This window comes from Strigops habroptila, chromosome 4, assembly GCF_004027225.2.
Source record: "Strigops habroptila isolate Jane chromosome 4, bStrHab1.2.pri, whole genome shotgun sequence".
Classification (NCBI taxonomy): domain Eukaryota; kingdom Metazoa; phylum Chordata; class Aves; order Psittaciformes; family Psittacidae; genus Strigops; species Strigops habroptila.
The window spans coordinates 28,747,521-28,808,468 of NC_046358.1; the positions used below are offsets into that span (position 1 = coordinate 28,747,521).

The following is a 60,948-nucleotide window of genomic DNA, read 5'->3' on the forward strand; positions in this document are numbered from 1 at the left end:
CAAAAAGAGGGATCAATTAATTGGTCTTCTGATCATTACTGTAGGAGCATTACAAAGGGAGAAAACCAGTTTTGAAATAAGTGGCTCCAAGATAAACAAATTCAAACGAGTCCCTTTATACCCTTGCACTAGGCTAGTAAGGCAGGAGGAACAAACTTTGCAACACAGATATATCTGTCAGTGCAAATATTCTATTTACTACATATTTTTAATGGTTTAAATATCTTTGTTTTGGGAGTGCTAATTTATTTGCACAATGTAACTACTTATAGGGTAAATCCACAATAGCTGTGATAATCCCAGAAGCATTGTATATTTGTGGTACAATAACATGTTATAAAACTGAAGAGTGGCAGCATATGTGGGAAATCAATTCATTACATTTCTCTAATTCTGATGGCTGCTGAATTGCAGCTACAGAACGATATAGAAGATGAAAATGGTTTTTCTCTCATAAAGGAACTCTCAATAAGAAAACTAAGCAGCTATCAGGTGGTGCCTAAGAATTGGTATAGAAAGGGAAGGACTTCCTACCTTGTGCACTCATTTTTGCAAAAGAACCAGGAGCATATGTATACTTACGGGCATGTTTATCTGAAGAAGTTGTCAACAGCTGCCTATGAATTTCTATAGCAAGAATGCATTGTGCACAAATAAATCAACAGACAAAATCAGACACTAGATTGAATAAGTGCATAAAATGAGTCTATTTTTAATATATGCTAAAATATTCCTTTTGCTATTTAGGTTGAATAAATTAAACTGCTACTTTCCGTGTAACCCCATGACCTCCCAGGGGTTTTATTTTCAGTACAGTGTTTTGAAAAAAAAAAAAAAAGAAATTTCCCTCAGGATCCTTAACTTCTTCTGCTGTGAAAGATCTGAACTGAGATAGCTAGAGGCAAGAAACAGCACAGTTCCCAATTATGATACCATTCACTGTGCTACTATTGGAAAAGTACCATTTGATTGTCATTCCATAAATGTCTTCTGTTTAAATGGCTGAAGATTTCTTTTGCTATCAAGTTCTTGTTTCATTTGGTGAAATGCGTGGTCTTGAGTTTGAACTATTACAAAACTACAAAATATGTCCTGTGTTTAAAATGCAGCTGATTAACGAAACTTGTAACTCAAATTTATATTTCTGATTTTGTTCCATAAATAAGACATACTTTGTTCATCTCTTTGATTTAAACTTAAGGCAAGCGTGTAAAAATAACGTATATGCTAAGGACCTCTAGGGTTCAGTCACAGTGGACTGGAAGCATCTGATGTCTTTTGAACATGGTTTCTGAGCAGTGTCAGGTGGAGGTGAGAAATCACCTGAAAATCCTGAGTCGAAAGGACCCAATCAAGAAATTATGGCCATATATTAAATCACATAATTCATAGGAGTAGTAAGCACCTGTTGGCTCAGTTGTCACTGCTGAGGTGATGGCTAAGAATGAAAAAAAACCAAACAAGTTCTTTTTCTCTGAGGGACTTCCTGGGAACTGAACTATTTCATGCAGATGAATGACTTGCTTTGTTTTGTATGCTTTGGAGCTTAATACCATACCATTACTTCTGTTGTATTATCCTGACATTAAGAATAAGTTTTTATCATCCTTTCTGCACAATAAATGTATACTTAATCTACGTCCATTTGTCTTATGGTACATTTATATGCAGGTAAACTACAGATGTGTATCTGAAGAGAGAACTGGTATTCCACTTGATGAAAACATTTATAATACAGATCCCAGCAAATTAAGATCAACAAATTATCGTAAGGATTCAAAAGTAAGTCTTCTGTAATAGTTTCATGGTTACTGAACATACCTTAAAATGAATTATTTTACTGTTGTTTATTTCATACACAGTGTTCTTCCATAACATACTTTAATAATCAGCATCTTGAAAAGCAGACTGTACAGACAGTACAGTTCAGTGGTGTGCTTGCCAGAGCTTATTTTCTTTCAGTTAAGACCTTTTGATTACATGTTATTGGAGGACACATATTTTTTCATCATACTCTGAAGGATAAATATTACATTAAGAGAGAGGATAGACAGTGGGACAAAACAGGAATTAAAATATAAAATCAGGTAACTTCAATGTAAATGCTTAAATCATAGTCATCAATGAGGAAAGCACCTGTGCCAGTTTCCACTTCAGATCTATTCTTATCACCACTGGCAGAGGTACTGATAAGATGTCATGAGTTAAATTAGAAAGATGGGAGAGGACATCTGTAAACCTAGCTCTTTCCCTGCCAAGACACTGTTGTTAAAACAACTGGCATAGTGTGCCAGTCTTGATAATTCTGAAATTGTAAGACATATGGGGGAAAAAAATAGCTTTTGCATCAAAATTTTCCAAATGAGACTTTTAAACAGATAGAATCATAGAATAGTTAGAGTTGGAAAGGACCATCTAGTTCCAACCCCCCTGCCATGGGCAGGGGCACCTCGCACTAGACGATGTCACCCAAGACTCCGTCCATCCTGGCCTTGAACACTGCCAGGGATGGAGCATTTTGTGTGTTAATAAACCTAAAAAGTTAACAGAGTTGATGCCATACCAAGAAGTAGTAGAATTTTTGTGGTTTCTCTATGAAAATGCGACGAAGAATGTGCTCGCAGGTATTTTTTTAAACTCATACCTGCCTCTCCATGTTCTTGGCTTTTGCCTACACTACAAAAGGTTTCTAACTGTAAAGATCTCCTCTTTATAGACTTTATAACAGCTACAGCATAGGTTCACTTTCTGCTTGTCCCAGGAAAGGCCCTTTGTATGGCTTGTCACCATATTATCAGTCTAAAGAAGTAGAATTTTGGCAATGAGATAAGATGGGGCTGACTAAAGGCAATCTCAGATGAGCAGCTGGGTCCTTGAGGCAGGGCTGGCTTTAGGCATAAGGATAGAAAGCAGTTGCTTAGCCCAGACATTCATGGGGGCAGCAGATGAGCTTCCCCAAGACTGTCCTCCCCGAAGAGCTCCTTTAGTACCAGTAGCCTCTGGACTCACTGCTTATGCCCCCATATGTGTATGCCTTTATTCCTGCTTCCATGCTACTGAAGGGAAAGGCCCACGCAAGTAGCAGTATTTTCTCCAGCAATGGAAAGTAGGAAGATGGCATATAGGCTCATCTTTCCCTTTGCATTCCCTTCTCCTCCTTGTTTTCAGCAGGGGGAGTTGGATCCATCCAGTGCTGGTCGTATGGTTTCCAGAGAGTCTTTTATGAATTTCAAAGACAACTCATTTTTCTCCTCTAATTGAACAATCTTCTACAGGAAAATCCTGCTTCAGTAAAACAAAGAATACTGTCAACAGTTTGACAGAAAATTACTGAAATTTTAAAAGGTCAGAATTTTTGGATGTAGTAATATTAGTGGAAACAATAAAGTACAGATTAATTTTTTAAATATTAACAAAAGCATTTTGTAAGTCTGGAAAAACTTTTTTTTTAGTATCAGATTCTTTGAAAAATCCTAAGATGTAAAGATTTTTCCTGATTAGAAGTGAAATAAAATTTTTGGCCTGATATCTGCTGGTATCTGACTTGTAGCAGATATCATTATTTTGAAGTCACCTACACCATATAGCAATAGTGGCATTGATTTACTCATAGCTTCTCCTGTCAAGTCTCGTATTCAGGATTTAGTCAAGAAACTGAGGTAGAATTAGTTTTCATGCCCTTTCCACAGATTCCTGAATTGTATAAAGTGTGCTAGCAAGCACAGTTGAATGCAGTTGCATTCTTCTTGAGCTGAAGAAAATGTCTTCACTTTCAGCTTTCTCAGACTGTACAGAGAAAGTAATAAAGCAGAATTACCAAAATTATTGTCTCTAAGCTAAATTCTGGTATTTAGGTAGACACACAACCAGTATTAGTGTAAGAACTGCTCAAGGAAAATTCTGCTCGAATTGAAAGCAGACATTCCAAACCACCACCAAGGCTTGAAAAGCTTAATGAATGCCTGAAATAACCACAGCATTTTTTTTCCTTTAAATGTAGACATATAACAATATTCAACTTAAATTTCAGGTTCTAAGAATGAAGTATCCAATTACGATGCTTCCAATCCCTTTCCAACGCAAGCATTTCAGGTCCATTAGAAATCTTTTATTTCCTTATTTTGTCATGGTTACTGAAGTCAACCAGAACACAGGCTGGGAAGTCAAAGGTGAGGATAATTTGAAATTAGAAATTATAAAACAATTTTGATCCCAATGGGTCTCTGGCAAAACCCAGTAATTTCAGTGAAACCAGGAATAACGATCTTTAAAGGTCATTGCATAATAACAGAAGCCAGAAATCTTTCTGAGTATTACTCTATGGAAAGCATTCCTTTCCCCCAAACTGACTTTTCTCATGCCTGTACCTTCACTATAGTTTGTGGTTACAGTGGATTCTCTATACAGTTATTTTGCAACACTAATTGGGAATCTTCTTCCCCTTGCCACCCCCCTACAAAGAGGCTAGACTGAACTAAATTACAAGGCTGTGTGCAGAAATCCCCCAAAAGTCACTTCCTGGGAAAACTGAGAACAGCATTTACAATGTGAAGAAGAACGGGTACTCTAACGGGATAAACTAGAGGCTGATTGATAGTGGAAGGCTTTCAAGGAAGTGTAAGACAGGAAGGAGGGAAGGAAAAAACACTGAGAATGTATTTGGGTTGAGGGAACCAAGTCGTGTAGGACCTTGCAAGTATACAGATTAGTCCTATAGCAGCAAACTAGTGTTGGGTATGTGCAGAATGGCAGGTGAGAACATAACCTAAGCACAAATCATTTGGGTGTGCTGAAAGGAATCAGGAGAAATGCAGTAAAGATAGATAGAAAGAGGGCAACTGCATGAGTGAAGGATGGAGATGAGCTTGACTGGATCTGTGGTTACCTAGGTGAGAAGGTCAGGGAAGGGATTTAGTGCTGTTCTATGTGATATATAAAAGGTAACAGGAAAGCATAAATCATAATCCCAGTGATTTGGGATTATGAGAAGTGAGAAGCACAGAGGAAAGCAGGAAGGGATCAGAGCTGCAGCTTTGCTCACTGGAATTAGTCTTGTTTTCCTTTATCTCTAGCTGCCCTAGAATTCTCTCATGCCTGCAAAGCACTGTAAGATCTTTAGGTGATCAGGGCTCTAGCGTGGGAATGTCTCCAGTTTCAGGGTACCTCAAAAAATGCCTACTGGCAGCTGGCAATTCTGTTGTCCCCATACATACGCATTAAATTGAATGGCTATGGTACTAAATATCTGAAATACTAGAAAATGTCTTGGAATCAGTGAGCCTCAAACACCTAGAAAAACTCAAAAGTCTAACAGGCAACAAATAGAAGTGAGCAAAAAACCAAGACCACAGTTTTTCTATGCACTGCTGCAAGAATGTGAAGAATGCATGTGACACCTCCTGCTGCTGTTCATGTACTATGTTTGCCAAATGAGTGGGAGTTAGGTTGTTTATCCAGCTTACCCTCCAGTACTGGTCTTCACACAGGTTTCATAGCATCCTGAGCCAGCTGCTGACCCAAAGATAAAAGTCCATGGCTACTGAAATGTCTCAGTAGTATGAATAACATCTACAGCTGCCTGCAAGAAATTCGGGCTTCCTTTGTAATGGCTCTAAAGACTGTCCAGCCAGTGATGATTCTTGATCAGATTGAGCTGGAGCCTATGAATGATGACTCAAGAGTAGACCATGGACCCTGCGTGACATGCTAGATTTTTGTTCTCTTTCTTGCGAAGCCTCACTTTATATATTTGGACAATCTCTCACAGTCAGCCGCTTACTCTACTGATCCTTGAGCATTGTATTAGAGACAGGATTCCAAACAATCCTGAATGCCTCTGTCAGTGGTGAATGTAATCTGTCACCTAATGGGAGACAGTGCTCAGTGCCTCACGGGAATCAGATAGGGGAAAAGTTAGAGCAAAAAAATAAATTAACTAATTATTTTTTCCTATCTCTCTGTGAAACCAAAACCTACATCCAGTGCATCTAATACATCTGGGGAAAACAAAAAATTGAAAATATTTTTTAACTGGTTTGTTGGGTCTTTTAATTTTACAGATATTGATGAAGCGCCAAGAATATTAAAAAAAAGAGAACTGTTCAGGAAAAATACTCCAGACTACCATATATAATCCAGAGTCTATGTTCTTAAACGTAGCTAAGTTTTATAATTTAAAATTAAAATAAGTATTATGACCAGAAATGGATATAAACCACAGTTCCAGAACTAAACACCATTTACCTTTAAGGCAGTTTCAATATAAATTGAAATATCTTTTCAACTACACATTTATATTTTGGGCACATACCTAGACAGGATAAATTGGGAGTTATATTTTATGCGTCATGTAATCTTTTAAGATGGTAGTCCCAGAGACAATGCAGGAAACTTTTGATGAGTCTTTTGTATACGAACCTTTGGAATAAGTTGTTTTAGACATTTTGTTAAAAATCTTGCCTTTTTTTTTACTAGCCAGTTTATTCTATACACTGTCATCTAGGTTTTTTGTCTTTGAGATATGACTTACTAATCTGTTGAATTTCTTGCAGGCAGCTGTAGATGTTATTCATACTACTGAGACATTTCAGTAGCCATGGACTTTTATCTTTGGGTCAGCAGCTGGCTCAGGATGCTATGAAACCTGTGTGAAGACCAGTACTGGAGGGTAAGCTGGATAAACAACCTAACTCCCACTCATTTGGCAAACATAGTACATGAACAGCAGCAGGAGGTGTCACATGCATTCTTCACATTCTTGCAGCAGTATGATTATATTGACATATAGATTTTAGAAGAGTAAAATCTTACTTGAATTAGTTGAATTACACCCGTGGATTTTGAACCCCCTAAATGCCTCTACAGAAGCTGTCTTCTAATGCACTGCTTTATGGGAATTACAGTCTGAGCCCACACCACCTGTTCAGAGCTCGGCGGTGATGATGTGACTACATCTCCTGCAGTGGAATGTGGCCCTGCTGCCCAAACCGGGAAACTGCACCTTTACTTCCACTTGACTTGTAAGGAAACCTTTCTTATCGATCAAGAAACAAAATACGCAAAGAAAACAGCAACCCAGCTTTTTGTGAGTGCCAGAATGCAAAAAATACCCACCACTAGACAGAATTGATAGTCAAATACCATGTTGCTATAACACCATTCATACCTACTATGTACAACCATCTTTTTTGATATTCCATCACTGATTTTGCTTTCTTGTGGTGACCATCTACCTTCCACTTTACAACCTAGCAATTTTGTTCTGAAATACTGAAGCAGAACAAAATTTCTTTTGCTGAGCTCCCAGATTGTTCCCGTCTGAGAGAAAAAGGCCATAGTCTTCCATCTCTGTGCTGAGAACAATTTAGGTTTTGAAGTAATACATTCAATGCATTAAAACTCTGATATAGAATTTTAGTAATAATTGAAAAACATGTTTTAAATGCTTTCTGTTTCAGATTTATGTTGATGATGCTGTGACCTTTTCTGAAAAAAAAAAAAATTATTTGGATCTTAGAAAATTGTATTATTAGTGGGCATTATCTTTGCAGAATCTCTGAAAGAAAATTATGATGGAATCATAAAGAACAAAGAAATGTAAATTGAGGGGGAACAACAAAGGCTCACCATTACAAACTTCAAATACTGCTATGGATACTTCTGCCTGGATGTAGGAGCAGTATTTCCAAATTACATACACTATACCCGAAGAGTAAGTTATTTCTTTTCCTGTGTGTTTCTTGAACCTCTTACAGATGCTTTATGTTAAAATTAGCTCCTGATTTGATAATATATTTCTTATCTTCTGAGAAATTAATTTTTACATATGTAAATTTTCCATTAAAATTTGAGTTATCATTCCCAAATTGTTTTTGAAATCTCCAAAAAGTACGTGTTTACAAAATATTTTATACAGACAATTTCAGAAAATGTAAATAATTCTCTTCTCACCATTCTGTTTTAATCAGTGTTAAACACAAATAAACAGGCAGGACCAAGATAGATTCTTAGAGATTCAAGACTCTCTCATAATTATTTTCTTAACTTCTGTCACCAATGAGAACCATAAACCTCATAAACAAATCCTGCATGTTAATTAGGTTAGACAATTGTTCAGTGAATATTTAATAACTATTAAGGAATTTCTATATAGTGACAAGCTGCAGTGATAATTCATGAGATGGTGTACACTTACACCTTTGGTAGCAATGTCCAAGTGTGTGCTCTTAGCCGTGTTTATTTAGGATTATTTATTAGCCGTGTTTATTTACCCCTATTGGCATGCATCAGGCAGCCGCACTGCAGAGGCTTTAGGGCCCTGTGGCATGTGTAACTGCATTCACACTACACTTCAACGCACTGGGGCATTAAAGCTGCCATACCGCCTTTGCACCTCACTGCTACAGACCTTACTAGCACTCACACCACTCCCAACCTTCTTCCTCCTGCACATCCGCTGATAATCCCTACATGCCACTAATGCCTTTGCCCATTAGTCACAGAAAGTCTCTGACTTCAGAGCTCAGCTTTGAGGCTATGCATGCATGCTATGCATACCCTCTGCGAGACAGCCTGGTAGTAGATTAGTATATTGGACTAGTATGTTGGACTTCAGCATTCATGACACCTTGCAGCAGAACATTCCGTCACCTTCTTCAGTGAGGTATGAGAAAAGATCTCTTTTTCTTGCTTTAACCATCCCATCCACTCACTGGACCTCTCGCTCCTCAGTTCTTACGTTGGAGAAGATACTAAACAACTGGCTCTTGCTGACTTTCTTCATGACTTTAAAGATGTTACAGACATCTGCCACATTCTGTCTCTGGCATGAGGTAGAAAGGAGCCAAGATGTATGGAAAACCAGGGGACTAGGCTGGGAATGTAGAATGAGGAGAATTTCAATGTGATTGTTGAGGCATACCCATTCTAAAACAGTGTAGGTTGTTTTTTCTAGGTGACAATAAGAGCAAAGACTCCAATTTTGCGTTTGGTCTACTTAGCTTCACTTTTGGCTAAAGAAATGCAATATGAGGACAGTGAGCATATCCCTTCCTACATGCCTAACTTCTGTTACTGCAGAGCTCATCCACAGACTACACAGACTAGGTGTCAGGTTCTCACCTCTGCTTTATTAGCTTCATATGCAAAAATGAAGATCCTAGAGCCAACAGATAATTAGTAATCTCTCTAGTAACTGGATGTGCTCCCCATCTGCCTGCTATTCATATTACCTAGTTGCAACTTGTACCACAATCGTTCCTGCTCTGTGCAAGTCTCAAATTATTTGCATTTTTAAGGCCATCATTGTCACGAACACTAAAGTGACTCATAACTTTTAAAACTGAAAAAGTCAGCCTATATTTGAGGTGCTGTCAGTACAATGGCTGATTCTAAAACGCTTCCTTCCAAAAGCTCATATTCCTCCTTTTTTTCCAGAAGGTCTTTTCAGGTTTCTGACTTTCTTTTTTTTTTTTTTCTTTTTTTTTGATTTATTACTTTTTTTTTTTTAATATAGAAAGGTATTGTAAGTTTCACCAGCTTTTGTACAGGAACCTGGTACTAAATTTACACAGGTCCAGTCATCCCAGATGACTGCTCTAATTAAAAGTACCAGCCTATGGAGGCTCTGTGTTTGTATGTAGAGATGAGTGTCTGTCTGTCTCCATGTGCTGCTGTCTTGCTCTAGCTCTGACAATGTCCCTTCTCCTCCCCTTTTGGTCTTTCTCCCTTTTCACTCCAAATCCACCTATTTACACAAATGGAAACAGTTTTAACAGTTTCCACACTCACCTTAGGAGGCACTAAGGTAATGAGGAATTTATTTTAATAAGAGCATTGCATTGCTTAGCAATTTTTTTATGTGATTAGGTAGAAACATCATAGGAAAATAGGGCTATTTTTTTCTCTTCTGGATTTTTAGCAGGCTTTCAAAGCTTCTTGGAAACGAAGTTACGACGTGGATCTCATACTTCTTGCTGCTTTATCCATCATTTTCTCAAAGACCACTAGCCACATGGGTCTAGGAGAAGCCTGTTGCAGTCTGTGTTACAAATAAAGTACTGGAAATCTTGTGAGGAAAAAAAACCAAAAAAGAAAAACATACAGGGAACAAACGTTAGCAATAGAACTCTGCCACAGAAAAAGGAAAATAGTACTTGATAACATCTTACTAAAAAGGTTTACAAATACAGTCAACAGGTACAATAATAAATGTAAAAATAGAAATACACATTGCATAGTGACAGCTAGCATAATTCAGATGTCTTAGAGTTCCCCTCTCAGAAAAAGGGGAATTTTCACTATCAGATGAATAAAAAACCCAGACATGTTCTCTGCAGCCAGTAGCTTCAGCAGTGCTTTGAAATTCTTCAGTCTTTGATGATGAGGCGTACACGTTTAAAGTGTAACATTTCCAGAGGCATATAGGAATTCAAAGCAAACACAACCTGTGCACAGCTATGCAGTTGCACAGAATTCTCAAAGGAAGCTCTGCTTGGAAGACTAGGGTCTTTTCAGCACTGTGAAAATTAAGATGACATTATGGGTTGAAAGAAAAGAGATGACATTTCTGTTGAGAGGATTTGTATGCACATTATGTAGGAGGAAGAGTCACAGAATTTTAACTGCTGACCTACACAGGTTCAGGTTTGTGGTTCAGGTACAAGAAAAGGGCTACTGCTTCTCAGAGATCTGCAGCAGGATGTGAAAACTAAGCAGCGACATCTGAAACATGATTCATAGGGTATGCTGCAAAACAGTCTCTGCTGCAGGAATCAGATGTTGAAGCGCAACAAATGGATCTGCAAAAAGTAAATATCTTCACAGCGGTCCTTTCTGACCCCTTTCAGTTTCTCCAAATCTGTTAACAGTGAGGACACCAGAATTCTAGAACATGGCATTAAAGCTACTTTTAGTCCTGACGTTACATTCTTCTGCAGCTTGTTAGCTTACAATAGAATCATAGAATCATCATAGAATCATAGAATGGTTTGGGCTGGAAGGGATCTTAAAGATTACCTAGTTCCAACCCCCCTGCCATGGGCAGGGATGCCTCCCACTAGACCAGGTTGCTCAAAGCCCCGTCAAACCTGGCCTTGGACACTGCCAGGAATGGGGCAGCCGCAACCTCTGTGGGCAACCTGTGCCAGGGCCTCACCACTCTCATAGTAAAGATTTTCTTTTTATATCTAATCTAAATCTTAACTCCCCTCTCTCAGTGTAAAACAATTCCCCCTTATCTTGTCACTGCATGCCCTTGTAAAAAAGTCCCTTTCCACCTCCCCCTTTAGGTACTATGATTCTATGATACCCAAAAGGTATTAGATATTATAGAGACAGTGTGTTGGGTTGCTTGTTTACTATGCAGCTGAGCTTCTTTCAGATCTGCCTTACTATTTATATCCATAGGTGTGACCTTGTATTTGGCTGTATCTGCCTGGTCCCATTTTGGAGGTGTAAGTCAGAGCACAACCAGGCCATCCCTAGCTGACCATGGCATCCCCCACCCTGGCTGCCTAAGCTGCTCATCCATCATCTCTTGAATCAACACTGTTTACAGCTCAAAATTTTAAGTGTCATTGTTTGCCTTAAAAATGCAGTGGTATCTGAGAGGTGCTTATGAACTCACAGACACCTGTAAAACTTGGAATAAACCAGAAGCAGCTGCCAGTAACCTTCCCAGCTGCCCCAGGCTAAGCCATTCCTGCTCCTCCATCAGAGCCTTCAGTAGCTGAACCTGTCTGTTTCTGACCACTCTGTCCTCAGTCATGCATATAATTCTTCCAGGCTCTTTGAGTCATACACAGTTTTTATTCACAGAGTTTTTTCAGTGATTTTTCCAAAAAGCCACATCAGCTGCTACGGCTGTATTCCCAGCTCGTAATTCCTTACTGCATCCTGTATCAGCATTTGTTGTCTGTGATTGATGTCAGATAAATCAGTCTATTATTACGTATTCTCACTTGTCCGATTTGAATACTTACAGTCAGTCTTCATGTCTTGCAGAATTTCTGCAATAATTTAGGCTTTATTAAAAATTAGTATGTTTCATGCTCTCTGAGATCACAGTCCTTTAGGATTCCTTTAGATTCAAGTTCTTGAGGACCTGTCCACTTTCTATGTTTCTCTCTAAGAAAAGTTGTTCAAGATCTATCTTAATAATGACCAGGAAGGCATTTAGTCATCATTCATATGATACAAATACATCACATTCTTTCAATTATAGAACAAATGTATTTCCTAAACAAATCTACTTTTTTGAATCAATATCAACATTTTTAAAAAATCTAGATAGACTAGGCCTGTAACAGTGTTAAGTTTTAGAAAACTTGAGCTGTTCCTAAGACTACCAACCATTCATATCCCTTGAGGCCCCCATCCATTTTTCTGTGCTTTAAAATTTGCAATGATTGCTAGGTTTGCCTTTTTTCTACTTCTTTATGTATTTCAAAGTGCTGTGTTCGCTTCCTCACTCAACTAGAAGTTTATTTTTCAAAATCTCCCTTCTTTCTTGATCACAATATCCTGACTTCTTTATAGACATCTTTATAGACTCCCCCTATTTTGATACAGTTTTTCTGTGTAATTTTTTGTTTCACTCAGTCGTTCATTTTCCACAGCCTTTTTGGGAAAAAGTCAAAACATGTGTCTTGGGAACAAGAAGACAGTGTCCGTGTGTGTATATATGGTATGGATTGTAACCTTGTTTGCACATACTGGTTCTAACCATATCTAAATATTCAGGCAAGTACTGACTATCATTCTAGCAGTTAGCTTTACATAATGAAGTCTGAAATTGTAGTTTCCCCAATATGTGGTTTTGGGTTTTTTTTGTCAGGAAGTAATTAGCTAGGAGTTTTAGGAACTCTAACAATGCTTTAATGCATAGCTCCAAGTTATATGTCTGATCTCATAACAAAAATGTTATTTTCTTTCCCCAAATTAGAAGCAGATAATAAAAGAAGTTATCTTGTTCCTGGACTGCTGTGCAAGAGGCCCTAGTTGGTAAACCCAGTTTAGGCTTATTCCTATTACATTCATCCATATGCAGTTACTTTCCTATGAATATGAGAAGTTTAAAACTGTATTCGATAACTCCATTTCCTCACTTATTACTCTGTTCATGGTGAGCCAAAACCTCTGCCAGGGCATAGTCCTTTATTATTTACAGGAACCAAGGAGCTTAGGCTTTTAACTCAGCTAAGAATGGCCTCTCACAATCCCTGAAGATATTTCCTTCTGGACACAGTCCATCAAACCCTGGAAGTGGAGCAAAGGTACTGAGGTATGATCTGACACCTTTTTGCCTTCTAACTCACGACTCTAAGAAAAATAAACTGAGTGGGTTTTTTTCTTTCATGTCTGCTTTCCAGGCTGGGAAGTTGCCCTCAGTGCCCAACCTTTCTTTTGGAAGCACTGGGGTGTAAATGTTTGAAAAAAATGAAACACCTTGCTAAATATAATGAGAATTGGGATAAAACCCTGACAAGTGGGCACCGTTGTTGGGCTGAGCATTTTTCAGACTGATATCAAAACAATACAAGGCCAATTAAAAGAAGCTGAACCCAGAATTTTCATATAGCAAACTATGTAAACTGAAATCTGATTGAACTTCTTGTTTTCAATTCACAAGAAGCCCTGAAGGAATCAAAACTGCAGTTAATGCTGTGGTCTATGCTTAATCTGATGGCCACAAGAGGGTACAATTTGTAAATTGTAAATGAGTGTAATGGTCCCACGGAGGTTTCGCTAAGTGTCATCATTCCTTTCTGAAGTCACAAAATTCCACCTCCAGAACTGCCTGAGAGAAATTCCGGCACAGCACTTCCCGGGGCAAGTCCCCTAAAGGGCTGCACAGGTTGTCAAAGGCCACAAGTGCCTTTCTGTGCATGTGCTGCATGAGGTTTCCCTTCGTCAGGGCCCACAACCTGCAGTTCTCAGACAACCAAATTTTTTCAAAGTTTTCATTGCATTACCGAGCACAACACGCCTTCAGCTACTTTAAGTGCACCCAAACAATACTCTCGAAGGCATCTGTGTTCTGAAACAGTCCTTAGGCAACAGAGCCAGGCCTGAAAGCAAAGGCCAAATGGCTTCATCTGAGCCATCAGGAAACTGGGTACCAATTCTGCAGCTGGGCACTGACTTTATCACATGGCAAGCAAACTGGAAAGTGGAGAAAGGACAACAGCGCTTGACTGGAGGCCTCCTCATGAGCACAACGAATTCTGGAGTGAAAGCTCATCATATGTGGGTTTGGCTCAAACTAGGCCTGGTATAACTCACTTTGATAAACAAATACCAATACTCGTTTGAAACTGTAAAATAAAAATAATTGATCTAATAGAGTATATAAATTGCACTGAGCTCCCATGTGTGTAGTGTATCTAGAATATACTTTGAGGTGGACTCTCATGCAGTGCTGTGTCTGTGGGGTCCCAAATGACTAGTGTTTTTGCATAGTTTAGGGAAATCTGTCAAACATATGTTCAGATGTTGGCAGCAGTGGAAAAAGCAGAGACTCGACAGCTTCTGTTTGTTACTGCGATTGTTAGAGCCTATCTCTGCCTATGGAGATCCAACAGCCGCTCAGACAGAAGCTGTTTAATTTTAGGATCACTCAGCAATGTGCGACAGAAGAAAAAAGAAAGGAAGGAAAAAGCCCTTCTGCGAGAGGACCGTCTTGGTTGTGCTCGCAGAGCAGAGACCTCAAACGCGAACCTGGGTGAAAGCAGCGAGGTGAGGGGCGGCCGAAGCTCCCCGACGTCTCCTCTGCGGTGGGACCCGGGCCGCGCGTTTGACATTCCCGCCCGGCGCACACGCGCGGCTGCCAGTGGGCCCCGTCTCGGTTACCTCTGGCCCGGCAGCGCCCGGCGCAGAGCGCGGGAAGAGCCGCCGCCGCCGGAGGCGCTGCCACCCCGCGCCGCCCCTCCCTGGGCCCGCGGTAACGGCCCACGGGTGTCCCGCCCGCGCAGCTCCGGCAGCGATCTCGGCAGTGCCGTGCAATACAGTGCCGTGCAGTGTAGTGCAGTGCAGTGCAGTGCGGGTCGCGGTGGTGCCGGTGCGGGGCTGCCAGTGCTCCGTGAGGCCACCAGGAGCGCGTGGTGCCCAGCGGCGCAGAACCCGCCCGCTCCCGCTCAGGGCTGCTGTCCCTTTAAGCACTGGCGGGCGGCCCGTTCCGCCGCTGGCTGGGAGACCCCGCGCCTCCAGTGAGAGGTGAAACCAAGATGGCGGCCGCGCAGTGACTGAGGCGGAGCCGGAGCCGGAGCCGGTGGGAGCCGGGCTGGATGGGCCGCGCCGCACCGCGCCGTCGCCGGTCGCCCCTTCCGCAGGACAGAGCGCTTCTCTGCTGGCCGGGCTCCTGAGTGTCTGGAGCGCAGTCACGTCGCAGGGCGCGCAGAAGAGTCGGGACTGAGGCACCGCAGCACCGGGAGGAGGAGGAGGAGGACGAGGAAGAAGAACATGGCGGCGGAGTCGGACTGGGAGTGAAGCCGCCGCCTGCGACGGGAGCCCATGGGGGAGACGGGGTGCTGAGCCTGCCCGCCCGCTTCATCCTGCTCCGGGACAGGCAGCGCCCGCAGGCCCCGGCCAGCCCCCGCGGGAAGGAGGGCGGCTCCTCGGACCCCCGCGCTGACGGACTGCGAGCGAGGGGCTTCGGGCCTGGGCAGCTGCTGCACAATAGAGCCGAGCTCCAGGCCCGGGCTAGCGGCCCCTCTCCCGCCTGCCTCCCCTCGCCTGCTTCATCCCGGCCTCGCCAGCTTCCCGCCTGCTTCCCTCGCCAGGGCCCTGGCCTCCGGGGTCGCCTGCTCTTGTCACCCCGGGCTGGCTGTCCGTTGCCGCCCGTGCCATCTGCTGTCCACCGCTGCTTCCACTCCCGTGGATCCGCTTCTTCTCCAGGATCCCTTCTTTACCGCCTCTCCTGCCTGCCCTTCACCCTGCAAAGAGCCTGTCTCCTCTCTGCGGCTCTTCCCTGCGCAGGCTTATTCGTCTTTTGTGCAGCGCCTGACGGTGCCTGGAGCCCTTTCCCATCTTCACCTTTTTTCTCATTCCCCTGCTTTCTTTGCGCCCCCTCTAACCGTATTACCCTCGATAATGAGGAGTCCCTTGGAGCAGTGAAGAGGAGTAAGAAAAGCTTGCTTGGTGTGCTACCTTCTCTCTCGCTCCCCTCCTTTGAGGGGGGCCTAGCCGCCGACTAGCCTCCTGCTTCTCCAGCAATTGCAAGCCATAGTGGTGGCTGTGTTGTGGCAGGCGGCAGGATGACTGACACCCGGCGGAGGGTGAAGGTTTACACGCTAAATGAGGACCGCCAGTGGGACGATCGAGGCACAGGGCATGTGTCCTCTTGCTACGTGGAGAGGCTCAAGGGCATGTCCCTGCTAGTCAGGGCAGAGAGTGATGGTAAGTATGTGTGTCTGAAGGTAGAGTCTTTCCTCATCCTACCCAGAAAAGGAACTGGGCTTAGTTTTGTGTCTGTTGCCTTAAGGTTTTGCTGCGTAATTCAAATGTGATTTCTAAAAGCAAGTAGGCACTAACCATAGTTCATTCGTGATAAGCCAAGTGAAAGACATGGAAGATTGCCATGAAGTGCAAGCATAGTAGGCACTTGGTTCTTAGTGAATAGTGTGTTGCATACAAAACACCTTCAGCTCATGTTGTAAAACTTGTATGGGTTTGGGCATTTAGTGATCTATCACTACATACCAAATGTACTCCAGTTTCAAAACTGATCACTATGATGTATCCTTCCTTAAATGTGTCTGGAAATGATCTCCTTGTGAATGGAGTTGTTCAAAACTTAGATCGTGGTTTTTAGCATAAATTTTTAGAAGGTGATTGGATGGCTAACACCTTCCCCCCCCTTCTCCTTCCCCCTCCCCCTTTTCTTTGGTAGCAAGAATTATGCAAGACATTCTAAAAGCTGTCAACAGTTTTCAAAGTACACTTGTTACAGTAGTAAAGACAATAGAGTGGACAGAACAGCTTTTTCAGAGATATTTTTTTATGGAATGGTAGTTCTCAGTCCTTCAGTAGTTCTAGATCTTCCTGTAAATACATTTAAAACAATGCATTATCAACTTCCTTTACATTTTCTGAACAGCATGTGATAGTAGTGTAGGTTGAGTAGTAGTATCTACCCCTGTAGCTACATATTTGGGCTAGCCTTGATTATTGGTTAAGTGACTTCATGACTGCTATGATCAGAGTAGATTGTAAAATGTATACTTCACGATACCTAGCATGTACCATTTTGATAGTAAAGTCTGTCAGTGCATGACTTACTACTTCATTAGACATATAGCTGGCTGTATCTAGTGAGTTGTAGATCTAGTTGTAGCTTGTGACTGTCAACAGACCTTGTAATTATTTGGCTTTTTCATTATAGGAACTAGGTTGAAAAGCATCTTGAGAATCATTCTTACTGTTTGAGAAAGTACTGATGAACTGTACAGTAGTCTGTACAGCAGAGATCATAAACTGATACAGAAGAATGAAATTTTCATCTGAGCAGGATTTTGATAATAGAGCTGCTGATAAGCATGAATCTCAGGATTTTGTAGCTTCTTGATTCTACTTTAAAAAGTTGAACTGATGTTAAACTGGTACTTGATTTTATTTATTTTACACTGAAGAAGTTGCATTTATAGTTTGGCCATCTTCGTAGTATAAGAGAAATTATTCAAAATGGTAACAGACTTAGTTTCATTTCAGTGTGAGAAGGGAAGTAAAAAGAAGGTTATTGCTATGTTTTTAAGCTAATCTTTACAGTATATTTAGATGCTGTTGCTGTCTAGATGGTTGATGTGCTCGTGTTTAAAAGCTGTTATGTCTTCTACACACTAAACAATTTCCTGTTTGGTTTTGTTTGTGTTTTGTGTTTTTTTTAATTCCTTTTAGAAAAGAAAGCAAAAGAACTGCAAGTCATAACCTGCTTGTGAAGAAATAGCCCATTCAAACTAAAATCCGTTTATTGACTTTCACTGGGATATGTATGCTTAAGACTGATTAGAACCTGAATTGGGCTGTTGTTGCCAGCTTCTTTGTTGTAAATGAACATCTGTAAGAAGGAAAATACAGATTGGTGTAAATGATCCCAAAACAAAGATGATGTCATTACTTTGTGTTGCATAGCTAAGATACTCTGTCAAAGCAGAACTGGCTCAAACTTACTAATTGCACCTAATACACGGAAGTATATTTAATAGGATACTCGCGTTAGACTTCTCTCAAACAGCATCCACGTATTTCAAGAGTATTGAATAATACACACAGCTTAAGTTCTTAATTTAGTAGGTGGTATCAGTCCTGGGTAAATGTGCACTCTATTAATAGGCTAGTTTTTCTGACTTGCTTTTGTAAGCACCTCATAAAATCGATTTATGTTGTGTACTCCCAGTGGCAATTGTTTGCAGGCTGATTTTGAAGGCAAATACAGTCATTTTTACATGTGAGCAAATGGTTTGGGAAAAGGTAACACCAGACTAGTGTTTCAGGTGCTACACAATTTGTGTGTTCTCTTGCATGCTTTTTTAACTAAATGAAGTAGTTCACTGTGATTTCTCTCTCTTCCCTCCAGTTACCAGAAACATACAAGTACTGGGAACCTGACCTATACATCATTTGTCTCCCTGTTTCCATTGCATTCTTGTATTGTCTTTCTTTGTCAGCTCCTCCTTGTTCCACAATGAAACTTCTTCCTTCCTCCTTTTCTAAACCAGCTTTTCCTAGTGTTTGAGCTGAGATTCATCCTGTGCATGCTGGTATGTTCTTACTGACTTACTGCAGGAAGCTGACTGAAAACCTCGGGATCTGCCTGAGTTAAAGGCTCTGTTTCCTGAGTGGGGGAGGCCATGGGGGATGTTAGCAAGAGTTCCCTGCTGCGGATGGGAAATTCCCACTCTTGTGAAAGGGCCAGTTCAGCTGTGCACAGAGTGACAGCAGAATTACCAGAGGTTCATTTGGCTGGCCATCAGGGCTAGCACATAGTTCAGTCTTTTGATTGTGCACCTGTGGCTTGGTGTAGCTCCATAGCTGCTTTCTAAGTGGCTGAGATTTTATGGCAGGGTCAGGAGGTTCAGATAAGGGAGCTACAATCAGTATGCCAAGTCCAAGGTAAGCTGTCATCTGGAATTGGAGGAATAAGAGCTGAGTAAGAGTGCAATTTTATTTCTTTCCTTTTTTTTTTTTTTTTTTTTCATCCATAGGAGTAGTTGGTTTTTATTTTGTTTTGGGTTTTTTCCTTGGGTTGGTGTTGTTTTGGGGTTTTTTCTTGGTTTTTTTGGTAACACCGTCTTAAGAGTTGAGAGCAGTTGAGTGATTTGCGTTGTTATCTCAGATGCCTAATGCTCCCAGGCACTAAACTTTTAAGAATCATTGCAGGCAATTTGGAGTAATCTCATACTGTACAGAAATAGCATAAACTGCTTTCAGATCAGATATATTATGCTTTTAAACAGGGAATTGGTTTTGGTTTTTTACACTTAAACAGCTGTTAACTTTTTTACTTAAAACCCTGAAAAGTTTCTCTGTGTTATTCCTAGTTGCGCTGTGCTCTACTTGAGTTGCAGTAGGGCAATAGTGAACTCTTTTCTTACAAATCATCACCTTTCTTGTGAGTTTCTGTGTGTATTTGGAAGCTTTGAATTTCTTACCTGTTTCTCACATGGTATTTGAGGCTGCTGTGACCTACCTCATTCTTGAAATGTCTGTGCGCTTCTAGATTTTAACTGCATGGTTTCAGATCACTTTTTTTGTTCTGAGCCCTGATGCTTGAAGTGACCTCTGAAATGAACTTTTCTGTTCAACTAAGTCATGTTAATTTGAGGGCTTAAACTTTTAATTGAAGCTTACTAGTCCTGTAACTAAACTTTTTGACAAGCCAAAGTGAACTCCGCCATTGGAGGCCGTATTTAATGAATTTAGTCACCAGGCAGGCATCCGCATCCTCGCTGCTTCTTTACACTAGTTATCAGTAACCCTGTAATACTGGCAGAAGGCTTAGCCAGAATTTGTCTTAAGTTTATTTTACCTTGCTCTAAACTCAAGGGATTAATTTTATTTATTTATAGGAAAGCAACACCAAAAATTTTGTGGTTATGTACTTACCTTACATTAAAATACCTAAAGGGGTCCTACCAGAAATCTGGAGAGGGACTTTTTACAAGAGCATATAGTTGCAGGACAAAGGGGAATGGGTTCAAACTTAAACAGGGGAGATTTAGGTTGGATATTAGGAAGAAATTCTTAACTGTGATGATGGCAAGGCCCTGGCACAGGTTGCCCACAGAAGTTGTGGCTGCCCCATCCCTGGCAGTGTTCAAGGCCAGGCTGGACGGGGCTTTGAGCAACCTGGTCTAGTGGAAGGTGTCGCTGCCTCTGGCAGGGGGTTGGAACTAGGTGATCTTTAAGATGCCTTCCAACCCAAAGTATTCTGTGGTTCCATGAACATGCCACCCCCTACCCTCAAAAAACCCACACCAAAACAAAAAATACCCAAATAAAACCATGGGAATTGGGAGGGACTGAATTTTCGTTTCTCCTGGTTCTCCCCTCTCCTTATGTTTGGGTTCGATCCTTCAGAAATGTGTTAGACTGATGAACAGTCTCTTGTGAATGCAGAGCACATTCTCAGACCTCAGTTTGAGCTGTTTCCTAAGTTTCAGTGGATCGGTTTCTGTGAATCAGTAGCAGCAGAACTGATCGCAGAGCTTAACCCTCTTTGTGCATCTTGCAGAAAACAGCTCTTGAGTTGAAGTTTTCATTTAAACAAACATGTTCGCACTGTGCGGGGAAGTGAGTGACACTGTACCTTTTCTGCTTTTGAGGAAGGATCCATGTAACGGTTTGATGGGAGAGGAGCAGTGTTCCATATCAGCAGGTCTCTTCCATATGTATATATGTAAACAAGTCTGCAGATTTGTTGATGGAGACTACTGGCTAAGGATACTTGATATTCTCTAAATATCTTATATCTGTTTGTAATCTCTCTTGAGCAAGTTGTTCCCTATACACACATTCCTTTCTCAGCATAGAATGGTGTAGTTACGCTAACAAAAAAACCCAGCTGTGCCTTTTTGCATTACAGTGGCAAATAACAGAATTCTGCAAATCAATGTTTTCTTCTTTATAGATGGTTTCAAATGTTACTTTCTGGCACCAGTTTTTTGCAGTTACCTTTATAAATCCATTCAAGGATATAATTAAATCAGCATAATTTGGAGGGGGGAGGTTTATTAAAACCATAGCTTGTATTAAGGTGAGTTTTCAGGTGTTACCTAACTATAAATAGTCATTGGGTCAGTGAAGATGAAATTTCGTTGGTGTGTTTTTATAAAGTAGACTGGATAGTCTTAATGTATTCTAGGGTAGTACCAAGAGAAAAATAGCAACAGAGAAAGTAATTGCTTATGACAAATGCAAGATTAAGCATCTTGAACTGTGTTTAGGAATCAATACTGATATTGACTTTGAATGGAGGAGAACTTTATTTGTGGTATGTTGAATTTCTGAAACCTTTTTCCAAGGAATGTATTTGTGTTACAGATATCTGTTACTGTTGCCTGGTTCACAGAAGCAGGTAACGGAGACCTAAGACTGTCTCATACCTAAGACTGTCTCATACTGTCTCATACCAGCAAGCGGCCTGAGTCTGTAAAACTTAGTGTATGAAAATAGACTCACTGAACTAATTAATAGAATAGTCACCGATTTTTGAGTAGTTGAACATTTTGGGAGAACAAATTGCAGAAGTGGAATATCAGATCGTCCAGAAGGATGGATTGGGGGCAGTTATTAGGTGTAGAGCACACTTTTTACACTTCACTATGTTTCTATTTCCAAATTCATATTTGTCTAGTTATGGATCCCGAATGGTGAGGAATAAGTTGAATCATGTAGTAATGAGGAGCAAGTAAAGCCTTATAATGCTTGATTTGTCTTTCCTGCAAACATCAGGTTTAGTAGAAGAGGAGAAGAAATATTCTTTTGTGGTAAGCGTAGTAAATAGGTCATTCTTTAGTGTCTGCTTCTAGCCTGGAAGATGAAATATCTTCATTCATTGTCTTCAAGAGTTTATTTTTTTTACTTTTTTTTTTTTTGGTAAGTATTTTGTCAAACATAATGTTCAAGTTACGTATGATACTCTGCTAATTTCAGGATTCCCATGTCTGTAGATGTGTGTTCAGCAGTTAAAATATAATGTTGAATTTATCAATTGCTTTAATTCTTATGATTCTAATTCATATTTGCTGCTATTAAATGTTTCTAGATAGTAAAGACTTTGTAGAAGTTAGCTGGGTGAATAGCAGAAAATAATATTCTAGAACTTCATGTAGTTGAAGCTGAGGCTTTGAAACTGAGAGTAAGATTGAAGTGAAATAGTGCCTGTAACAGGTGATCGTAACGGAAAAGGGAATGCTGGTTTTAGATGTTCACTAGGCAAACCCGAAATGCAGAGTTCAGGACTGTGGCCTAAGTCCTAATATATTGAAGTCATCAGTAAAGCTCATCTTGGATGTTTTCCTTCTCTGTCCTGCTGTCACAAGGGTTGCTACTTTAAGCATTACTTTCTGGATATGCTTTCCGGCAAAGTAATGTTTTAGCTAAACTTTAAGAACAAATACCACATGATTAGCAAATTTAATCCAAAACAAGTGGGGATGATCTATGAAATACAGTTACGATGCTTTTTGTGTGCTGATTTTTTGCACACTTTAAAATCTCTAAGAATGTTCCATGAAAAGTCATTACTCTGAATAAGAAAGAGGTTCAAAATCCAGTCCTCAAAACAGTCTCGAACATTCTGTACTATGTGAACAATATATTTGAGGGAAAAATTAAATACAAAGCTGTAGAATATGAGTTTCACAGGCTCATTGTTGGGAGGAAAGGTGTTACTACCTACTTGTAGAAAGAGTGATCAGAAAATTAATGTTGAGATTGAAATTTGGTACACATGTAAATAAGCGGAACTTTTTTTTCTAGGTTCTCTTCTTCTGGAGTCGAAAATTAACCCAAACACTGCGTACCAGAAGCAACAGGTAAATATACTACTTTTTCTTCATGTTTGAAGGCAGGTTTTTTAACTTCAGCAATACAGTATCTTTTTTTTTGCCTCTATTTCAAATTATATTTTATGGTTTTGTACCAAAAATAGGAGACAAGGTAGTTCTCAACATTTTTGTGCATTTCATGATACATGTGTGTTATTTCTCTGAATTGTTTGTGAAGTTATCTATATAACTTGCACTCTGTTTTACATCAAAAAATGCTTTGGGAGAGACAGGCGTAGGTGTGAAAATCACAAAGTAGCTGAGGTTCCTGAGGATTATAGTATCTGAAATTTAATATCATCTGTTTTTTTAATTTATATTTCAGATACTACAACTTGTGATGTGTTTTAGTTAAGACTAGAAGGCTTTAAAGCTATTTACGTATTTACCTTTGTTTGGTTTTTACTTCAAAGATGGATATGGGTTACTAAAGCTTCAGAGCATTCTCTACGTAAAAGCACCTTCTCACCTCTAGTTTGCGCCTTGCTTCAATTATTGAAGCCATACGTTTTAAGCCCCTAAAGAATGCTGCTGAGATGAGTGAGAAGTGAATTGGAGGTCTTGCATTTTGTTTTCTGTTCATATCTCACGGATGCTGAGAATTACCCCTAGAGGTTTAGAAAGTTGAACCAGATTGTATTTTGTTGCCTGTCTAGTCAGCTCAGACTTGCTAAAATCTGGTCAGGTGCAGTTAACATTAAAATACCTTTCAGTCTTCAGCTTTAATAGTTTATTATAAGCATAGATGTACTGTAGTTTTGCTCACAGCAGTCCCAGTGGTTGTGCAGCTGCAGCTGTTTATAGGATTTTATGTTGAACCGAATGAGGAGAACCAGTCTTAATCAGGGTTAAAAATATCCTTCCTTGAAAAATTTAACCTGCATCAGCCCCTTGATATAATTTGTAATGCATCATATCAACAGTCTGTACTGAACACCTGATAAGGCCAATGGAGGGTGGAAAATCAATTGCAGGGAGTAAGAAAAGACAAGACCAGCAAAAATGCTGAGCAAACTAGCTCTTGGTTGTAATCCCGACTGGCCTGAGGTCACGGTTGTGTGATACAGTAACTCAAGGTTTAGAACTCCTAAAACAACGTTGAATATTTCACAGCTTTATGGCATAAAGTGCTGTTCTAGTGTAAGCTTGCTTTGCTGATTCAAATCCATTGAAAGAGCACTGAGGGGCGAGCCTTTTATCAATAGGCTTTATGCCAGCTCAGATGTGAAGCTGACTTTAAGTAGGCATAAAATTGTCAGATCGGTGCAAACCACCACATGTGCTTGTCAGTGCAACAGCATTTCTCGCCTGTGCTCATGGCTATTCTGGGTCAGGGTCAGACATGTGGTGTGATCTGGCACTGCACGAGTCAATACTGGTAATGGTAAAAGTGTGGTTACTGAAATAAAAATATTAAACTTGAACCTTTCGTTTAGGAACAGCACTGTATGTGTTCTGTGCTGGAGAAGGAAAATTGTTGTTCTTAAAGCTTTCAAATGCTGCATAGACAGAATTTGTGTTTGTAGGTGGATTTTTCATAATATTTAAGCAAAGCAGCATCTAATATAGATTGAATGTAGGGCTCCACTCTGAGCCTTAGAAATACCAAATCTTTCTTGGTGTGTGTATTAACCCTACTTTGTAGCATATTGTCTTTCAGGTGAGGCCTTCTTACCTTTTCCTTTAGTAAAAGGCAAGTGCAGAGTTTAAACCTGATTCCGTATGAGCTAATATTGGGAATTTAGCAGCTGAAGGGAAGAGCTGCTTCTTTCCAGCTGCTCTCATAGAACTCTGAACTGCCTAAACTCACGAAACCACAAGATCAACTTGGTACTCCAGATCCCTCTTCAAAAACTGGTAACTGCCTGTGTGAGCAGAAGTTTCAAGCCACCTCACACAATATCCATTTGTGGAACTGTGAGATGGAAGAGTGAGAAATCTTTCCTTTTTGGCTGCAGGATGCCACTTTAGGTCATCTCAGCTACTAGTGAAATCACAGCCTGAGATAGACCTTTGAGTTTGCCTGCAGTTGCCAGTTGGGCTCATAAAATTTCAAGAAAAATCTTCTAGAAACAGAGACTTAAAACTTCGAAGTAACTTCCCAGTGGTATGGTCTTACCAGCCTTTTATCTTGGAATTTTGTTGTGAGGGTAAATCTTCATTCCATTTTAAAGAGGTAGATAGCAGTACGTCTGTTTTTACTATGACGTACTTAGCATGTGCCTTGTGGGCCTTGAGTTATCTAATTGAATTAATGGAATCAGTGAGTGAGTGCTTTGGATGACTTTTGTCTAGGCTGACATGAGGCTTATAAGAAGAAACAATTTTTTATTGGACCAACTAATATAATTTGTGGTTGGAAGGAAGGAGAGGTGTGATAGATAAGTTCTTGGGGAAACTTTCAATGCCACTTTCTTTGGATTCCTCAACAACCCTTTGTAATAAACAGTGAAGTTCTTCCACTGGTGAAAAAACCTTCTACCTATGCTGCACAGTGTTAGTGCCACTGTGAAACAGATTGTCTCATTAATTGTTGGTATCAAAAATGATGCAATCTCAGGATATACATCTGTGTATTTTAATGCTAACTGTCACAACTTAGATCATTATTTGTCAAAATAATAGTGTGAAGACCTTGAGTACAAGTTTGCCTTGCTGCCACTGTTGTCTTGGTGTGTAAAACATCCATGGAAAAACAAATAAACCAACCCCTAGACAAACAACAACCAAACCAAATAAACAAAAAACTAAAACAAAACAGAAGCCATACTCTGCGAACCTGAACTTCAAGTAACATTTTGTCAAATTGTCTACTTTAGATTTCTTGGGGTTTAGGGTTGAAAGCATTGGCTGGCCTTTATTGTGGATTACTCATGTCTCTGTATGCACATAAATGTTGATCTAATTGGTGGTAGATACAAATGTCTGCCCTTTGGAGAGGAAGAATACTTGGCAGATAGTGAGATCTGCTTGAGGACTCATTTTTCATACATCAGCACGGTCCTGAGATACTTCCCTGTCTTCCCAGACTTACCTACCATCTGGAGGTTTGGAATAACTTGTTAAAGCATGAAACATGTAGAGAGTCAGGTAAATTGGATTAAGTCTTTCTGTCACCATGAAGAGTCATTCTGCTGCGTTCAAGAAGAAAGATGTGTCTGTGAACCTGATCCTATAACACAGAATTGCTACCAGTGGAAGTTTTTGGATGTTCTGAACTGTGTACTTCCTGGCAAACTTGTCATTACTTATACTAGAAGTAGAAGAAAGGAATCCATGTGAGAAAAACAAGCTAGAAAGAAAACATCTTGAGAAACTAATGCCTTGTGGCTCAGAAAAAACACTAATATTTCTTGTGTTAAGGTGTGATTTGTAGGCAGAAGATTTATTCTGAAGAAGCAAAATGTGCATCAGTACGACTCAGCCTCCTGACTTTTATTCTTGTTTAGGGCTGTATGTTAAGTTTTATTAGTATTCTTATTTTTAAATGTTACCATAATGATGATCCTATAACTTCAGTATGGAATATACTGGATTTAATTATGGGTAAGTAGCACAGAGCTTAAAAGCAATTTTGTTTAGTAAGTGGAATTTAATTATACAATGGTTGCTGGACAACGTATTGAATACTTAGTTTTCTGGTGGTGTTTCCATAATATACTAATAAAGGTAGAAGATACTTTAATTGTAATGCCCTGGTGAAGTCAGTTTACACACATTTCAGTCCATGCTGTTTCTTACATTGTTGGCGGTTTTAAGTGTTGAAATGGCGCATTTCCAGTGAGAGAGGTGCTGTTCTAAAGTGAACATTCTTCAGAAAATGAATAATTGCATTAGTATTTTAGGACAACACACCTCCTTTTATGCAACCTTAGAGGAGAAATAAACTCTATATACTTAGCATTTATCTAGCGAGAAAACTGATTCAGGTGTGGACTGGGGTATATACTTTTGAATATGCTTTAAATATACTTTGGCAGTGCTTTAGCTGTAGAACAGTAAAGACTTAGATTCTCACCTTTATTTTAAATACATCCATGTATATCCTGTAACCCAGTGATGAAATATGTATTGCGTCCCCTTTTGTGCCTGAAACAAGGAGGACTTGAGTAGCTTCCAGCTGCAGAGTCTTGCCTCTGCACTAGAAACTTCAGGGTCTTGTGTCCTCTACTTTCACAGCCCCTTTTTCATTTCCTCATAAGAATACAAAGCTTACATTCATCCAGAGTACCTTCTACTAACTATGTACCTCAAAGGTGGTTATCCTTGTGTAATGGAGAGCAGACTTGCTAATAACAACACTAAATTTTGAACAGATCCAAAAAGGCACTGGCAGGATACTCTGAGAAGATGAACTTCCTGCCCTTGCTGTCAGGACAAGCGAGCCAACAGTGAAACTATTTCAATAAAATTTGTGCCTATTGTAGCTGTGATAGTAAGGAAGAATGTGTGGTTTTGTGGGGTGAGAGGAGAAACAAGGAGAGTGACTGCTCTTTGATTTGGGTGGGTTGGTTCATCTATTTTAAATGATCACATGTTCCATTATCTTTACATGTTTTCCAGTGAAATCTAATTTTTCTGCTGCTTCTGGGTATGGTCACTAGGCCAGTGAGTCGGTTCTGTTACAGGACTAATAAACTGATTTTTATTTCATGATTCATGGGAATGCAGCTATGGAATTGCTAACTGAAAAGTCACATATGATTATTGAGCATTCATAGAAGCTAATAGAATAAATTCTGCCATAAGACTGAGTGTGCCTTTGATATGTTATCCCAGTTTTTGGGGTAACATTCAGATAGTCCAGTTTTAGTTGAATAAATGCTCAAAACCAAATGCAGAATTGAACCTTTATATTATATTACTAGGACGGGATTTTACAGCCTGAAGATCCTGGTGCAACCTAACATAATAGCTGTATAAATAAACTTAAAAATCTTGGGTAGCACCAGTAGTTTATTTCTGAAGCAGAAAACTGCTTAGGAAACTGTACTTTTGATTGTAAATATTTAGCTAGCAGGATGCCGAAAGGTGGCTTGACATGTGGAAGTGTCTGCAACTGTAAACAGCGTAAGGGCTCTGATAAGGAAGACTAGCAGTCAGGCAGTCCAGGAGGGGGAGCAACAAACTTCCTATGTTGAACTTCCAGTGGAACCCAGGAAAGTTTCACAGGCCTAAATCGTTTGATGACTAGGAGGAAGAGACTAATTTGCTTCTTAAGACAGAAAGCAAGCATTTATGAAAGACCTGTCTGATTTAGGTATCACTACTTCTTGAGAGTAGCTTGAATCTCACAGGGATGCCAAGAGAATATTTTGGAGCTGCAGTGAAGACTGGTATTCTCCCTGGATGTGAATACTAGTAGGAGGCCACTGTCAAACAATAATTGTTTTCTTAATTTTATCACATTAGGAAAGAAAGCTTAAATCAGTTTTACAGCAGAATCAAATCCTGAGTACTGGTTGCTCTGCAATTCTTCATTATGAAATCCCTGGGCTTGCTTTGGAGATTGTATGAATGCTGTACAATGCACCTGCTGATCAGCTTGCTAATAGTTAAATAAAACTGATTGAATGTCTAATAAAAGTGTGACTTCTGCTGAATGTTACGGCAAGAACTTGGGACTGATAGTGTGTATTCAACAACCTTTCTATTAAGGAAAGTAAGACTTTTGGAAATAATTTCAAAGAAATGTGAGGAGAAATCACATGGTAGATACTAAGCCTCATCCATCTAAGTACAATTGGCTCTGCGTTCTGGCTTAAACTATTGCAGTAGTGTTTTTGAAGTTTAGCTTCATGGAAATGAAGTCTCAAATAAAGCCATTGCACACAGTAGTGCTTCCTTGAAAACCTCTAACTAACCAACAAGAACTTGCTCCATGTGGGTGTGATGTCTCAACGATGAGACAAGCAGCAGAGGAATCCCCAACTGTATTCTGAAGAAGTTTTGCCTCAGGCTGTATCTTTATAAGGATAAGAGTGCATCCTCCTTCGGTAGAAATGATGAATACCTCTTTATGGGAATGTTATACACGCAAGTCTTCTAAGAAGCCGTGATCAGAATTTTTGCTTAAAAGAACAAACTCCTGGTTATATATGGGCAGTCATAATGAACAATAATGTGGGAAAGCACGAATTTATATAAATGGTCTTAAGGAGACAGCAAGTTTTGTAAGGGCTAAGGTAGTCATGATCCATTCAACTGGCACTATTGTCAAAATATTTTTTTTGTGAAGCAGCAAATGATTTTCAAACTCAGAGTAAGATCGTGAACTCTATATAAATAGTTTCGTGATTATCAGCTTATTTAGAAAAGATCTTGCCAGGAACTTGAATGCATCTCGAAGAACATGAGGAGCTAGAATGCCAGGATTCTGGCAAAGAACTCAGTGTAAAAGCCTTCAGTGATAAAACATGTCCATGTTTATGACATAATTCACACAATATAGCTATGATTTAATACTGCAGTTTCACATTTTAATTGTTTTTAATGCCAAGCTAGATAAGAACAGATTTCAGATGTTTGTGTTAGTCATCCCATCCAGTTCCTTGTCTATAGAGACTAACATTTTGTATGTAATGAAGAAAAAGGATATGTTTTTGATCAAACTGAGGCAGAACTGCTTTTATGGATCATACAAGATTGAAGATTTTATGCTCAGAGGGGTAATGTGCAAGGCTCATCTCCTTACCTCTCTTAACCAATAGCTCCTTCTGCTAAGCATATTTAATCACACTGCTGTTTTCTCTCTGAGTGGAGGAGGCAGTCTTGAGAAATTTCAGTTGCTTTTTGGAGTTGCAAGAAGTAATGTTTGGCATTTGGAAGCAACAGGTAGTCTTATTTCATAGCCGAGAGATCCAGAGTAGCTAGTGGATTCAAATTACACTGAGGAGATTGCAGATCAAACACATAGAAAGATTCTTTTAAATAAAACAAGCAGAAACTAGATTTTTATTCATGTGGTTTTTTTAATCTTTAACTACATCTAGAATTCCCTTCAGTCACTTCTCCCTACATATATGTCTTGTCATGCTCTTCTTTTTGATGATGAGAAGCTTTGTATGATTAAGGAAATGAAATTACATTAATAACTGCCTGCATTTAATAGTGAATTTAAACTTTAAACTGTATATTACGCAACAGAGTGAAGTGCTTTTTCTCACTTTGCTTTGTGTTCTCTTTTTAAAAGCCTTTTGAGGCAAGAAAGAATGTACAAATACTCTTACTAAAGATCCAGAGAGCAGCAATTGATAGATTTCTGTTGAGGCACTGATAAGAATCTATGATATGAAATCCTTGTGTGATAAGATGACAGATAACTAATCATTAGAAATTTTTCATGTTGTGAATTGGAAAATACTTTTCTAATATTAATATACCAAACTCGAATGTTAATTGTTCTGTTGCTCAAATAATTTATTTCAGCAGGTTTTGTTTTGCTTTCCAAAGAAGGAAAAAATGAAAAATCGGGATGTGTAGAGGTGAAAAAAATAGTCTGAATTTCCATATATGATAGTAGATGATCTTGTTTATAAGAACAGTTGCTATACTATGGCCAAATACGCATCTGTACATCTGTGACTTTAGTTTTCAAAAGCAGCTTTACCTTTGTGTCTTCCCTTTCATTTTTCTCTGCCTGTCTTCTCCCTCCATCCCTTCTGTCACCAGAGGAAAAAGACAGACTGACCAACTGACCTGTCTTGGTCCTGTGCTGGATTTTACTCAGAGACATAGAGCTTTTGTTTATTCAACTTACCACAGTTAATATTGTTAACACTGTCCTTATTTTGGTTCTTTTAGTAATTTCCCTATTTGTTAGTCATGTTTTTTACAGAGAAAAAATTACGTTTTTATCTTCTTTGGGAAATGTCTTGCTTAGAAATTTAACCACTTTTACTTAAATGCTGTTGTAATTAGGAGTGTTGCAAGTTCTGCTAGGGTCTACTTAAGCTTTAGTGTCAGGGTTTGTTTTTTTAAAAATTAAATAAGTGCTACTCAGTGGGAAGCTGATGAGACAGTGGCCTTAAAATTACTGCAGTATGAACACTAATTGCAGAGATTAATGTATTACGTTTTGAACCTGATGCATACAATGAATACTGCAGTAAGGGACATCCTGTTTTTAAAAGATGGTTTAAAAAAAAAAAAATCTCTTTTGGATCTTCCCTTTCTAAATTTTTGTAGCCTGTTATTTTTCTGGCTCTGTAGGAGCCAGCAGTACTAGGTGCTGTCAATCTGTTATTACCAGAGTATTTGCACCATAACCTGTCTTGTAGAGAATGAAGTATTAATTGTGACTTTCTTCTTCCTTTTGTATTTTGGAGGTGGTCTTCCTAAATCCCTTTCTTCTGTGTACCACCTCTTCCTCAACCCTTTGGAAAAGGAAAAGGTAAACTATTTGCCATTTGCAAGGTAAAGCCATTAGTGCCTCTGAAGCAGTATAGCTGCTCTGGTAATGGCAAATTGATTATATTGTATTGCTTGACTGAATCCTAATGGAGCTACCTTATTGTGCTCTTTAGACTATAGTTAGTTTAAGGAGTTTTCTAGTAAGTGTATAGCAAAATCTCAATGTAAAATTCGTCTTTATCCTCAGTGTTCATTTTGATATTTGAAATAAATTAAGCCTAATTAATAAACTGTCTTAAACTTTATAGATATCTGGCAACTTATAGTGCTTTTGCAAATATTTAAAAGTAATTCCTTTAGGAATAATCACTGTAAGCAGAATTTATACTTAATGACGCAAAAATATTGTAAGTTGTGGTTCTCATTGAAATGTAAGTAGAAAAATTATCGTGTCTCGTGCTAGTGAGTAAATGCATATTTTAGCATTTAATTGAAATAGTGCAGTTGCATAGATATGTTCGATGTGGCTGTATTTCAGCTAGCTGGTATAGGAAAACAAAAGGCTCTTAAACTGAAACTTGATTTGATATGTAAATAATGCAGATTATATTTTCTTCTCTTTTCGTGGTTATTTTTTTATTCTAACAGTTATTTAGCAGACTGTCTGTAAACTACTACATCGAATACCTTATCAGTGTGCGATATCGCTGTTTGCAGCATCAGCTTCCACTTCCATATATTGTTTTTGCATGCAATATGAGGGCTCTGGGAAACTCTTGAAGTGTTCTAGTAAGTAGATGAGAGCTTAACTGTCTGGGTAGTAAGCATAGCTAAGCACAGTTTCAACTAACGTGTAGAAATCTAGGGCAAAACATCCTTTCAGAATTTGGAATGTGTAAAAATGATGCGCGTGGTTCAGTGTGATAGGTGTGCATACTCTTAGGCAGTTAGCTGTGTTTCTGTTCTCATTTAAAGTTTGTAGGCATCTTGGGGCCGCTTTTTAAGCAGCTGTTCTGTGCTTCTGCACAGTGTCTTCTGGGGCGTATAAAAATGAGAAAAAAAAGGATTGTAATTTAGTTCCTACGAAAGATGTGCAGTTTTATGTGGTCCAGTTGAAACAGATTAAAAAAAACCAAACCCAAATCAAAACCATGTTTTATCAGAGGATCCAGTGAGGTAGAAGTACTTATTCTAGATCAACCTTTTTGAGATTTACAGTATTATGGTAATGTGAATAGAGAACTAAAACTTTCAGTATCTTTCTGGAACTCCCTTAATTTATGCAGAAATGTTTGTAATCCTAAGAATCTCAGAACGTATAAAAGTCTTGCAAAGTACAATGATTGCATTTGTATTGTAATACTGTCCTGTCATAATTAGATGTCAAGCTGTTTTTATTTTAAATTTTTACACTTTAAACACTTGAGATTTGCAAAATCTGAAATAACATTGCCTTAAAATACTTTTCCTCTCTTTAAAGGATACCTTGATTGTGTGGTCTGAAGCTGAAAATTATGATTTGGCACTTAGCTTTCAAGAAAAAGCAGGATGTGACGAAATATGGGAAAAAATATGTCAGGTAAGTTTGATAAGTGTACGATTGAGACAACCTAAGTCATCTTAATGTTTATGATCAGAATTTTTAGACTGTTCTAAGAGGTGAATCTGAACACAGTGGATAGAAAGTACAAACCATCGTTGTGGCCACCTCCCCCAAATTTTGCATTTTTGAGTTTGAAAACTTTCTTCTTCCTCCAGAAATTTGTTATGAACTTAAAGTATGTTTGCAGTATTTTTTTAGAATATTTTCAGATCTTTTTAGCTCTATTACTGCCCAAGAAACTTTAGCTCAAAATGAGTGCTTAGAAGTTTCATAACAATTAATTTTGTAATTAACTTTTCCCAGGATGGCCAAAAGGGAAAAGGTTACCTGTCCACGGTTTTGTTGTAGACAGAAGAATGTATGTGAGCTATTAGTGAATTTTATAATGTATTTCTCATGGACTTAACCATATCTTATTCACATTTCTGTTTCTGCATTTCTCGTTCTTCTCTTGTCTCATTCTACTGTTTCAGGTGAGGGCAATATTGAGTTTCTCAATAGAACTTTTTTCCATGTAAATATGACAGTGTGCTGCTGTTGACTATCAGGGTATGGAAGATTGATCTGATAGTTCCTCTGAAGTATCAGAGGAAGAGGTGGCTCTATCCCTTCATTATCCCCTTAAAGCTGTAATTCTTACGGTTTAAAGAAATGAAACTATATATAGCATGTGTATATTTTAATATGTCCTAATTAACTCATTATGTTTTACCACTATGACCAGCTGACTATATAGTCACTGAATCAGTGTTGCTTCTGGGTAACATTTGGTCAGGTATTAACTATTGACCAATACCTGGAAGATTTTAGTCAATATATTCACGTATATCAATTCATTTTGTCAGTTCCTGTTTAAGTTTTTTCTTCCATTCCAAGCATTACAACTTCTCTTAATTTCTATACTACATTAGGTGGCATTTCTCAAAATTTGTCTGATTTTCTCTTTATGGACTCTTCCGTTCTTAACAATCCTTGAGCTCTCTCCACTCTGTCTTTTGGAGTTTGTTCTCACTGATTTCAGAAATAAAGCAAAAGAAATCTGGTTTTACAATTGCATCTGTATAGATCATTCATTTTTTTTAGAATTTAAAATTAAATCAGGAAACAAGTACTACGTATGTAAATAAGTACAGAAACATTTCCAGGAACCTTAACAGTCAAAAGACCAAAAGTTGGGGACAGAAACAAATTGGGGGAAAGGGGAAATTGTGTTCTTGGGAAACACCCAGATAAGAAGCCCAGCTTCCTCAGCCTCATGTAAAGATCTAGTATTTTTGTAAGAAACCAGTGTCTTTACATCCTGTTTTGAGGCCATGCTATTGTGTTGTGTCTAGTGTACTTTAAAGATCTTAACCTTCCTCAGTCATTAAAGCTTCTTTTAAAAAGAAGACTTTGATACCACTTATAGTGGAAGTGGTTGCTGATGTATAAGCAGAATGGTATGTGAAATTTGATAGCATTCTGGATTTCAGTTTAAGTATAGGCTTGCTGTTATCCATGAAGAAGATTTTCAGGATGAAAAAGAACAGTTACTTGTACCAGTCTACACAGCAGTGCCTTCCTGGATTTGACATATCAGACTCCAAGCAGATACTGCAATAAAGATGTCATTAAAGCTGAAACACTCTGGTGCCTGAGCATCTGTCTATTTTTTTTCCTCACTAATTTGTGCTTTCTGCAGTTTCCTTGTTGTATCTCTAGAGAGCTCTTTGCAAGTCCTATGCCTTGGTTTGCTGACGCTCCAGATTTCCATTACTCTTTTGTTAATATTGGTTTGGGGGTTTCTGTTCTTAAGAGGGGATTCTGTGCCTCTGTTGAGTATTTAGAAAGGGCACGGTAATGGATTTTGACTTGCAGCTCTCCTGAACTGAAAATGACAACAGGACTGGTCTCTCTCTTCTGTTTGGGGTAGCAGAAGCTTTGAAAAGTATGAAGAGCAGTTAAATAGCCTATAGATAAATGTTTAAAGCTATAACTGCAATAATATCATACTGGTTTGCATTTGAAAATCTGTCTGCAGAGAATTGTAGAATCACAGAATGGTTAGGGTTGGAAAGGACCTTAAGATCATCTAGTTCCAACCCCCCTGCCATGGGCAGGGACACCTCACACTGACCATGTCACCCAAGGCTCTGTCCAACCTGGCCTTGAACACCGCCAGGGGTGGAGCCTTTACCACTTCTTTGGGCAACCCGTTCCAGCGCCTCACCACCCTCACAGCAAAGAACTTCTTCCTTATATCTAACGTGAACTTCCCCTGTTTAAGTTTGAACCCATTACCCCTTGTCCTATTGCTACGGTGCCTGAAGAAGAGTCCCTTTCCAGCACCCTTATAGGCCCCCTTCAGATACTGGAAGGCTGCCATGAGGTCTCCACGCAGCCTTCTCTTCTCCAGGCTGAACAGCCCCAACTCTCTCAGCCTGTCTTCATAAGGGAGGTGCTCCAGCCCCCTGATCATCCTCGTGGCCCTCCTCTGGTCTTGCTCCAACAGCTCCTTGTCCTTCTTATGTTGAAGGCACCAGATCTGCGTACAGTACTCAAGTGGAGTCTCACGAGAACAGAGTAGGGAGCAGTACCTGTTAGAAAGTTGTTGTCCGTACTAGTAATTATGAATTTCCTTTTTTTTTATTTGGAGTACTCGGGAAATGTAGCTTTTCTCTTTATTCTTTATTCTTTTTTCTGAAAATAAATAGAATTAAATATCTAACGTAGAAATAATTTTGTAAAGTCTTCTGTTTGCAGAAATCTTTTCATTATCTCTTACTTCCCAAACCAGCTGTACTCAGTGTCAAACTTACGTTCGCACTTCTGTTTTGGCCATACAAAGAAAAAGTATGTGATGTTCGAAATGGCATTTTTATAAAAGTGTTCAAGTAGCAGTAGGCATTAAACTCCACTTTTTTGAACACATCTTATTTTGTAGGTTCAAGGCAAAGACCCTTCTGTCGATATTACTCAGGACCTTGTCGATGAATCTGAGGAAGAACGTTTTGATGATATGTCATCACCAGGTCTGGAATTGCCGTCCTGTGAATTAAGCCGGCTAGAAGAAATTGCAGAACTTGTGGCATCTTCACTGCCTTCACCGTTACGTCGTGAAAAACTCGCACTAGCACTGGAAAATGAGGGCTATATTAAGAAGCTCTTAGAAATTTTTCATGTGTGCGAAGACTTGGAGAACATTGAAGGACTACACCACTTATATGAAATTATCAAGGGAATTTTCCTTTTGAACAGAACTGCACTATTTGAAGTCATGTTTTCCGAGGAATGTATAATGGACGTAATTGGATGCCTAGAATATGATCCGTCTTTATCACAGTCACGGAAACACAGGGAATTTCTGACTAAAACAGCAAAATTTAAAGAGGTGATACCTATATCTGATCCAGAGCTGAAGCAAAAAATACATCAGACATACAGAGTACAGTATATTCAAGATATGGTCCTACCTACTCCCTCAGTTTTTGAGGAAAATATGCTATCAACACTTCATTCTTTCATCTTTTTTAATAAAGTGGAAATAGTTGGTATGTTACAGGTAAGTTTCAGAATTTCACAGTCTCTTTATTTGCTATTTGTGCTTGGGCAGAGAAAGTTGGGTAATTTTTCTTGGAAAGATTGAGGTGTTTTGATGGAACCTTCATTTCTGTGATTCTGAAAGTAATTTTGAAGTATGACATAAAAGGCATGGATTTGAGTACTGAGCTGTTAAATATATGTTCTTAAATTTCAGATACTGGACTAGATTCTCTGTAACTGATCTAAATGGAGCAAAACATATGTGGAATCCTGAATGAGATTGTTTGGAATGAATAGTACTGTTTGCATCTTGCAGGGTTGATTTTGTTAGCAGTTTGTGGGTTTTTTCTGTATTTTGGGACTTTCCAAACACTACAGTTAAGGACAATTTATGTCATGCTACCATGACAAGGGAAAAAAAAGTCAAATTACTTCACCCAGATTTCACAAATACAGTCTCATACCAGGATATAACTGTATCTGATTTGGGAGTAAATTAAATCAGTTGTTTGGAAAGAACAGGTTCAAAACATAACATTGCCTTAGGTGCTTGAATGTTTTCTTAGTTTGTCTTGTAAGTCCCTAAATAATACTGCTTAGAATTACCAGTTTTTCATGATGTGTGCCTTAATGCAAATGTAAAGAGATTATATGATGATTATAGATATCTTGCTTACATGTCTTAAATATTCTGCACCAACCGATGAACTTCCCAAACCGTGTAGAAATAGGTGGCATATGTCTGTAGTGGAAGCTTCCTACTGCTTTCAGCAAGCTCAGCAAAGTGTTACAGCATGTGTATTTTATTTTGTTAATTGTTGCTATCTTGATTCTCCTAACACTTCATAAATTCATAGCCACTGTCATTGTAAGGGCTGTCTGACCTGGAGAAATGGGCAAAGTGCTAGATGCTACTAATGACCTTAATTGTATGTATCTAAAGTTGAATCTCAGCATGTATCCTGTTTAATTTTATGAAATATAGAGCAAAAGAGAGTGAAAATTCCTTTTGCAAGCTTATAGCAAAGCCTCCCAACTTTTCATGCACCACACTAGGTTGATCAGGATACTGGTATTATTTAATCCACTTTCTTGGAGCTTTAATCTGTTATATCCACACATGGAGTATTTGATAAGCAGCCAGATGTGCAAGATGTCACCCAGGCCTAGCAGCTGAGGCATGTGCCTTGTGGACAGACCATCACTTCCTGCAGCAGCTGGTGGAGGGCTGGTAGAACATCAGGGGCATCTTCATTAGTACTAGACCCCAGCTTGCACCCGACTGAACCAAACTCTTCATGTGTGTATGTGTGTGCTTGATAATAAAGTCACAAATGTGTATCTGAAACAGTCAGAAGGCCTTAAGCATTTTGGAGCAGTCATTTTGAGAAAGCTTGCAAGTCTGACATTGAGAGTGCTGAAAAATTCAGTTAAGGGATCTCAGCTTGAGTATCCAGTATGACCTGTGTCTTTAAAATATCTTGACCTCTTTGCAAGGGTTGCTAAAAGCAAAATCCTGATGATCATATATTTTGGCTTGAGGAGGGGGAATGGAAGAATTATTGAGGAGTCTTGGTGTCAGTGGCTGATTCTGAGAAGGCTCTTGAACTTCGAAAAGGAAGCTGGGCAAGGAAAAAAGGGGATCCTGATCCTGCAAAATTATTAAGGGTGTTTTTGCCAGAAATCCTCAAGTAACTTGATCGAGTGGCTGATTAGTTTCCTTTTTCTCTGTCTCTTGCAACCTGTGTTAGGTTAATAGATGTAGGGTAAGCTTGGGTTGGAGTATCAGGGATTGGTGCAGTTGAAAAACATTTTAGTTGCAGTTTACAATTGAAACAGAGGCTCAGATCTGATTTTGATTTGTTGTGTGACCGTAGGTTTCTGAGCGTTATCTTTGCTTTTGTTGCTGTTGTCTGTGATTGAGAATAAAGTGTCCTATGTGTGCAGTGGGGCCAGAACAATTATCATTGCATAACTTTGAAAGTTAGAGAAGTATTTCAAACTGTTCAAGTGCTTTCTACAGTTCTGAGCAGCCACAAGTGGTAGCACAGGAGGAAGAACACATATTCTGTGTTATATTGTATTTCTTAGACCTTTCACAGTACAGCTCTATAGCACTGAGGGGGAACTCCCCGAGTTTATAAATAAGACTGTTGGAAGTTTTATCATATTAATGATCAGTTCTTGGTTTTGAGGGAATTATACCCCCATTGCATTTCTAAGAGATTAAATGGCTTGATTGATCGGTTGCTAGATTTATTTTTCTAGTTCTCACAGTGTAGCTCTAAACCAAGGTTTAAGCCTACTTACCTGACATTTATTTATTCATTTATTTATAGAGCAATATGTCAGGTTGCACTTTTCTGTTATCTCTGCCCTGAATGAAAAGGGGAAATTTTCATTCTCCCCTTTCCTTTCTCCACCACCCCCATTCTTACATTCTATGTATACAATGTATGGTACTGTTCCTTTTCATTTCTTTAAGCAGAATAAATAATGTTCTGAGAACAAAATTAAGACTGCTTTTGTTGATTTCACTTCTAGAACTGTTTTTCAAGGTCTCTTATTGGCATATGGTTTAAAATGCATTTCTGTAATTGGTTCTATCACAGTATTTCAGTGGTGGGGGGTGTTATTTCATAAAGGATTTAAACTTGTCTGTGGAGTTTCTGGCATTCATTATTTCAGATCTTGTGAGATCCCAGTGCTCACTAACCTTACATGTGTACTTAAGAAGCTGGTTCTTATAAATCATTACTAATCGAGGAGTTTCTGGGATGCTTCCTGGTACTTTATTGGGACCCATGGATGAGTCGCAAGTTCTTAGTTGATGCGTAATACAGGTTGTTAATGCTTCAGCTGTTGACTTTAGGTTGTCTCTCCTGGACCACTGAGATAAGAGGGATCTCTTTAGGAAATTTTCACCTTGGATTAAAAGTAAAGTCCCTGAGCAGCTGATACGCTGTGACATACTGCAGCTATTGTGTGTACAACTGACTTGTTTTATATTCTGTTCTTTTCTCTCTTACTGACTGAAGGAAAGGAGAAGAAAAACTGTGATTTCCACCAGGACAAAACAGACAAGCTCTACAGAGCCCTACTCATGGCAGGCTGTATATTAACTAAAACGGCACACTGCACTACCCTCATTTCAAATTAACTCAGCCATCCCTTAGTTAAAGAGAAGTGACTAGAAATTTGTACAAGCCTCTGTGCAGGTTGTGCGTTATGCTTTTTGATAGGCCGGGTGACTTTCCTCAGAATTATCACTGTGTCTTATTTAAGGTATTTGCTGTCAAGATGGGATATTTAAGGACAGGTTTTTGATATAACTAGTGAATTCTGTAAATAAGAATATGCAGATTCTTAAGAATTCTGGCTTTATTAGGGATTTTGGATGTCTTTAAAAAGAGAGAAAAAAAAAATTTACAGTCATAGAGGATACCTGCTTCCATGATTTTGCTTCCTTTGGTAGGTAAATAACTTTCGGCTGTTCTGTGGTAAAATAAAAAGTAGAGAATGGGTTGCCTTTGGCACTTAGGGTTATGAACTGTATTCCTCTCTCCTTTACTAAGGTTAGCTCTCCCATAATCTTTATGAAAATGCTTACACCGATGGGCTGTTATGAGAAATGGAGGTTAGTTTATTTGTGATCTAATTGTCTAAGATCTGTCATTTTAAGTAACTATGTGGAGATCTCACTAAACTAGATACTGTTGTTCATGATGAATAGTAAGCCCAATATTTCCAGTCTACAGAATTAACTGCTCTGGAAAAGTCCGCAATTACAGGTTTTATGATTCACTGTACATAAGATACAAAAGAGGTATATAACATTTTTTTCCAATTTCAGCCCCTCCTAATATGTTCTTACTGCTTGGGGTCCAGCCTGTTCTAGTCTTGAGATGTCATAGCCACCAAGAAACCTCTCTGAAACGTGGAGTTCGCCAAGTTTTGAGAGTGGGGGTGGGACAGGTAAGTGGTGTTTCTTACTTTATATGACGCTCTTTTGCAATTGAAAAAATACATACTAATGTTCACACTGGAGGCCACCAGTTCTTTCCCTTTGTATTATTAACTAGTTCTTAAAAAAACCAAAAACTTGCAAAACTGCGCCATAGAGTGAGCAAACACTGTTTCCTTCTGTTCTATCCCCCCTTTCTCGTTGGCGTGCTCTTTTTGCCAGCAAGATCCTGCAGTGTTTTAACTTCCAGAATACAGAATATTGTTAGGATTACTCTGGGGTATGTGCTTTTAGACTTCTATTCAGAGTCTTTTATTTTGTGGAAAGTGGAGAGTACAAGGGGAACATTGGACATATGTTAAAATAATTCATGTGCCTAAGAGAGCAGTGATCATGTGGCATTACTGCACTGGTAAATCAGCTTTTTTAAATACAGAAGTCACTTTGCTGTTAGTCCCTATATCCCTTTTTAATAGCTAAAAAATTGTAGGCATTTAGGTACATCTTAGGTATATACATTTAGGTATATTTTGCTGAATTTATATGTAACAACAGGCTGGTTATAATTTTGAAAGTGGTTTTACAGGTAGTTACTGATTCTTTACAGAACTCCATGGATGCAGGTGTAATTATCTGTAGTCATTTTAGAGAAAGAATTGTGTCAATGCATGTGGGTAGTTTTAGACAAATGTGTTAGGACTGGAATGTCTTCTGCCACTCTGCTGTTTTGCAGTAGTTGGCTCAGGAGTAACTCTGGAAATCCACTCCCAGCAAAATTTACCTTGCAAGTAAGGCGTAAAAGCATGCCACTTTCTGAGGAAAATGACAGTGAAAGAAGTTTGCAAGTGGTGCATGTTAATGATTTCTGAGATTGAACTTCTACATTGTACAAAATTATTGTCAATGTCTACAGAAACTCCAAATGTGATAAACGGATCCCATTGCTGCTTCAGCATGTTGTTTCAAGTGAAAATAGCTTATTGATAGCAAATGAAGGCATGTGTGGGAAGGTAGTCTGAGGTAAAGGAGACTGAAACATTTTTGAACTATGAAATCTTCTGCTGTGACAGCAGGAAAGAATGTATGTTTGAAGCTGAAATTCTGCTTGCTGGTAACGTTTTATGAAACTTTCGCTTTCTAGGCTGAAATATTATTTCTGCCTAAAATGAATATAGAGGTGGAAAATAGGATGGGAAGTGTACTTTTCCAGCTTAGGTGTCACAGAGCTTCTTGAAAGTTTTTTTTGAGAAAAAAAGATGTTTTCTGTCATTTATCTGTAATCACAGCCATGAAGTATCTGTTAAGTGCAAGTTAATTGCATTTAAGAGAGGCCTGCTTTTGAAGAATGCTTTATTAAGTGCCTACTGGTAGGAGGGGGAGGGCTGCTTTGAAAGTTGAATCACAAATATAAATAGTGTCTTTTTTTGTGATCCTACTTTGCGTGTTTTCTTGTTTTTAAAGTCATAAACTATTGCATAGATAGCCCGGCTGAATTTTATCTTCATGATCTTTGAAATGTATTAAATCCTAGGAGCATCTACTTGGATCTTGCAGAAGCGTAAATGAATACACTCAGTATTTGGCATATGCATAGTTTAAGTATTATGCATTTAATTAATTTCTGTGCATGGGGAAAATAGCTATTCTACAGTTGCCTCATAAACTACCGTTTGCAGTTGTATTTTCTTAGAAACACTTGTGACTTTCATGGCTTCCAAGATGCATCCAAATGGATTTTGGTGCTTGTCTGCATGAAGGGGCCAGATACTGCAAAGAATTATGCATTTTTGCTGTGTTCACTTCACAGACATATTTTGGGGGATTTTTTCAAGTTGGAAAAAACCCCAAACAAACAGGAAACACTTAAGCCTGTGGAATTCTAGCATTTGGTTTTGGTGCTTTGTGACTTCTAAATATGTGAACTCTGCTTTCAGACTGTGCATTTCCATAGATTCTGGTAGTGTTGTCCAGGAATGTATCTGTAGATATATTGCCCTTGTCAGTAATTTTACACCCCGAGAGAGAGAATCTTGTATTTAGAATGTTCATTACAACCACTATTTTCTATAATACAGGAGTGTTGGGGTATTTCCCATCAGTAACAACCTGTCTACCTTTCCTTAAGCATCCTGGAATGAGACAGCACCTGAAACACATTTCAGTGCTAAGACATAACTGCAAAGTTAGTAACAGGTTGTTTTGTTTGGTTTTTTTTCTTGGAATAACTGCCATTTACTTCATGTTATCCATGTAAGAATGGGATGTTTTGAATTGCTCCGATCCATCTTAATTTTGTCTGATTTTAAATTGATCTTCTAAATAGATTAAATAGATCTGATTTTAAATAGGTTCTTGTGAGGACTACAGATTTCAGATAGTCCTATTAATTTAAAAATACAGTGTATTTAATGGTGTTTGGGAGAGGAGCTCATGTGGGAAATGCTTCAATATTATCTTTGATAAAGAATTTAAAATACTGTATTATAGTATATATGTGGAAGGTTGAAAAATGGTTACATACTGAACTTGTGCAAATTCTTCCTGAAGCATTGTCAGCATTGAAGTCTTCATCACTTCCCAGTGTTAGAAAGTCCCCTCTACAAGTCCCAGATGTTTGCAAGCCCAGTAACAGGGTGAGTGGCTTGGCCTCCGCTGGGGATGGCCTCATCTTGAACCAGGCAGGAACGTGGTGACCTGTCAGAGAGCTGAGCTGGGGTCCTGCCCAGTGAGGCCCTGTCTGTCGGGCTCTGCCATTAGTGCTGGAGGTGCAGCTTCACTGGCCACCTCTGTCTCTGGGGCTCTGCAGTGGGTCACAAGTGAGACCCTCATGTTCACCAGCACTACAGGATCTCCTCCCCTCCTCTCCTTCCACACTTGACTTAAAAAAAAGAAAAAAAGAGATACTTTGGGTAGTATTGTGTACCTTTTTATGCAGAAGCACACTAATCTTGGCTCTGATGTACTTAAATGCTGGAATTTCCACTATTTTTTCCCAGTGACCATTCTGAGATATTTCTGTGGTATTGACTTGCTTACTGTGAGGTATTATAAAGGAGGTAAAAAGTTCATTTCACAGTGAGACTGGACATACAGGTTACACTTGTCCAGTTTGGATAAGCATGCATCTTCTCAGTAGTTTTGATAGAGATGAGATTAGTTTTATATCTTGATTAAAAATAGCAAAAAGATAAATGAAAACAAACTACTTAGCCTTTTCTTAAACACACTGCTAATCATGGACAATAACTTGCATGTTCTTCAAAAGAACCATTTACATTTTATATTTTATTTTTTGTGTTTATTAGGGTTTTTTTAATTTCAGTAAAAAATATGTTGGTATGTGTACTGTGGGTTAGTTATCTTACCTGTAATGTCTAATGTGTTAGAATAGAAATCTTACTAAGCCATGTTACAGCTGGATAGCAGGTAGTCAAACATCCTTGTATTCTTTCATCACAGCTTAAGTTACTTTTCTTGAAATCTAAGACCTTAATAGTTGTTCAGAACATGTTTGACTGTTGAAATCTGAAAGTCAAACTTTGCATTTCCAGTGCTTGTTCCTCCAGAGTGAATTTCAGTAAACTTCAAATGAGGCCTCTCCTATCTCGTTTTGATTTTGAAGCAGCCACAGAAATAGCACCTGAAATTGTGTGCGGAAGTGATTCTTCTGTATTATCACTAAACTGTTGGGTCAGGTTGGAAGCACAGCACAGCATCAAACGAGGAAACGTGGCATATCCCAAATACAGGCTTTCACTTACAGTGTGGTGAAATGCCTTGTAGGGCAGTAGCGCATGGCAACCTATTTTGGGTTTATCTGTGTTGTGCAGTGCCATGTAGAGATCCTGGATTGGGTTGTGACAGTGTTATAGCTGCATTAGCGTGGTGTGCTATGGGAACTGAGGTACTCATTTTCTGAGCAAGGCTGCAGAGTGAGCCTGGGTGAGGTACCTAGATAATCTGCAATTTCAGAAACTTTATGTGGATGTATCTGAAGTACTGTCATGGTTCTGCTTTATGCTGTGTAAACATAAGCAAGGCAGCTTGGTTTTCTAGCACTGTGGTTTTGGGGTAGAGGGATATTGCACATGGTGTCACTGACTTCACAAGAAATAACACTGGCAGCTTTTTGAAAAAAATCCATTCCTATCTGATGTACAGGCAGCTTTTTCAAGCAAGTGCTGTCTTATAACTGTGTGATATTGGGGTAAGGATGGGGAAGGTTTATTTCCATTTTAATGATCATGTAGTTGTTAGGACTGTGACAGTTAGGGGAAGCTACATATTACTGCTTTTTCAGTCTAAATACATGCTTGTAATGTGTTGGCTGCTGTTTGTAGTTTTGCTAAGGTACAGCAGCATGAAAAATAATGGAAGGGTTTTTGACTGGTGCCAGCCAGAACGCCCAGTAAGTGCCGTACATAATAGAAACACTTACTTTGATTTGGTTTCTGAAATTCACCCTTCTCACACCATTGGGGAGATAGAGTCTTGCCTCCTTCCTGCTGTTAGGAAACACTTTCTTCGTTGTGTCTTTGTCTGCTGCAAAGATCTCGTAACTTTCCAAAGATATATGTATGTGTAGGGCTGAGTGGGAGGTCATGTTTATAAATACATGTAAACAGTTGAAGCAAGTGTTTTGTAGTGTGGTTTGGGGGACAGGCATGTGACAAGGGGGAAGGAAGTTGGAGAAGAAGTCATGAACAAAATGATGAGATTGGCAGTAGAAAATAGAAAAAGGACAGCCAAAAGGCAACACAAGGTACATCGTAACTGAGAGTGAAGTGTTGGAGTGGAGTGGTGTTGAACATGGTAAAAGCACAAAACCAAGATTCATATTAATTTGTTTGAAAATTGAATTAGAAAGTTGATACTGGTATGATTAACTGCAGTACACAAGCATATGTTCTGTCAGTTGCAGGAGGCATGGTTTAGAAGAACTTTGTATTATACTCGAATGCCTTTTGGATATTGTCAAATAAACAAATGGTATTGTTTTGCCTTTGTAGGAAGATGAAAAATTTCTGACAGACTTGTTTGCACAGCTAACAGATGAAGCCACAGATGAGGAGAAAAGACAGGAATTGGTAAGAAATCTGTAAAACATACGTGAAAGGGACAGTTACTACAAAGTGAGGCGTGCATCTGGTTTTTTAATTACTAACTAGTACGTTATTCATGTTTTTCAGGTAAACTTTCTGAAAGAGTTTTGTGCATTCTCTCAAACACTGCAACCTCAAAACAGAGATGCGTTTTTCAAAACCTTGTCAAATATGGGCATACTGCCAGCACTAGAAGTTATATTGGTAAGTCGGTTCCATTTTGTTTGTGATAACAATTATATTTCTCTCCAGAGAGGTTGTTTTAAAAAACTAAGTATGCCAAACTTCAGACACATGGTTTTCTGAAGTGTTTGCTTCATTTTCTTGTCTTAGCTTGAGTTACAATATTTTTGTAAAACTTTAAAGCCAGTTGCAGTATGACATTGGTAAGTGACCTGGCATTCTTACATTTTTGTTTTCTTGTTCGCTTTACATCTTTACATGCTCTTTGGTGTACTGTTAAGTTAGAAAATAGGGAAATAGACCAAAGAACAAGGAAAACATAAAATGTTTTTTTCCCAACAGTTGTCAAATATACAAAGAAGAGGTTATAGTCAATTCAGGTTTAGAATACCGTTTTAGTAATAGGTATGACTTGTAAGTAGGAATTAAAAGCTATATGCTTTCTGGTTTTCATTCCATTTAAGCCTTTTCTTTAAAGGAAACATAAATGATTTTATTTAACTTCTCCAGGGGATGGATGATGCACAAGTACGAAGTGCAGCCACTGATATATTCTCATATTTGGTTGAATACAACCCATCCATGGTACGAGAGTTTGTCATGCAGGAAGCACAGCAGAATGATGATGTAAGTAGAGGGTCCCTAGAAGTGTGTGTATTGTTTTTTGAAATCACTATTTTATATTTACAACTCTGTTAAGGACGTGAACCCTAGTTCTGAAGAGGTATGCAATATAGTCATGATGGTTACAGGATACTGAACTGCCATGTTTTTAACAGTTCTGCTTGGTGAGATGAATGTTTGCCTGTTTGCATATTCTTGTTCCTTAAAACAGGTTATCATAAACCACCATTTTGGTTAACATAGCTGTCATACAAGCAGTGCAAAATGGTTTTGAATGATGGCCTCCTTAAAATGCAAAATCCAAATTTCAGTCTTGATCTTAGCATATGCATGTGTTTTTAATTTACTTGTAAGAAACTTGTGTTTGGTTTACTATCTCAGGTGTTGCAAGCGGAATGATGATCCTAAGTGTTTAAGATCACATTTCAACAGAGGTTTACATTTCTCAGAGACCCTCTCTAGCTGATTAATAAAAAATGCAGCACACAACTAGTAGCAAGAAGGGTATTTCAGAGTGGTATTCAGTGAAGAAAAAACATTGTGCTGCGTTTTCACTAGAGGAGATACTTAATGTTTTTTCTTGTATCTGCTAAAAACATGCCAGAGCACAGGAAGCTGCTGATGCTGCTCCTTCTGTACTGGAAGAAAGGGCCAGCTGGGACAGGGAATATTGCTGGTCCTTCCAGCCACTTGAATCTGATGACTGTCCTCTTTTATGGGGGACAGTGGTAACCAAGCAACTTTAGTGTAGGGATTCCTAAATGTAAATATTATTTTCTACTTTCATGTGTGTTTCTTGGTTTTTGCAAATATATGTTGGGGTTATTTTTAGGTGAAAATAATCTCATCAAGTTCAATAGCATTATAAAATGTACCGTTGTATATTTGTAGAAGTAAAACTCTTGGTATGTATTCTGGGGGGGGTGTGTGTGTGCAAATAAAAACTGTGCTCTGAAAACACTTCCAGAAATCAGTTGTATTTTGAGACTGTTAATTGTCTGTCTCTACTTTTTACCTTTTGACATTTCAGTTCAGACTGAATTCAAAACCAGATTGTTAATTTCAGAACTATTTTTAGTTCCTTTGAAAGATTCTTCTTCACTGCTTGTGTTCTTAATGTTGAACCACTGACCAGGCATGTAAAGTTAATTTGTTTCTGTCAAGTTTGGATTCTTTTTGTTTGGTAGTTGTTTACATTTTACAGAATTTTGAGAGAGCATCATTTTAACCAGGCACTAACCCTTTTGGAAAATAATTTGGATTTGGGGCAAGGGAGGAGCATTAGAACTGATTTTTGCCTTTTTTTTTCCTGCCCTGTTAGGATATATTACTCATCAACCTCATTATAGAACACATGATTTGTGACACAGATCCAGAACTCGGAGGGGCAGTGCTACTGATGGGTTTGCTTCGTACTTTAGTTGATCCAGAAAATATGCTTGCCACTGCCAATGTAAGTAAACACCTTAAAATGAAATTACATTTGTTTTTTAGAGTATTGGTGATATGTGTTACAGATACATATATATATTTTTTTTCCATTCTCTAGAAAACAGAAAAGACAGAGTTCTTGGGTTTCTTCTACAAACATTGTATGCATGTTCTGACAGCCCCTTTACTGGCCAATACTACAGAGGACAAGCCTAGCAAAGGTAATGCAGCTCTGGATTTTGGGCATATCAAGGCTGTTGAATATCAATGTTTAAAATAAAGTAACTGTCAAAGGATGTTTTCTGTCTTAAAGAGTATCTGAGTCTGTGATACATCATTCAAAGTAAAATGTTGATTCATGATTTAGTCATTTGAATAATTTATAATTATAAAATTCAGCAGAGACATGATTTAAGAAGTGAACAGCATTTGCTGCAGATTTTGCTTCAGAAAAAAATTAAATACTGTATAATTTTCAGTAACTCGTGGGGCTGTTCAGTGACATAGACTTGTAAACATGTGTAAATGTTTTTTAAGATCAGGGATTACTAGAGAGGATGCAGAATTGCCCTGAGAAGGTGTGTGTCACAATACTGTGCTGAATTTGAGCGTATTGGTTCTACATCAAACTAAGAAATCGGAGATCAGTGATGAAGTAACTGTTCTTGTTGGCTACTAGTAGCAGTACTGTTTGTTTGTTAATAGTATAACATATCCAAAATGGATGTAAAAGGAGGTACATAAATGATACATAAATGTTCTCTAAACTTCTTAATTTATTGTATGGATTTTCAAGGGATTAGTTAATCTATTTTATCTTAACTGGCATCCAGATAGATTGGAAGTGAGATTTTTATTATTTAAATTACTTCTGTTCTTTAATGGTTGACTGCCTGGCAATATTTTTAAAAAGGTAGAACTACTTTTTTTTTTCCCAGAGTATTAAATCTAGTATGTATTTAACTTATTCTTTTTCTACTTACAAGCAGGATTTGAGTTATGTTTTGTATATGCTGATACAGTTATGTCCTAGAAGTATTAGAAGAGCCTGAGAACCTTCTTGTTAAAAGACATAATAGATCACATTTTTGGTGCAAACGTAGTCAAGGCACTGCATACAGGGCAATACTTTATGATATAGACATATGGACATCATAATGAGATTTGGTTAAAAAAGCTTGATGGTTGTGTCACTGTTACATTCTGTCCTCTCTGAACCTTCAAACACTGATTTAAGACAAAATGTAATTGTTTCTATAATTTAAGAGGGTTTCCTGCCATATCTATATAAATAGAAAATACTCTGTCCATATGAAGATTGTTCAATTTGTGTTTTAAAGACTAAACATACCCTGTGGCATGATTCCTAAACTCTCTGTGGGAATATAGAAGAACTTGTAAATGTTTACCAGACTGTAGTTGGATATTTGAAGTTAGCTTCTGAAGGCAATATTCTAGATATGCTTAATGATTTTGGTTTTGGTTTTTTTACAGATGATTTTCAGACAGCCCAACTCTTGGCATTAATACTGGAATTGCTAACTTTCTGTGTAGAACATCATACTTATCACATAAAGAACTACATCATAAACAAAGATATCCTGCGAAGGGTACTCGTTCTCATGGCCTCAAAGCACGCTTTCTTGGCATTGTGTAAGTTGGAAAGCTGAAGAATAAACTAGTACTTTGTGAACGTGAAGTGTTGTATGTCGTCATTCTGCTGGAAGAAGGCTGTTCACAGATGATGACTATTTGTGGCTGAATACAGAAATTCTGTTATACTCTGTGTTACTCATACCAATTTCTAGCTATGTCAGCTAGTATTAGTAAATAATTTCGCATTTAGAAATGTCTTTTTTTTCCTAAAAAGCAGAAGGATTTTTCTTAATCTCAATGTAGAGATGAATTTAAAAGATGGTATCTCAATATTGAATATACTGAGAACCATTGTAAGTTTTGACATTTTTTTAGTAGAAATTATCAGAGATACTTGATTAGAGGTTATTAGATCTCTAATTTGGGCTGCATTGAACAGCACAAAAGCTCTGTGTGCTGCTCTTCAGCCTCTAGAACTATTTTACTGACCATGCTCAGCACAGTAATAATAAAGCAGTGTGACTTTATTCTGGAGGCAAGTAAGAGATTTTTTCTGTAATTCCATTGTGCACATAGAGTAAAACAAAGCCTAAAGTTGACTGAGCAGTACCATGCAATAAGAAATAACATTTTAAATTTGTAACTGAATCGCCTGAGCTAGGTTTTAGAACCCTTGAGTAATCTTTTTTCATTTACATTTAGTTGCTAACCAAAATGTGATGCCTTGTGTCAAGATGAAACTCTGCTTTCTGTTTATGCATGGACATTCACATACGTGTGTACACTTCGGAGTTTCAGAAAGAGCTTTAAACTGGATGTAAATTAGGTCTTTGTTTTACTATGTGTGTGAAGAAAATGTCATTTGCCCATTTTAAAATGAGATAGTTTGTATCCTAATCAAATAGGACTTAATTAAATGTAATTGAACTTACACTTTAATAAGGGGAATGATTTTCCAGTTCTTCTGCTGAGAAAAAATTTTACCTTTGTCATAAGTAAATTAAAAAAGCGAAAATACACCTTTACGTTAGAATAATTAAACAGTAGTATATTATTTCTTCAGTGAACAGAGGTGGCTTCACTCGTACACAATTATGATGGATTTCTTTATGATAAAATAGATAAGTAATCTTCAGCAGTATAGTCAAGACTGTTGAGAAGCAGAGAATAGCTGAATGTATTACCTGGTTCTAGTAATGTAATGCTGTGTAAGAACTGAGGTTGCAAATTGCCCTAACACTGAATAATTTCTGGGCTTTTTTTCTTTTAAATCTAAAAAATATTTTGGTAACCCTTCTGTTTCAGGTGCCCTTCGTTTCAAGAGAAAGATAATTGGGCTAAAGGATGAATTCTACAACCGTTACATAATGAAAAGTTTTTTGTTTGAACCTGTGGTCAAAGCATTTCTAAATAATGGTTCTCGTTATAATCTGATGAACTCTGCCATAATAGAGATGTTTGAATTTATCAGAGTGGTGAGTGCTGTTACATGATGAAGACAATTACTGTATTGTTTAATCTTGTAATTCAAGATGACCTTTTTGCTTATACCCTAAATTATGCTATCATAATGGGACTGTATGATACTGTATTTAAATCAGCTTTCTTTTGTACCACTGTTACATATTTGTACATGTGCTTTCTTATGTTCAAACAGCACTGTGACTTGAAAGTTAAATTCACTCAATAGCGTGTATTCACAGATGTGCAAAGGCAGCGCTAATCAAGTTTGATCATGCAGATTGGATTGGCCTGTTATCACAGGGATGTAATTTGAAACTACTGCTACAAAACCATCCAATTTAGCTGTGCTCTATAATGTCAACCCAACCGAATGTGGAAACATACAGAAGAAATACCAGTCTTTTTTGATTATATTAGTAGAGTGCTGCAAAGTTCTTTCAGTGGGGAGTCTCCTAAAATACTCCTGCCAATTTGGCTGTCGGCACAGTACTGTTGCCTCACTGTTGTCTGCATCCGGATTCTGACAAGGTGCTGTACATACCCTAAATGTGGTAAGTGGGGCCAAGCTAGCATGCAGTCAGTCATGGAGGAGTAAGTCGGTGAGGAAAAAAGGAGGCTTGGTCACCTCTTGAAATCTTTGGTGCTAATGGCCTCTTTTCGAGCTGAGACTCAGGGTAATTCAGGACTGAGATGACCTAATCATCATGGAAGAGTTGATTTAAAAATAGTTTTGTAGCAGTGAAAAAAGTTAATCCATATGGGTGGCCCTGACTTCCATGCTTTGATCTTTCAGTACTCTCTGAGATTTGGTGCTGATTCTACAGTTCATGCTATGGGGAAATAAATTGTCTTTTATTTTGTTATCTTCCTTTTCACATAGATTCCCAGGTTGCATTTCCAGAAGAGTTCTTGGTATCTGTAAATTTTGTATTTTTTTTTAATCCAGGTTTGTTTATAAAGAGAGCAAATTTTTAAGTAGTGTGCTTTTGTTGTTACTAATGTGTTACCATTCATAAGAGGAGACCTTTGAGCACATAACCAAAAAGGAAAATAATCATTGTATTAAGATCCATGTTTCTTTGCTTGTCCTTATTAGTTGGTAATTAAGGTGTTTATTCTGAGGTGTATTCCAGGGGCTGTGCTGTGCTCAGAAAGCCAAACAATGCCCAGGAGCAGCTTCCCTGCTTCAGGATGCAGACCTGTGCTAGTCTCAGCTGGCTAGAGTGGCTTTGGGCAACCACAACCCTAAACCGAAATAACTGAACCGTTGAGAGGGTTTTGTAAAGAACCTTGGCCAGCACTGTATGGCCATAGAGGAGAAACTTCATGTTAGTTTCTGATGAAAAATATCTTCCTTGTTCTCATCCTAAACAAATACATTGAATAGTTATTTTTACATAAGTAATTTATTTGAGGAAAGAAATAATATGAATTCTAAGTCTGTATCTCATAAATATATTTTTTGACATAATTGACTTATGACAACAGATATCAGTGATTAACTGGTACCCTTATAAAAATATTTATAAGTTACAGTGGGAAAGACCTTTTAGAATTGGTTTTGGTATAATCTTCTATCGGGGTTTTATGTTCTGTTCATGAGTTTGGAAGGAGATACTGCTAGAAAATTGCTGCTGTTACACCTGTTTCACTGATCAGATAGTTGAAGCTCTAGATATTTAACTACACTTGTATGCATAATACTTATTTTTGCATAAGCTAGTTAATATGCTACTTCCTTTGTAATGTTTAAAATCATCTATCATTTCAGTTACTTTATATATTTTATTAAATAATTTGAATTAAAATAAGTCACTTTATGTTTGTTCATTCCTATAGGAAGATATAAAATCATTAACGGCTCATGTAATTGAAAATTACTGGAAGGCACTGGAAGATGTAGACTATGTGCAGACATTCAAAGGACTGAAACTACGATTTGAGCAACAAAGGGAAAGACAAGATAATCCAAAACTTGACAGGTAAAATGCGCTAAATGCTCTTATTAGTATATTAGTGTTATAAATCTGTTTTGGGAATATTGGTAAGTTGTTCTGCAACAATGGGAAATTAAATAATTTAGACTCCTGCTTGCATCTCGGGCATTGTTGAATTTACTTGATTAAAAGTGTGATTCCCATATGTGTTGCTTCAAACTCTTGATCAGCTTTCAGCTAACATTAGTTGCTGGACCCCCAGTAATAATGCTAAGTTGTCATATCCTAAACTTTTGAAACTGTTGCAATGAGGCTGGAAGCCTGTCAAGTATCGGACGTTCATTTGCTTAAATAACAAATTTCCATTGTTTAATTTGAAAGATTGTTCAGTTGTGAATTATCATTCAGTGGATCTTTCCTCCAAAAATTCACATTTCAGATTTCCTTTTATTTTAGGTAGCTGTGGGAGTAGATATTTCAAGCTTTACCAAAATGACTGAGAAATAGAATATACAAAGAAATTGTCAGAGGATGCTTTTTTTATCACTGTTAGATTTGCTGATGGAGTAAAAACCCATCTGATGCAACACTTGAATCACTTCTTCTGTTTGCCAGAGCAGAAGTTCCCTTCCTTAGTACACAGGAGTTACCAAAGGTTAAAAGGTTAGGGTGTATAAAAATAGGAAGTTTAGGACTTTTTACTCCATTTATTTTTGGCAAATGATACTAGTTTTATGCGTTGTTTCATTAAAACGAAATGGACTGCTTGCGTGAATAGATGAGTTACTCTTAAGAATTGTTAGCAAGAACTGTTCTTGTTCTGTTGTCTTGAGCTAGTTTGAAAACCCATTAAAAAAAATAATCCTGATTAGTCATACTAGGACATCTTGAAATTTCAGACTTCTAAGTTGTTTCCTGCCACAAGATTTCTTAACCTGCATTTAAATTTGAGACTTACCACACAGTTAAAATCAGAGTATAATCGCACATTCAAGAGTATGTATTGGATCTGCGATTCTGAGTACTAATGTTTTACAGTTCAGATGTTGCTATTTTGTCTTGTGTCAGCTAAGCTTATCACTTACCTGTGACATTCAATACAATGATTACGTTAATTCTTGGAAAGAACATCCAGCTACTTCCTTCAGTAATTTCCATCGAGTTTAGGAAGTAAAACATTAGTCTTAGCTTGGCTTAAGTTGGGCTAAGTGATTTTTGTATAGTTGTGCTGCATGAGTTTATCCAACAGAAAATTACAGCTTCAAGAGCTTTGTAACTCAACCAGCCCAGTTTTTGCCACCTTCTTACATCTTGTTTAGTGGCTGCACGAGCCCTGTCACAGTCCACGTAATTTCTGAAGTGAAAACCCAGAAATAATAAAATGCAAAAATAGCAAGAATCTGTTCACACACTCTAGTAAAGAATAGCTCAGTAAGGAAGGAGGCCAAAAATTTTGTTGATGTGGGCCACAAAAGTGTTCGGAAGAGTGCCACTTAAGTATAGTTTTGCACTATTAGCAGAACTTGAATTTAAATGCAGTGTAAAATCATGCAGTATGTATACATCCAGATGATCGTGTTGGCAAGCGGATTGTTCAGAATTAGATTTATTTATAAGAGTACATTTAACATTCTTATTTAATACCTTGTAATTTCCTGATTTTTCCCTTCTGGCTTTTTGCTGCAGTCAGTAATGCAAGACTTTCTCACTGAATAGAATAAACGTAGATTGTATTATTAAAATTTTGATTCCAGTAACAGAGACTTTATGATAAACATTAAATTTCGGACTTACCTTGTGGCCAGTAAATTTTGAAGAAGCACTACAGGAATTTTGTCAAGGGTTTCAGGCTTTTGTTGGAAACTGACTGTTAGAATCAACATCTCTCCCCCTGTTCTTCAGGGTGCACATCACTATCCCTCTCCTCCAAGGCCATAATACTGCTTCTGTGAGAAAAAAAGGAAGGTGGAGCCAAGATAGACCAACACATAGGTCAAATGGGGAGGGACAAGTAGCACTTTGTATCCAAGGCTCTGAAGACTTGAAAGTGACCAAAAGTTGTAACAGGTGGATGTGGCAGGAAGACATAGCTGTCTGTTTAGTGTATCTATTTTAAACTGGAGTCATATTTGAGTTAGATTGGTGGGGGAGGACGTCGTGTGGGTTTTGTTGTTGGTTTCTTTTTTTTCCTTAAAGACATTGGACCCCAGATACTGATGAGTTATAAAGTATTTTCGGGGGGGGTGTGAGGGGGAACCAAACCAAAACCCAACAAAATTTATAGTTTCCAAACTCTTGGGTTTGCAACTTTTTACTTACCTGTGCAAACTGTTAATCCAAGCCTGAATGCAACAAAGTTTTGGGTAGAGTAGTCTGAATGTGCTATTAGCAGAAATGTACTTTATTTTATTCTTTATAAAGTTTTTAATGATATTTGCATTGAAAATAGAAAGATTCACATTACAGAATGATCTGCTGGTATTTTTATTGCTCTCCAATATTAGAATCTGTAAGCTGTCACTCTAAATGTTGAGTAGACGTTTTATTATTAATATGATTTGGGTTTCGAATCAAAAGTTTTAAACTTACTGTTCGGCAGCATGCGGTCCATTTTGAGAAACCACAGATACAGAAGGGATGCAAGAACCCTGGAGGATGAGGAGGAAATGTGGTTTAATACTGATGAAGATGATATGGAAGATGGAGAGGCAGTGGTGCCCCCTTCTGACAAAACTAAAAATGATGAAGATATTATGGACCCTATCAGTAAATTCATGGAAAGGAAAAAATGTAAGTGAAGAGTAATGCCATATGGCTCATGCAGAAGCCATAACTTGTATTCTTTAGTCCTACTGCAGTGAAGGATTTGCATGTATGTATTTTGAAGTTGTTAGATTTTGCAATTGTGACACCAAGTTATTGGACCACCCCTTCAAAACAGGCTTTGTTGTCTTGAAAAGCAGAATGATACGAAATATTGTTACAGATTTCCTTAAGCATTTGAATGGCAATCTTAACTGATAGTCAAGTTTTCCTGCATTTTATTCACATTTATAATTCAAAATTTTCTATGTAAATGTTCAGGTGATTTCAGTGGTGGAATAAAAGTGTCCGTTCCTGGCCAATGACAACAGCTGGTAGCTGGTATAGCAGTATGATAAAGTCTATAATTACTCACTTTACTAAGTAGTACATAAAGTGTTAAGCCTTTTCCTGCACAGTAAAGTAATGCGTAATTCAGTGTTTCGCTAATAATACTGCTCTACTTTTGCTTTTTTTTTGTGTTTATTTTCTCTCTCCAGTAAAAGAGAGTGAAGAAAAGGAAGTTCTTCTGAAAACTAACCTTTCAGGTCGCCAGAGCCCAAGTTTCAAGCTTTCCTTTTCTAGTGGTACAAAATCTAACCTTACCAGCCAGTCATCTGCAAGTAATCTGCCTGGGTCCCCAGGGTCGCCCGGATCCCCAGGGTCCCCTGGGTCTCCAGGATCAGTTTCTAAAAGCACATCTCAGATGGCAGCTATCACAACTAAGGTAATTCTGAATTCACGTAGGTTGAATTCATTGTTACAGACTAGAGATTTGCTTTAGCATCTCTCAAGTTTGAGAGAATTCTGACAGGTTAAGCAATAATGAAGTGTCTGGTTTGTGTGTACATTTTGTCTGGTTTTTAGCATTTTTAAGGAGATCCGACATGTATATAAAAAGAAGAAATAACAGCTCTTTTATTGCCCAAACTTTAAAGTATGAGCCATAGCACTAGCTGCTGTTTGCAGTGATCTTTACTGTGAAATACAGACAACACTTCACTTTTGTTCAATTACACTGGGTATTTGGCAGGTAGAAATACAGAAATACTTTGGAAACATTGCCAAATTTTGCCAGATTCCACAATGTCCCACCACCCCCACGGAGAGCTACTGCTGGTACCATTTTTAATATTGTGCAGAATGATACAGCTGGCACATATGAAAGAAATAAATTGTATTATGGAGCAGTGGTTGCTGTAGCCAAAATGTAAACAATTTTTAATATCCTAGCATGACTTTTTTTACCTTTTGAAATAACATACTGAAGTAGAAGAAGAAATCCCGTTTAAAAGAGTCGCTAGAACTTGCAGTGAATATCCCAAACCAGCATTTTTAAATATGTTTTAGAATGCTGTTGGATTTTATTGGATTTTTGGCTGAAGCTCTATTTAAACTAAGTCAAGGAGATAAAGTGATTGGTGTTTTCTCAGCACTAGGGGACAGATAAGGTAGTGTTGGTACAACATAGTTCAGATAATGAGAATTTACTTTCATAACAAGTGTTTCCATTTCTGAAAGATCAAGTTTGTGTCTCAGTTCTCAGTCAGCCTCAGAATAACTCTGATTGTTCACCTAACTTCTAGTAAAGGTAAACGGGATTTTAGGGTTTTTCTTTCTTATAATCAAACACAGCTTAAGAGTTTGTATTTGGATTACCTTCTGCTGACAACACCTGGATGAGAAGAGTTTGTCTGACGGCAAAACTAAGGGACACGTCTTCTAAATCCTTCTGGGGGGGGAAAGGGAAGCAGATTTATTTCATTTATGGGAAAAAAAAAAATACGGAAGTTTGTCAAGTGCTTTTCAAAAGGGGTAGAATTGGCTTGGAATTCAGTTCAGTTTGTTCCATATTTCTGCTGGAGGCTTGTTCTCTCCAGACAGTAGTTCCCTGAATCTGAAATGGAGTCTACATATGGAGCATATTGCATAGGGTATTGGCTCCAAAATTTCACATCATAGTAGCAAAAGAAAAATGTTCAGGTTACATCGAATATGCAGTGCACTGAAAAATGTTCATGGATTCAGGCATGAGCTACCTCCTGTCAGTATAAAATGTACGCTGTTCATGAATGTGCCACAGCTGCAAACTAGAAACAGTGTTGAAACTGGGTTTTTCATTCATTATCTGATCCTGTTATGTGTAGTATACTCAGTGTTACGTTGTATGTGGCAGTACAGAATGTGTGTAATTGTTTATCAAGTTGTATTTAGGTAGCCAATTTTCTGGTTTGGATATCTATCATTAGACACCTGAATAAGTAATATGATCTTGCAGTAAAGTACCAGTAACTGCCATTGCAGTCAAATGCTGGTTAAACTTCAGAAATTCAAACGTACTGCAGTTGGAGGAAATTCTAGAAGTTTGTGTCACTTCTTTGTGGGCCCACAGCTGCCTAATCTTAAAATTTTATTTGCAATACAAGGCATTTTTTAATACTACTGGATATGCTTTCGTTTTCAGCTGCCAAGTTGTTTACATTTTGTAACCCATACACTTCATTCAATTACATTATACAAAAAAATTCTTTAAGTTACTACACACTTAAATTAGCTTTTGTGGGGTCAGACTGTGTTCTAAAAGTATCATCATTCAAAAATTCCAATTGAAGGATACTCTGTATTTGTTTCTGAGGTGCTTCCAGATTGCTCGTTGCTGCAGGCTGCCGTGCTCCCTAAAAAAAGATTTAAATCTTTACAGATAGAACTGCAGTGACATTTACAAAAACTAAGTAGACTTTTTCTTAGATTTCAACTGGAAATAATTCTGTCCAGTTGGATAGGTGAAACCCACTTTGGATTTATTCATTTAAGCATTCAAGACAACGTAATTTTTATTCTTACTGAAGGATTTATTATTGTTCTGCTTCATTTTCTTCAAAACTTCCCAAATCAGTATACTTGTGGTAATACTCTGTGCAAACATCATTTTCCAATACAAATGTGAATATGTGCAGATATTTTCTTAATTGTAGTAATTGTGTCTATCTTTGTAGGGAGGCCTTGTTGGGCTTGTAGATTATCCTGATGATGATGAAGAGGATGATGAAGATGAAGATAAAGAGGAAACTTTACCTTTGTCAAAGAAAGCAAAGCTTGAGTCATCATAATGGCAACTGCTGAAGAACATTACCAGTTGGGGGAAGGATCTTTTTTCCAAAAACAAAACAAACCCACAGCAAAGCAGCAATCTTTTGTGAACTACTGTGTGTGACACAGATCAACCTATACAAATGGATTTCTGCCAATCAAGTGCCAATTCAAAGGAGCAGAAGGAGGGGAAATATTTCGTTTAGGGGAAAGACTTACGCCTTTGAGCTCTCCAGCTTGGACCACACGTTGCCCTTTTCTCAGGGAAGGAAATGGAAAACAAAACAAAAACAAAAAAAGCCAACAGGGCAGGAGTTTTGTTAGTGGAACTCTGGATTGGCTGGTCAGTTGCTACAATCAGAATATGCTTTCTTGGACCATGTATGAGACTTCTGAAGAAGAGGCGGTTTTTGCCCTAGTTCTTCACTAGTTAAGAATGCCAGCAGTTTCTTTGTATAAAAGAGACCTGCCTTTGAAATCGTACATTCTGAACATTTTACTCAAGCTACAACAGGTTTTAAAAACCTCTACGGGGGAGGGCCGAATATAAAGTTTCCTCTTTTTTTTTTTTTTTTTTAAAAATCTGTTCCCTTTGCCCTTTAAACTGCAGAATTTTTTTTTGGAGGTAAGGGATTTGTTTGTCCCTTCTTGATTAAAGATTGAGTGGAATTCTAGATGTGGTCACTTTTGTGTCATAATTTTTTTTTGCCCCCCTGAGTGTATGCTTAGTTGTTGAGTATATATTTGGGACCATTAAAATTTTTTGATGTAATACAATCTCACTGTTGTGCTGGTACCTGTTTCACCCTGTGTAATTTTGTTCTGCATCACAGTTCTTAATATGTTTAGGATTTTATGGAAGATGGTATAGTTTTTATTGGGAGAAAAAAGAAATAATCTTACCACAATGTGCATAAAAGCAATACTATTTTGTGACTAAATATTTTATATTAAATTTTACATCAGCAACTGTCAAGAAAGAATTCAGGGAAATAGGAATAAAAAAATTGAAACCTATAAATATGAAATTAGTATTCCAAAGAGACTTTGAAATTTCATAACTCAGAACAACGGTGGTAGACTAACTCATCAAAATGCAAGACGGATGATTTAGGAATACCAATATATTGACTCATTTGACTTACGAAAATAAAAAAGAAATAATTAAAGCTGAAGGAAAATGGCATTAGTGGTATTTTTTTTGAAACCTCTGATTCCCTTTGGAATACCAGTTTTAGTGAAGCAAAGATGGTTGTAGAATAAAGTCTTTACAAGGATACCATCTTTTGAAATTTATTCAAATATTCAATTGAAAAAGAGCAGTTAAACTTTGGGTCTGACTCAGTGATGACATTCTTCCCCCTTTTTCCAAAAATCTAAATAGTTATTAATTTGAAACTAAATGTTATATCCTGCTTCCTTACTGCACTTACAGAAGATAGCTTTGATTGCACAGCAGTGCTTCCTTGAAGGAGAGTTTATTCAGTTCCTTTGCAAACAGGAGAGTCTTTCTTAGATGTACTTTCAGGAGTTTATTCCTTTTGGACATTCAAAGCACCAGTGTTGCAACAATTGTGATGTTAACACATTCGTGTATCACATACAAATAGAAGTACGAGAAAGGAAAACCTGAGGCTGGATCATACGTGATCGCACCCCAGTGTAGATGAGCACTGTTTCAGAAAGTTGTGTGTTGTGTGGCAGATTCTGTGCCAACTACAGAAGTCAACACCTTTGTGCTGGGACTTTATTAATACATGTTAGTCATTTCAGATTTAAATAAGGGTGTGCAGTAGGGAAAAATTAGCCATCTTTTCCTCGAGGCGTTAATTTGAAATTGCTTTCCAAGGTTGAGTTTTTACAGTGTGTTTGAAATGTCTGTGACAAGGCAGTTCTCAGCAGTAAATTTTACAGAGAAGGCAAGAGATGAGCACTTGGTCACTGCAAGATTGGATACAATTTTCTGCTGCAGTGTGAGAGCCCCTATGCTGTCTCAAGGATCTGCCTGAAACCTGATTTTTGCAACTTTGGTGTCAGAGCAGGCATCATGACAAGAAAATCTGAAATTTTGCAGGTTTTCTTAATTAGCCTGAATTTAAATCCTTCCCAAGCTGTCAAACTTTCCTTGAGCATAAAGCTTTCAAAATTTATCCATCTAGTCATCTTCATGTCCTCCAGCTATATTTCAGGAAGGCATTCTTCTGACTTGGTTGGAGGAACATTTTTTGTTAAT

At 38.1% G+C, this 60,948-nt stretch overlaps 1 protein-coding gene and 1 long non-coding RNA gene across 9 annotated transcripts; both read left to right on the forward strand.

Moving 5' to 3' along the window:
• Positions 1-14,946: 14,946 nt before the first annotated feature.
• Positions 14,947-59,389, forward strand: PPP4R3A (protein phosphatase 4 regulatory subunit 3A). Of its 8 annotated transcripts, XM_030481785.1 has the most exons (16): positions 22,978-23,033; positions 31,373-31,437; positions 32,046-32,186; positions 32,878-32,976; positions 35,924-36,541; positions 45,496-45,573; positions 45,676-45,792; positions 46,282-46,398; positions 47,717-47,848; positions 47,945-48,047; positions 49,321-49,479; positions 50,728-50,897; positions 52,726-52,868; positions 55,423-55,613; positions 56,126-56,352; positions 58,622-59,389. In XM_030481785.1, the coding sequence occupies exons 5-16, from the start codon at positions 35,999-36,001 to the stop codon at positions 58,733-58,735; spliced, it is 2,094 nt and encodes a 697-aa protein (XP_030337645.1). In that variant the 5' UTR covers positions 22,978-23,033; positions 31,373-31,437; positions 32,046-32,186; positions 32,878-32,976; positions 35,924-35,998; the 3' UTR covers positions 58,736-59,389. The 8 variants fall into 8 exon arrangements, with proteins under 8 accessions (XP_030337641.1, XP_030337642.1, XP_030337643.1 ...); XM_030481781.1 differs by lacking the exons at positions 31,373-31,437; positions 32,046-32,186 and adding an exon at positions 14,947-16,395; XM_030481787.1 differs by lacking the exon at positions 32,046-32,186 and having other exon boundaries at positions 31,373-31,460.
• Positions 27,624-31,064, forward strand: LOC115606245. Its single transcript, XR_003990863.1, has 3 exons — positions 27,624-28,939; positions 29,207-29,213; positions 31,055-31,064. It is a non-coding gene; the product is annotated as an uncharacterized LOC115606245 (long non-coding RNA).
• Positions 59,390-60,948: the final 1,559 nt, after the last annotated feature.

Coding starts and splice junctions, on each gene's coding strand:
- PPP4R3A (XM_030481781.1), top strand. CDS start 16,254: ATGACTGACACCCGGCGGAGGGTGAAGGTTTACACGCTAAATGAGGAC. Junction 47,849..47,944: donor ATATGCTTGCCACTGCCAAT/GTAAGTAAACAC, acceptor TCCATTCTCTAG/AAAACAGAAAAGACAGAGTT. Junction 48,048..49,320: donor AGAGGACAAGCCTAGCAAAG/GTAATGCAGCTC, acceptor GTTTTTTTACAG/ATGATTTTCAGACAGCCCAA.